The sequence below is a fragment of the Colobus angolensis genome, unplaced genomic scaffold (assembly GCF_000951035.1).
Source record: "Colobus angolensis palliatus isolate OR3802 unplaced genomic scaffold, Cang.pa_1.0 Scaffold152, whole genome shotgun sequence".
Lineage (NCBI taxonomy): Eukaryota > Metazoa > Chordata > Mammalia > Primates > Cercopithecidae > Colobus > Colobus angolensis.
In genome coordinates, this window is record NW_012114622.1 from 5,326,015 (window position 1) to 5,395,572 (window position 69,558).

The 69,558-nt window shown below is 46.3% G+C and overlaps 2 protein-coding genes across 13 annotated transcripts in view; one reads left to right on the forward strand and one right to left on the reverse strand.

Annotated features, from left to right (window-relative positions):
- Positions 1-16,955, forward strand: part of ELP4 (elongator acetyltransferase complex subunit 4) — a 281,026-nt gene extending 264,071 nt beyond the window's left edge. For 2 of the 3 annotated variants that reach the window (XR_001001145.1, XM_011936337.1), the window contains one exon: positions 15,820-16,955. Coding sequence is in view for 2 of the 3 variants with exons in the window: in XM_011936337.1 (XP_011791727.1) it covers positions 15,820-15,965 (146 nt within the window). In the remaining variant the exon portion in view is untranslated. The remainder of the gene's footprint in view (positions 1-15,819) is intronic. The other variant, XM_011936338.1, reaches the window with a different exon arrangement.
- Positions 16,956-21,387: 4,432 nt separating this feature from the next.
- On the reverse strand, positions 21,388-50,561 carry PAX6 (paired box 6). 10 transcript variants are annotated; one of them, XM_011936342.1, is made up of 14 exons: positions 50,409-50,561; positions 43,416-43,603; positions 39,474-39,550; positions 39,037-39,097; positions 35,313-35,443; positions 34,479-34,520; positions 34,169-34,384; positions 33,303-33,468; positions 27,301-27,459; positions 26,749-26,831; positions 26,375-26,525; positions 26,161-26,276; positions 23,191-23,341; positions 21,388-22,496 (listed from the first exon to the last, which is right to left on the reverse strand). In XM_011936342.1, exons 4-14 carry the CDS (start codon positions 39,044-39,046, stop codon positions 22,411-22,413), a joined length of 1,311 nt encoding a protein of 436 aa, XP_011791732.1. In that variant the 5' UTR covers positions 39,047-39,097; positions 39,474-39,550; positions 43,416-43,603; positions 50,409-50,561; the 3' UTR covers positions 21,388-22,410. The 10 variants fall into 10 exon arrangements, with proteins under 10 accessions (XP_011791732.1, XP_011791735.1, XP_011791734.1 ...); XM_011936345.1 differs by lacking the exon at positions 50,409-50,561 and adding an exon at positions 44,736-44,928; XM_011936344.1 differs by lacking the exon at positions 50,409-50,561 and adding an exon at positions 44,680-44,770.
- Between the last annotated feature and the right edge of the window lie 18,997 nt (positions 50,562-69,558).

Here is a 69,558-nt window from a genome sequence, read left to right on the forward strand (position 1 = left end):
TCTATAGAAACATGCATTTTGATTAAGCCAAACAACCAAAAAAAAGACCCTAAGAGCGGCATAGTCATTTATCTATATACTCACAAATACTTTTCTTTTTTCTGATCATCAGTATTTTTTTCTCACTTTATTTGCATCATTTTCTTTCACTTTATTTCCCATTATTCATAGAGAAGCTTTCTACCTAAGACTGAATTGAATTACTGCTTACTTCCCTCTGTGAAGTCACTTCAACAAAGAGTTACTCTTTGGAGTTAGGTCCTCATCTCTAATCTGTATCCCTCAGCTGAAGCGCTTGGTCTTTGGCTGCCCCATCACCACCCTAAGGCACGTAGAAAGAGGGCTCTCGCTTTGCCCAGTCTGTTCACTGAGCTCCTTTTCAAATTGGTGAGGAGGGAGGTTTGTGGAAGGGAGAACTAGATGTATCAAACGACTCTGTGAAGCCAGTGTAATTTGTAAATTTGCCATAAACTTTTAAGTGAGAGTTGGAGTAGGGGTTTTGAGGGTTAGCATGCTTTCAGAAATCAAAAGGAAAACGGGAGTTTTCATTTCAGAGGGCTCTGATACTTAAGATTTTTTTTCTAAATTTTACCAAAGCTATTAATTAGCAATTAATCAACATAATTAAAAGATTAAAGTATTCATGACATTATTGTTAAGTTATATACTTAAACTTGAATATATAAATAGGCAAAACACACAGAACAGCATTTATCAAATAATACTACTTAATATCACCTGTGTGTTCATTTAAATTTGGAGCAAGTGAAATATACACTACCTAGGAGATTGCACCTCTATCTGTCCATGAAAAGTGACAAAATCACTGCTGTAATTGATACTTTTCATTCATTATGAAAAGCTTTTATACACTCAGTAGAGAGAAAGCCTCATTTCATTTTCCCAAACCAAAAAGATACTACCTAAATGCCTTTGTATAAAAGCTAATACAACATGACAAAAATAATATCATAGTCCTCAATATACATTGAACTGGTGAAAGAAGTTAAGAACGATTTGACAAAGATAAAACATAAAATTAATTTTCATGTTATTTTCTTTGTATTCACATTCATACCAGGTAGACTTTGTCAAATACCTATAGTAAAGAAGAACTTGTTCATGCATGCAGAACAAAATAAAATAAGATTAAAAGCTCCAGGAAATCAGCCAGCTTCAAAAAACCATTAAAGTGTGCCTATCCCTCAAGCTTTACAAATGTGTTAATTGTTGTGTTTCAGTCATGTAAATATGTTTCAGCATAAAGTAACCAAGATTTCCTGTTATAGAAGCAGCCCTATCTGGGGGTGTGGGGGTAGGGAGGGACGAAAGAGGACTAAATAACACACTGTAATGAAACCTGCCTTTGGGCAGCACATGCTTCGGTTCTGAATGCCCAGAAATACTTCGCAGACACTCTAGGCTGCCTAGCAATGGGGATTTTCTAATTCTGGCTAGCTTGACAAAGTAAATACAACTATTGAACATAAGGCAGCTCCTAATAAAAAACAACAATTCCCCCTTGTAAACACCTACATTTGGCCCCATTAAAAATTCTTTCTTCATACCGAGGAACTAGCAGACCCTTAAATGTGGGGGTCTCAAAGTAACTAGAGAGTAGTTGGGAGATTTAATGCTGCCAGGATGTTTTACATTGCCATTTCCACCGAGCACTTCATACCCCATCTCAGGGCTTTGTAGAGTAATGTTCTACATACACTGTGGGGCATTATGCAAGCAAACACATTGGCTATTATGCTGTGAGGACTCATATGTGTAAAGCCAAAAGGAAATCAACACGTTCATGTATGTGTTAGACACAAATATATATGATTGCCACATTTCCAAGAGGAGTGTTCATCGAAAGCTGCCAAATTTGAAATTTATTAATATTTAGGGGACTGACATTAACATGGTAATTTAGCAATCTGGTGAATTGTCTGATTTCAAAATTCCCTGATTCCTGACTTTTCACATCTTAGAATTTCTCTATTCCATAAGCTGTGTATCAGTCAGACCTCTGCCAATCCTTAAATTGGATAGTGGATCTGCTGCAGTTTTTAAAATCTAGGATTTAGGGATCAACCTCGAGTGTGCACACACATTTATCTGCTCACAGTTACTAAGTAGGAGCTTTCAGATTATAGTAAGAAGCAAACATTAGTTTGAATTCTAGTAGACAAACACAAAGATATTGTTACCTTTTGCCACTTGTAGAGTAGTTTCCATATGATATACTTTTAAAGAAAAATGAGGATAAAAAGGAATTCTCATATAATTAGTAGTTTGAATATATTTCTGAAATACTTTTTCAAACTTAACATTCAGATCTAAAAAACATCATATGTTCCTAAAATATCTTAGTATTCTGAAGCCACCTGAGGGGTAGTACCCAAAATACTGCGCCTTCAATGTCTCCTCACTTATCTCGGGTAGGAGAGGGACTTCCTGGACAAGGCGGGCTTGAAGAACCTATTAAAATACTAGTCTATCCAAAGAAAGACCTCAGTTCTCTTCCAGTTACAGCAATATCAGCAGCAGGCACTAGATCTCAAGCATCTCTCAACTTGGCCCTGCTAAAGCTTCATTCAAATTCTGCACACTCTGGAGCTTATATGCTCCTGCCTGTATTGTGTGTTCCAGAGCCACACAAGCCTTGGGTTAAGCAGCAGTTAGAGACCAGCAAAAAGGTTGCCAATGAGAAACCCAGCTACACAATGAAGGAAAGATGAGTAGAAGGGAGTCACTTGGGGAGATATCAAGTAACTCATTTAGGCAATGTTGCACAATCAGAGGATCACAGGAATAGTGACCATGTGTGACTTATCCATCCCATTCCTTCATCCCAGACATAATGCTGCTGGGGGAGAGGGGGCTGGTCAGGGAGAAGGCATCTTTCACAGTGTTTTTACTATCCAAGTACAGTTTAACACATCAAGCCTAAATGACTTCTTTTTTCAGTTCTACTCATGTTGGAGCATTGATGGGAATAAAATTTACAAAAAAAAAATAGGAGAAACTAAAAGTAAAAGATACTGCTTTCAGTTTGCATAGAAAGTAAAACCAGGCCAAGCATAGTGGCTCACACCTGTAATCTCAACACTTTGGGAGGCCAAGGCAAGAGGATTACTTGAGCCCAGGAGTTTGAGACCAGCCTGGGCAACACAGTAAGACCCCCATCTCTACCAAAAATAGGTGTGTTAGCACATACCTGTAGTCTCAGTACTCAGGAGGCTGAGGCAGGAGAAAGTGAGACCCTGTCAAAAAAAAAGAAAAAGAAAAAGAAAGGGAAGGGAGGGAGGGAGACCATTTTAAGCTTTCCAGGAATAATCTAGTTTGTTCTTTGTCAATGCATAAAATAAGGGAGGAGAATAACATAACTCCCGCACATCTTAAATTCTGAAACAAAGGAACATTGGGATTGAAAGATGGTGGTGTATTTATGGCTATGTATCCAAAAGATTCCAAGTCACATTTTAAAAGAATTAAACTCAGCAAACCATCCCCACAAACAGTAGAGACTGCTAGAGTTTCTCCTTCGTGGACATTTCACACAAGGCTCAACTCCTTGTGTGAAATCCTTGTGCCTACCTGGAATCTTCTGTTGGGCCAGCACGAGATTAAGAACCACCACTCCCCACAGAAGGAGGGTGAGGGTGAGGTGGGAGTCACTTAGTAGCTAGAATGTTTCTTCAGAATCAGAAGAAAGCAGGATCTAATAGCCAGTATATACCACCTTTGGGGAAATTCTGTCTCTTGTAGAATATGCATGTTTGCAGCAATTTTTTTCTATTTATTGCAAATGTCCATGCATGACTTTGTAAGGATATGGGTAAGATGGCCCTGGTATTCATAGAATACCACTTCACATCACTTCCTTGCTACCCCTTGCCCTTAAGAATCAAATCCAAGTCACTTACTACACTTTAGAAACTCTACAAGATCTGACGACTGCAAACCACACCAAACTTCTCATAGCCACACCCCTGCTCATTGACTGTTCCAGAAAAGCTGACTTTTTTTCTGCCTTTCAAGTATGCCAAACTTATTCCCACCTCAGGGTTTTTCCATTTTATTCCCTTTGCCTGTGACTTCTTTCTCTGGGTCTTATGAATCCCTTCTCAAAATTTAGGTCTTAACTCAAATATACTCTCCAGAAAGGCCTTCACCTACTGAAGTCATACTCCCAGCCAGCGTCCTATCACCATGTTTTGTTTCCTTAAAAGCACCTCTCACCATCTGAATTATTTTTTCTTCTTTTTTTTTTTTTAGACCAAGTCTTGCTCTGTCACCCATGCTGGTATACAGTGGCAGGATCTCAGCTCACTGCAACCTCCACCTCCCAGGTTCAAGCGATTCTTTGATTCTCATGCCTCAGTCTCCTGAGTAGCGGGGATTATAGGCATGCACCATGACGCCCAGCTAGTTTTTGCATTTTTGGTAGAGACTATGTTTCACCATGTTGGCCAGTTTGGTCTCAAACTCCTGGCCTTAGGCCTGCCTGGACCTCCCAAGGTGCTGGAATCACAGGCGTGAGCCACCGCGCCCGGCCTAAATTATCTTCTTTTTTTTGTTTGCCCTCCTATGTGTTGTCAGTCTCTCCTCGAGTCATCTAAGTATCTATGCATTGTCCCTCCTAATCTTCGGAGTTCCCTGAAAGCAGGTGTCTTGCCTGTCTTGTTCACACTATTTTGCCTCTAGTGCTTAGAGAAGTTCTGGCACACAGAGTATAAACTGAAGCCAGACTGCCCAAGTTCAAACTCCATTGGAATACTCTGAAGTTGCAACCTCACTTCTGCCCTTTTCCCATTGTTTCAGACATGAACACATGGTCCACAACTAACAGCAAGGGAAGTTTGAAAATGAAGTTTTTATTCAGAATTGTTTTATATTCAAGGGTTCTGCTACTAAAGTAAAATGGGAGAGTAGATATTGGGGAAAAAAAATTATCAATCTCTGCCATAGTTCACTTACTCATGCCCTCTCCAGGCATGAGTGAGGAATCCTACTGGCTAGAAACTGCAAAAATCATCTGCCTGAGCAATCAAGGACGTTAGCCCAGTTTGTAGCACCCAGTTCTCTCTGGAAGAAACTCCTTTGTCCATCATCCTGCGTATTCCTCTAGGAAGTTTTTCCTTGTCCATTATCAGCCCTGGCTACAGAACGTCACCACTGGAGAGAATGCCCTTTGGGGGCTCCACAGTTTTCACAGCCCAGTTATTGATAGGTCAGGTTTGGGGGCCTAGGATTACTGTAGAGCCTGAATAATTATAGGCATTTGACCAGGCTTGTGGTTTCTTTAGCAATACAGTTTCCTCAGGACTTAGAAGATTTGCAGTCTGTTTGCTTCCCTTTGGTTCCACATGCAAGTAATCACAGCCAAAGAGTTTGTCTTACATAGTTCTAGGATTCAGTTGCAAGAAACAGATACCACCTAGTTATTTTATGCAGAGGGAAAGTTTATAGAAGAAAATTGGGAACCAGTGAAATGATTGGAAGGGCTGAAGGATATTGCCATCAAACTGGCCACCAGGAAATCCACTGCCTGTACCATAGTCAGGCACAGGTACCAAGGTAAAGAATTGGGAGACCACCACTGGAGCTATTAATTGAAGGCACACACTTATGGGGCTGAACCTTTGGGGTTAGTAAATCCCACTGCCACCACTACAACTTCTTCTTGACCCCCATGAAGCAAGCAACTGGACACAGAAACAGTGGTTTGGCCTCAACTTCCACAACTGTCTCTCAACTCCCATGAAGCTGTTGACTAGTCAGTGGAATCCCAACACACAAAAATAAATGGTCTCCACAACGATGCTTGCCAATTGCAGTAGTTAAAGCAGCAGTGGGATAGCTCTTGTTTCTGTTCCACCGTTTTTGTTTTTGTTTTTTTTTTTTGAGATGGAGTCTCCCTCTGTCGCCCAAGCTGGAGTGCAGTGACCGGATCTCAGCTCACTGCAAGCTCTGCTTCCCAGGTTTATGCCTGGGATAGGCATTCTCCTGCCTCAGCCTCCCGAGTAGCTGGGACTACAGGTGCCTGCCACCTCGCCCAGCTAGTTTTTTGTATTTTTTTTTTTCGCTGTTTTAGCCAGGATGGTCTCGATCTCCTGACCTCACGATCTGCCCATCTCGGCCTCCCAAAGTGCTGGGATTACAGGCTTGAGCCACCACGCCCGGCCTCTACTTTTTTAATCTAGTACAAATGCATCTAATTGGATAAACCTAATGCACACCTTCCTAGCCCCTGATGTGTAAGAAGACATACCAGAAGACCCATTCTGCTTGTTCATCATGACTGCTACACTGTAAGACCTCAGTCCTAGGCGGGGCATGGTGGCTCACACCTGTAATCCCAGCTGCTCAGGAGGCTGAGGCCAGAGGATTGCTGAGCCCAGGAATTCAAGGCCAGCCTGGGCAACATGGCAAAATCCTATCTTTGCAAAAAGTGCAAAAATTAGCCAGATATGGTGGCTTGTGCCTGTAGTCCCAGCTACTCGGAGGCTTTGAGAGGATCGCTTGAGCCGAGGAAGTTGAGGCTGCAGTGAGCCATGATTGTGCCACTGCACTCCAGCATGGGCAACAAAGTGAGACTCTGTCTCAAAATAAATTTTTTTTAAAGACTTACATTCTGACCTCTCTACCCTTATCTCACTCTTCCGTCTTACCAGTAGCTGTCATGAAGCCATCTAAAATAATAGACTTGAGTGGGAAGGCAATACCCTTAATCTTTTTTCTCTGAGGTGGCTCCCATTTTCTGACCAGCCACTTAACAAAGGTATGTAACGAAGGCTTAGGGGCACAGACGTCTGCAAAGGCTATCTGCCTTGGAGTGCAGGTGTAGAAACAGTTGGGTATTTTCAACCCTGTGGGGCCCCAATTGCCAAATTGTTAGTCAGTTTAGCTTGTGGGCTGCAGGTAGTCCCTTCCATCTCTTCTTGCAGGTTCTATAACTCTAGCCTGAGTTCATCTGTCTTTTATAAATGAATTTGCTTAAAGTGGCAAGAAGCTACCAACACACCAATGTTCTGAATTTCTCCAATGTTCCACGTAGAGCCACTGATTAGGAAGGAGGAAATTTGCCCTCCAAGTTATCACAAGCATAACAAGGCTCACCAACTTTCTACTTTGCAATACTTGACCTCACTGCACATCCAGCCACTAAGCCAACACACATTTACGTAGGTGGTAGAACTTCAGTGCTTCTCTTGTCAGGTACCAAATTCTATATAAACAGAATATAGATTAGGCTGTTATTGCAGAGATCCAAAAACACAGTGGCTTAAGTAATGTAGAAGTTCATGTATCTCTCACATAAAGCCCAGTTAGATGACCTAGTACTCTTCTGGTGGCCAGATGGTATCAAGAGAGCCTGGACCCATTCTATCTTTTTGCTATGCCCTCCTCAGCAAATAGCTTCCATGTTGTCCAGGATGGCTGTGTTAGCACCTACCCTGAAGTCCACATTTCAGCAAGTGGCAAGAGGGAAGTTAGATTCATCCCTAACATTCAAAGAGCCTAGAGCAAGAATGCAAATAAAGGACCACGTAATTATTATATGCCTAAATACTTTAAATTATTAAGCCAACAAACTATTAAATATGTTCTTTCTTCCTTCCTTCACACATATACTTCCCTGAAAAGCCAAGTTTAACCTTAGGATCAGGGTTCCACTCCAGAACACGGAAACCCAGGGAGAATTGCCCTACAGCATGCCTCCTTTCTCTTCCCACCACTGCCCCCTTACCACATACAAGGGCACATTTACACATGTTTGTGGATGCCCAGCTTGCACATCCAAACTCTACCCCCCACAAATGGCCATCTCTTGGCTACTCCTTGGGCCCCATGTTATGCACATAGACAACACAGTCGAACATTGGGGAATGACCCTGGGGGAGAGACCTGTGCAGGCTTTGTAGTCATTTGGACAGGGAACTCTGAGGTTATGAGTACCCAGAGCATGTTCTATAAAGAAGGGCAGGCTGGACATGGTAACTGACGCCTGTAATCGCAGCACTTTGGGAGGCCAAGGCAGGCAGATTGCTTGAGCCCAGGAGTTCGAGACCAGCCTCGACAACATAGTGTGACCCCATCTCCACAAAAAAGCTTAAAGGCCGGGCGTGGTGGTTCGCACCTGTAATCCCAGCACTCTAGGAGGCTGAGGTGGGCGGATCATGAGGTCAGGAGTTGGAGACCAGCCTGGCCAACATGGCAAAATCCCATCTCTGCTAAAAATACAAAAATTAGCTGGGCATGGTAGCATGTGCCTGTAGTCCCAGCTACTCAGGAGGCTGAGGCAGGAGAATCACTTGAACCTGGGAGATGGAGGTTGCAGTGAGCTGAGACTGCACCATTGCACTCCAGCCTGGATGGCAGAGTGTGACTCCATCTCAAAAAAATAAATAAATAAAAATTTAAAAAAAAAATCAGCTGGACTTAGTGGCATGCATCTGCAGTCCCAGCTAGTTGGGAGGGAGAAGGCAGGTGGGTGGCTTTAGCCTGAGAGGGGAAGGCTGCAGTGAGCTGTGATTGTGCCAGTGTACATCAGCCTGAGCAAAAGAGTGAGACCCTATCTCACAAAAAAAAAGAGGGTACGGAATCTAGAAGCACATCTCCTTTTGCCCGGTAATTCCTTACCCCATAGGATGGGACATGACCAAAGGAGGTATGGATCAGGACCTAGGGCAGGGGCTCTCTTGCCAAGATCTTATAGCAATTTTAAGGGAAAGGATAAGTAGATGGTGCCTCCCCTTTAAGGAACTCACCCTAAAGTTAACCATAGCACTTCTGTTCAAGATGAAGTGACCATAAGTTAGTCACTCAGCCTCTCTATTGGCAAGGGAAGCTGGGAACTGTGACTTCTGTTCTGGGAGGCTGTGTGCCTCACTAATATTTAGAAATTCTTGTACTCTCTGAAAAGGAGAATAGATATTGGGAGTAAACTGGCAATCTTTGCCACAGACACATGCCTTTTCACAAACCACACTTTTGTTTAGAAAGGTGAGTTCTTCTCAGTCTGCTTTCAGAGAGGTGAATTTGGAGGCAAGACAATACTGTCAGTTATAATTAAAGGTCAAAATAATTGCACACCTGAGCGTTTTTCAATGGACAGCCAATGTGCAGTGTTCCAGCACTGAAATTTTGTCTAATTTTCAGATCAATCAGGAAGAACCCAATGAATATTTTTCCACTTAAGGGATATAGTATGATTATGACATTCACTCAAATTCAATTAAGATTAATCATTTTAATCATAAACCCTGGGCATGAATTGGGCCTTAAACAAAAACTTAAACCTAAAACCTAATCATGTGTAGCAGAATTTGCTCCAGAAATATTCAGCTGCTACCAAATGTACACTTGCCAATCCAAAAAGAGCAAATATTTGTTTCTGGCATTGTTTCCACTGGCCTATTCATATATGACAATAATGCAAAATTCAGCAGATGCATCCTCCACATTGCAAATTCTAACCAGATGTAGAATAATTACAATGTAATATTACATTATAACAATATAATAATATAATTATATTTTATAATTATGGAGTAATACAAATACAATATAAAATACAATGATTATATAATAGCATATAACACTGAATTTTTTTTTTTTTTGCAAGTTGAAACAACACTCTGAAATCTTGTGAAGATACCATAGCAATACTATGATGGTGGACATAATCTGTCTCCTCCCCTCCATCCTCCCCCTTGTGACCCTGAAAGGAAATCTGTCTTTCCACAAAGGAAGGAGAAATTCTCTGTTTATCCATAGAGCAGGGGAGACTGTGAACACATTGCGTTTATTCCCACTCTCTGGACTAGTGGGGTCATGAGGTATGCATTTGTTGGTCAGATACCATGAATGGGGCCCCCAGCAGTCAGCTGTAGTTCACATACTGAGTGAATGCTTCTGGATGGAGATCATTTGGTTGCGGCCTGTATGGAAATTGACATGCCACTAGTTGTCTCCCAATACCCATTTACTCCTCCTTCTATAGTAATAGATTTGTTAAACATTTTTATACACTTTTAGACATTTCGCAGCCTCCCTTGCAGCTAGATGTGGCCATGTCTTTGTTCTGGGCATGAGTGGAAGTGATGTGTCCAACTTTCAGGTCTTGCCTTCTTGGCCCCTTTCTTCTCACAAACTAAGCTAGGAAGAGCATCAGCCTTGCAGCCAGAAGTGGAACCCCTTGTTGAGAATGACAGACCAGTCCTTCCCACTCTGAATTGCTTACTTCTGGACTGTAAAGTGGGAAAGAAATAAACTACCTTTTATAAGCCATTTTTAGAAGAGGGTAGGAGTGTCTCTGTATTATAACTACTTAGCCTGTACTCTTAATTCATTCCCTACTACTTGGAGCAGTTCAGAATACAGCCTGTGGCAGACATGAGTATATCATCCTGCAGTGAGAGCATCACAGCTGAAAGCCTGCAGTGGAATAGGATGGCGTGCCTTTTGAGTATTTGTTTCCTCCGCATTATATAAAGGGGAGATATGTTTTTAAAACTCGAGTGGGAAAGCTTCATCTTCTGACATTTCCTTTATTAGTTACTTTGCCAGCAGTGAAGACGTGTGCAAAATGCAGGTTTTAAAAATAAAGAAAATAAAATAAAAATAAAAATGGACGCCAAATTGCCTCCTTAATACAGCCATACGCTGGCCCAGAAGCCAGGCATCTTACATGCCCCATTTTCACTCCTGCCTTACAAAGTATGAGGGAAATTATTTAGACTTTTAAAATCTCAGAAGCAGGGACTGCAATTGCACTTTCCTTTATATGTCTGTAAGGAGCCGCAGTAGAGAGTAATTATACTAAATACTCAGATTCCAGGCAGACTGAGACCTGGTGGCTAAGTCTGATGTGCTGTTGCTATTGTTTATATTTGTTCATTTCCTTGACCTAATAAACTCACTTGTTTTTATCTGGTACCTTATGTATTTTTATGAACCATCTCAGATCCTTTTTTGGAGCAAGAAAAGCTATAAATAAATTAGTGTAGAACTTGATAGTTCACAAAACACTTACACATCTCATTTTATTCTGACAAGAGTCTTATGAGGGAAGAACCATTCCCCCATGACAGATGAGGACACTGAGGCTTAATGAGCCGAACTGACTCTGCTGAGGTCACATGGAGAGTGAATAGCAGAGGTAGGTATCTAACTGTCACTCTCTGCTTCTGAGTCCAGTGCCCACAAGTCCTGGCTACCTCTGTTAAGGGACCAATGTAGAACCTGTGTGTTCTAAGGTATTTATAAGTTGCTGCTTTTTGTTTTTGTTGTTTGTTTGTTTGTTTTTTAAGATAGTTACTAAGGTTTTCAGGGGTTTTTGTTGTAGAGATGAGGTCTTACTGTATTTTATTGCCCAGGCTGGTCTTGAACTCCCAGACTCCCACTTCGGCCTCCCAGAGTGCAGGGATTACAGGTGTCAGCTACCCCATGCCTAGCAAGTTTTCATTTAAATTGGCAATGTTTTAAAGGAAAATGAAAAAATATATTAGGAGTATTCTGAGATATTAATGCTTATTTCTGTGATCCTGAGCAATACAAATTGTGACTTTTCAGGAAACGTCAGGAATGTTTAAAAGGTTTAAAAGAAATCTTTAGTCATCTGCTAAGGGTTAAAGTGTACGACATCAATTCTTTTCAGAAAATAAACAGTGCCTAATGGTTTGGTCTTGGCAAAATGTGAAAAATATAAACTGATTAAACTTATTTTAATGAGTATTTACCTGCAATTTGTCTCAAGTCCAGGTGTAATCTAGATTCATTATCTTGCCCCTTCTGTCTGGGAACTGTGAGTTCTGAGCACAGGCCTGGCAGGGTGGGAAAAAAGGAATTAGAAAGGGAACTGTTAAGCCAGGAATTCCAATCCTGTGTGTCTATAGGATCAGTTTAGCCTCTGACTCAGAAGGAACAAAATATAGACAGTGGCTAAGCCCAACAAAGAGACAGAGAGGCAAGTAGAGGGGAAGAATCTCAAAGTCCAGCTCTCCTTGGTACCTCTTAGAGCCTCAGAACAAATCACTTCTGCTGCTACTGCCTTATTGTGACCCTGGGCTTCCCGTGGGCCTAAGGGTGCCTTTTGGCAGGAGTCTCCATAATCGGCCAGAGCGTTTTGCTAGCCTCACTGTTTCCCTCCTTGCAGCATTGATCCAGTGGGATTATAGCAAATCACCCCAGCCTGTGCAGGAACCGTGGAAGTTGTCACACCTTTCCCAGATCTGTTTGCCTACACAGAAATCATTGTTTTAGACAAGGCATTAATGGAAAAAGTGGGCAGGCAGGCAGCCAGCCAGCCAGTTATCCATCTCCTGCATCACACAGTCTCTTCCTCCCAGAATCTGAGAAAAGAAAATCAAGTGGAAAAATTTCAGCTCAAGAAGTAAGATATGGTTTTGGTTTTGGCCCTTGCTTCAGAACCCCAGGTATAAAATGAGAAATATGAATACCTTGATTTGGTTTTCAAGCTTGAGAATAATACAATTTTTTTGTAGTCTAATTTTTATTTAAACCATTACTCAGTGAAAACTCAATGTCTAAAAGTTTATATACCCCATAGCCCTGCAGTTTTAAGTCTAAAGGAGGTCACCATGCTATGCAGAGTATCTTGCAGCATATTTTTTCAGAAGACAGATCTGGGATACAGCAGCATCTGAACATTTACATGTCAAGTGTGTAAATGCTTTGGAAGCCTCAAAGGAAAAATCCCTGACACACCTGGCAAGCCTGGAACCTGATCTCTCGTTCTTCCTCGCTGTTTCACATCGCACTGACGTGGCGCACAGAGGGAGGCTCAGAAAGAAAGAAAACAAAACCCACTGCTTGAGAAGTTAGATTGCGTACTAAGCTCATTCAAGTAATAATCAACAGAAGCAGGCAAAATGACACATAGATTCACATATTTCCAAGAGCCATTCTTGGGCTTTTTCAAATGGCATGAATATACAACTAGCTTTACAATGTAGCATTTGGTTAAAAGAAGTTAATCATATTACCCCTAAATTTTTATGCTCAGAAGTCTCACACGAATGATATTTGACTTTACTTCAAAGCCATTCAACCTGAAAGATTTCCAAGCATGTCACATGTCACATTTAGCTACTTTTGCTCTGAAGGGCTTTCAGCCAACTGGCTCACATTCGTTGCCTAGAAAAGCAGAGGCAGAGAAATGCTTAGCCAGTCCACAAGCAAATAGGTCGGCTCCTGAAATAAATTATATTATACTTGTTCTAAACAAACCACGCAAGTTTTCTCATTTAGATTATCAGAGCAGTAGGACCCGTTAACTAAATGCATCATGTAATCGTAAAGATATATTGGTTCTCCTGTTAAGCAAATCTCCATTCTTCATGTCAGAATCCAGTTTATTACTTCAGACCCAGCTCAGATGCCAACCCCATAAAGCTTCTTCATGTTTTCCTTCCCCAGCTGTGACTTCTGGTTTGTCTCTGCCTTTTTGGAATACATAACTTGGAGTCAGTGTGAGGGTTACCTGTGTGCTTGCCTTATTCATGTTACTGGATTGTAAGGAAATGAGTGTGGAAGGTACTTTATTGACATAACCTTTCAGAATGCCTTACTTCAAGTGGATTCTAAATATTTGTTGACTCCAGTTGATTTACCAAACAGCCTAATCACCATCTAACATCATTTGTCAGGTCCCAACCAAAAGTATATACATACACGTTTCTTTATGGTAATTTTCTTTTTCAGATAACCTTCAGATTGTGCATGTATCCTGGTCATTTTTCTTTTGCTCATTAGCAATAACTACAACATCTTAAACATTAAAACTCAGACATGTAATTAAAGGTCTCTTTCCCTCCTGCTTCCTCACATGGACACTGATAGAGCTAACCCTACACAGACATTTGTAACCCCAAACTTTAGAACCACACTTGCCTTTTGGATTCCTGAGCCTTTTTTGTTTTGTTTTGTTTTTTTCTGAGAGAGTCTTGCTCTGTCGCCAGACTGGAGTGCTGTGGCGCAATCTTGGTTCACTGCATCCTCCAACTCCCTGGTTCAAGCGATTTTCCTGCCTCAGCCTCCCTGGTAGCTGGGATTACAGGCACGCACCACCACACCCAGGTAATATTTGTATTTTTAGTAGAGACAGGATTTCACCATGTTGGCCAGGATGGTCTCCACCTCCTGACCTCATGATCTGCCTGCCTCGGCTTCCCCAAAGTGCTGGGATTACAGATGTGAGCTACTGTGGCTGGCTGATTCCTGAGCCTCTCATGCCTTTGTTTCTGCCTGAAATCTTTCCTGGAACAAACTAGAGCATAAAGAAATGAAAGAATTGCTTAAAACAAAGAAACAAATATGTCTTTATTTGTGCTTTTTTGTCATTCAAGAAATAGACATTTAGTTACTTAATAAGTGACAGGCTGGGTCCCATGGATACTAAGGATTAGTTCTCTATGGATATTATTGTATGACTGTTGCAGCTTTTCTTGACCCCCTTGACCTTTCTGATATGTTTGTTGATCATGCATTTGTATAATAGTATCTTTTATCCTAGATATATTTGTATTAAAAATAAGTACAGGCAGGTTGAAATCAAGGAAGAATATTTTTTCATAAATTATTTTTAGTTTTAAAATATTTTGATCATATGCACACAGCTTGTGTTTACATGACAATAAAAAGCCTTTGTTCAAGAAGGAAACTAACTGGAGCATATGCTTGTGGACCACAATATTTTGACCAAAAAAATATGGTTCTCCCCTTTTTCATCTGTTCCCCCCCCCCATATTGAAGGGAGTTTTCCAAATGAAGGGTTTCAGCTAGGTTGTCTCCAGGTCAGTTCTCCTCTAGAAGGCTCTGTGTAGTCATCAGTGGGGAGCCCTATGCTGCCTTATCTTTAGCTTCCCACACACTTTGTGTCTCACACAACAGATATGTTCCTTTAAGTTTGGATTTTTATGAAATAAATTTTGCAAGCTGGGAGCATTGAGAGTTAAATGAATTTGATATTCTTTTGAAAACAGAAAAGTGTTCTTTTGAAATATGGATGTTTCTCCGTAATTACAGTAACTTCTGTTGTGGTCAGTTGCTGTGGTAAGTTTAAATCAGCCTGTATCTGCAGAAAAACAGTTGGGATGGGCGGGGGTTGGGAGGGTGTTCAAAGCAACACTGTACTTTTGAAAACATGACCCAGCATTATGCATAGAAACAAACTTACCAAGACCCGTAATAGGTGCTATGGCTGACTTACCTGAACATATAAAAAAATTGACGCTTTGGTTGGTATCATTTTTTTATGTTGTCAATATTTCTGTGAAAATTTTAAGTTCCTAGAGAAAGTATAACCTTGAAAAAGAATCGTCAGGTCAGCTAATAGAGAAAGACAAACAAGTATTCATGGGAATCTATAATTGCTGAAAAGCTACATTTGACCTTAAAAATTGCATGTTGGAGCCCTGGCAAAACAAAACAAAGCCGAAAAGAAAAAAGACACCTGCTGTTATTTATGCGGTATTTCCAACGATACTGTTATTTATGTGTTTACATGTGTTCACTTCTACCTAATGAGAAAAGATCTTAATACATTTTGGTTTGGACACTGAAAATGTTCCACTAAGATTCCTGTACAGTTTCTGTAATGGCTGTAATTTGTAAAATCCAGTAGGAACAGGAGGTGATTATACTGGAATTCAGTCTGAAGAATTGTTTTAGCAGGAATTTTATATGCAAGACTAAATGCTAATCAACAGAGCATAATATTGTATTCTGAAATATGCTAGCCAAAGCAAAATTAATTTTTTTCTTCTCTTTTTCTTCTCCTGAAATCTTCTGCTATAGCGACTGCATTTGCCTCCAGACTTGTCAGACACAGTGAGCCGCTCAAGCAAACAGGATCTGGCAGAATCCACCAAGCGGCTGGGCCCAGGCTGTGGCATGATGGCCGGAGGCAAGAAGCACCTGGACTTCTAGGGATTCCTCCTTAGCCGTTGCGTGCAGAATTCTATGACACTCTAATTATGATTGCTAATAGCTTATGTAAATATTTTTCTTAACAATTTGACCCTCCACTCCTTGAAAAACACAGGATTGTAAAATGGAGCCACCATTTCTCATTTTTTAACTTTTTACGGAAGTAACACAGCAGAAATACTTTTCAATTTTTCCTTCATGCTATAGAGAAAATAATTTTATTTTTAAATAAACACCAAAAAATGTCAAAATCTCAAGATGCCTGACAGTGGTCATTCGTGTCTTTGTACTAAGGCATTTAGTGTCATGGTAAAGTGCATGTCACAGCAGGTAGCATACAAAACATGATGAAATTCAAGATTGTATATGAAAACATACTTTCTCTTTATTTCAGAAACAGTCACTTGCCACCAAAAATGCTAAGTTTTTTTAATGAAAATGTGTTTGCTAATATATAAAATAAATTTGCATTTATGTATCTGATTATTAAATTGATAAAGACAAAGTAATATTTGGGGATTTAGACTCCATTAAAGATAATTAGTCTACCATAGTAGTTATTAAATATAAAGAACTTGAATGATAGGAAACATAGAAAAAAGAAGTGGATGGTCTTTAGTTTAGTAATCCTAAACAATTGAAGTCAGTACTATGAAATTATGTCAACAGGCATCATTCAGGATTGAAATTCAAACTGACAGCTACATTAATGCTAGGATACCAGGAGAAAAACATACTGAAGCTTGTTGAGAGATTTTACAGAACACAGGTCTGAGACAAAGTGAAGAAATGAAACTAACTCAGATTTCCATTGCATCACATAAACCTTTTGTTAATTATGAACATCGGTTGAGTGTGTAAATTTCTAACCATATAAACACGTCTTTGGGGGCGTATAGCATATTGAACCAGTTTTCATATAAAACACTAGGTGTTTTAATTGTAATTCCATATTCTCAAAGCTTTTGACAGATGATAGATAAAAAATGAAAGTTAAAAAGTAACTTGCATATTTAAGAGTCTTGATTTTTTTAAAAGGTGTTTAACATCCATTGAGAGAAACTGAATTTCCAAAATACATTTTCAAATGTATTCGAATATTTTGAAGCAGTTACAACTAGCATTTTTAAGCATCTTGCTTTTAATATACCACAAATTATACTTTATTTGTTCTTGACAACATTGTAGAAAACAAAGACTAGGTTTTTAAAACTGTCTAACCAATATGATGAATGTCAGTCACTTAAAAAAACCCACTGTAGCATAAACACATACTGTATACAGCTTTTATTCAGAATTAGAATAATTGAATCAATGACAGTGATTTGCCAGGATGTCAAATCTCTCCATCATATCCTGTCACTACCAGTTTATTTTTTGTGATCAAAATCAAAAAGACAACTATTTTGTCACCCGCTATTTCATTAGTACTAAAAATCAGGTTTCTTATTCTATTTTTTTAGAATGTCTGGTTTATTTTTTTCATGTCTTTTAATTCTAAAGACACAAATTCTTCCCCATTTTCTTTTCAAAATAAAGTTTCAGAATTGATCTGTCAGTTAAAATTAAAGGGCTTTTATATTAAGCAAAGGTGCTTTTAAATTTTAAAGCAACTTCAGAAAATTGATTTAGTCCATAGATAATAATGTTGTGTGGATACTCCACAAAAGCTCTGCTATGTCCTTTGAAAGCATTTTGAACATTCTGAATAAATTCAAATGAGTATTTTAGTCAGGTTATTATTTTAATAACTCTAACCTTTTTCTTACCATGTTGATTCATTTTATACCAACACACAATGGAACAATTACATAGCATATGACTCTCTGAAAAAGAGATGTGAGGTCATCAGATATGCAAATTGCTTGTCAAAATACTTAATAGGTCATTGATTTACTTCCCTGGCTACCATGTCTATAAAATTAACAGCCAATTACTAGTTAATATATGCTTTGCAAATAGATAAATACTATAAAAATCGAATATACATATTTGAACCCTTATTTTCAATATAAAAGAAACTTTTCAAACTCAGTAAAAGTGCATTTTGAATAATAAGAGTACCTGGGCTTCCAAAAATCATATCCAAGTGCTTTGTTTTTCTAATTCACTGGGCAGGCTTTGTAAAAATAAGCTACTGGAGAGGGGTGTATATTTTTGTCTTCCTCTGATAAAAACCCACTCTGAAAATGTGTTTTCCATTCTTCTAGAAACATTATTTGTTACTCATTATGTTAATAACAATAGCATATTGTTATTATGTTAATAACTTACTACATAAACATATCGCTCTTCAATAGTGCTACTGTAGGTATAGACACCATTTTGATACATTATGAAATATACACTCCAGTAACAGGTTTTTTTAAAATTATCAGCTTGACTCAAAGATGTAAATACTTAAGAACAATGCCAAACATAGTATCTGAAATGATATCTTTTCAGTGTTTCTAGTATATGAATTTCAAAACACTATATGGTATTCATTTCTTACACTAGATTTGCCTTTCTTTAACATGAGGTAAGTATTTTGACTACTGCAGTTTGCTCAGGTGCTAGGGTTCTAAGACTTTTTGAATTTCCTTGTAGTAGTCACCAAACAGTATCTACTTTTCTCTTCCATTTATTCCTTATGTCCATCTCCAGGATCTTTAAATACTAACAGTAGACAAAATAAAACTACTTTAGAAGGAAGCGACATTCTGCAATCAATTCCCTGTCCATCTTTTAATTTTAACAAATCAGACACACATAGGTATACAAAAGGAGATTGGGGGGACCCTCCTATTCATTTGTTTAAGCCCATTATTAATGTCATTTCTAAGACAGTGTGTTACTGCTTTCCAAAGATAGTCACCATCAACATTATAGAAATAAGCAGTACTAACCCTAAGTACTTACACTTTGAACTTTAAAACTGAGCAGTTGAGTCATTTAGTACCAAGCCAAAACACAGAAAAACAAAAAAGCAGATGAGGCTTATTCTTGAGAAATGAAAAAGAGAAGAATATATATTTGGCTTTGGTGAGCCAAACATACAGAGAAGAAAAGGCTTTTTTTAATCTTACTAATATGAGAGGCCTAGAGTAAAAAGAAATAAGCAAAGGAATATAGACACAATCCTAAGATGACAAACATTCACAGAACAAAGTTGAATCTTAAAATAATACTGTATGAGTGAATCTTAGGAAACCTAGTGACAATAGAAAGTAGGAAGAAATGTCAGTGAGCTGTATCAAGAAACCAGTTGTTTACCATTTAAGGGTTAGGAGGCATAGCTTTGGGGGGGAAATATTCTGGAAATTCATTGCAGTAAAATGCATTTTTTTACTTAGAGCAGTTTGAACGTTTATTACTTAAAACATTCAGCTCTTATTCTGTTCACCTGGTTTTCCCAAGTCCGTAAAGTTTGGAGAAAAATTTTAGTCTTTTAGTCCTGTGATTCTACTGAGATCTTCACAAATAATCTCCATCCTGGAAGATGGCATCAAAACGTCCCTGCAGATACCCCATTGATAAATATATAAATATATGTATCGTTAAATAAATAATAAAAATAAATTATGTCAACCATGAGTAAAAGTTACCAACTCCCAGGCACTGCTACCACACAGTGCCTGGCATACTGTCCCCGAGAGAGTGCCTGGTGCTCTGTTTGGAGGGACAGTTCATGTCCCTAGGGTGTGGGCAGAAGGCAAGGCAGCCGTTCCCATCCTGCTGGATCAGAGGGCTTCTGCAGCTGAGCAGCCGCTTCTTCAGACTCATACCAGACTGTGCCACTTTGCCCTGGCAATCCTGACCCTCAGAACACACATATACGTGCCCAAGTGCACACATACAGACCCTCCGCTCCCACATCACTCCTTTTCTCCCATTCCTGCCTCTTGCACCTGGCGTGCCACACCCAGGTCTCCAAAGTCTCTGCTCTCTACACAACAGAACCGTGGGCCAGAACTGGCTGCCTGACGCTGGTGGAAGTCATAGCCAGTGAGAAGGAAGAAGTAAGCCAGCCAGCAGCTGTGGCATGCTCTTCCACATAGCCCTTCTCTGACAGTTCCCTCAGCACGCGGCCTTCGGGGAATGTAGGCTGCAAAATGTCAGGAGGTAGAAATGGCTGCACTGGCAATTGTACCAACAGTGCACACATGTGCACACTCCCCTGCAGAAATGTGCCGCTGTGCAGTGCAGGCGGACACTGAACAAAACTACATGCACACATACAAAAACTGCAGTCAACTTAGGAAGGTATCTCCAAATGTGCAGCAACTCTGGTGGAATAAAATTAGTAGTATATTTCATGCCAGAGCGATGAATCCCAATTATCTGTTTACAAGTAATTCCTTAACTAAAAAACAGTAGATATTGAACTAGAAGGTCATGTTTAAATCCTTCCATTAATTTCTATATTTCTGATCATTTGCTTTTGAGGATTTTTTTAAAGCAGAGTAGAATTCAGTGGAAGTGTGTCTTTGTCCCCAGAGGTTTCTGCATGTGCAAGCATTTTAATCTAGACTGCCAGAACCCCCAGGCTTTTTACTGAAGTTTGCAGAGGAAGACTTATCTGTATTGACTTATATGTTGCACAGAACAAATAAAAGTCTCAGACAGGCCTTTTTTACCCAACAAAGGCTTATTTTTTTCCGTCCTTTGCTTGGGCTCAAGCACTCCTGCCCTGCGTGCCTCCACTTTAAACATGATCAGATCTGTGCTTCATTGCAAATAACAACTGACCAACAATGGGCCCTGCTTCATAGATTTGGGAATGTTTGGCTTAAGCTGCCAATGACTGAAGGCCTTTAATTCCCACCGGCCAGTCACAGTCTGCTTTGTTGTTGTCTGTTGATGTGTCTGTGCTCATTATTCCTTGACATGCAACATCCCCCCTCCACCCTCCAACCATCCACAACCGCACAGAAAGCAAGATTCAAATGGGAACAGCTGTAGTGGTTCAATGGGAAATGATGCCTCTTGTGCAAAGGGGAGGGAGACAGAAAAGGGAGAAGGCCTATTTGAAAAAGGCAACAGCTTTCAGAAAGTCTCCTTTAAGAAATCTACTTTTGAATATACTTCAGTGAAATCATTGTTGAAACAGGCTGACAATGGAAATCTGCCCAGATTGAAAATGCCAGTCCTAATCCAAAAAACAATTCCTAGCTAATAGCTTGTTGCATTTTTATATTATTTCTAGACTTTGAGCTTTTGAATTAAATGGCTAACTAGGAAATGTTACCATTTCGTATATATGTTGTGGATATAAATGGGCACAGATGTACACCCAGCTATAAGTGGGATTTTTTCTAACACGTTTTTGATTTATGATATCTATAAGAATTATTTTTTAAAGATCATCAGGATGTAAAACAGAGTGTGTATGAAAGTAACCATTGGTTTAGAATGTTGATCTAACATGGAAATAAAATTTGTAACACCACACTATAAGGTTAAAAAGAAAATTGTATAATAAAGGAAATACAAAGGCTTTGGCATGGTTTTTTACAATCAACAATGGTTAATTTTGATATGTAGTTGTGAACAACTTCAAAACACTTAAGTTTAAAACTCTTGCAAGCACTTTTAATTGATTAGGAATGAATTCTAGATGCACAAAATGATTGGACCGTGAACAGTAATACAACTATATCTAAGAACAATTAACTTTTGCTGGCCAAAAAAGAAACGTATGATTGCATGAAAATGTGTATAAAACATCTATAGAGTATTCTTGTCAAATATAAATGAAATTAACTTTATTATAGAAATCATTCTGAGGATTTCTAGGGAAGACAAATACTTACATTTTGACATAAAACAAATTGGATTATATCGAAGACACACTCTACCTTTTAGCTATCAACTTTTTTTCTTCCTTGAATTTATATCTTACCCTTTTTTGCACATAAACTTCATCTGTTAACAACCTTTGGAAAACCAACAGATATTTCTGACATAAATCTAGTGCATGTTGTTCCAGGTTTAATTATATGCAAAGGAATGATACAAACTTGGAACATCAGTCCATAAACTATGAACAGATGGGTAGAAGTATTCGATATATCTTGATAAAACTCTTAAATTCATGGCAAAGCTTGTTGATCATGGTTTTCTTTTTTTAAAAAAAACAACTTCATGACCAACACAGATCAAACATCCATCCAGTCTACATTGTTCTTTTTTTTCATTATGACATACAAATGCCCATTTACAAATAATACACCAAAATGAATAAAAGTTTGGATACCAAAATGAAGATTTGTTCCAACTGATATCGTGCCTTCTGTATACAAAGGTCCTTGTTTCAAGTCCATTCCTTCCCCAGTGGTACAATACAGGACACAGTTGTAGAACTGAAGCGCCTCTAACAGCCATTTTTCTTTCTTTTCTGAAAGCTCAGTTGTTGTGTCCCCATAGTCATGGACTGAATTAACACAATATTTCCTTTCCTTTTTTTTTTTTTTTTTTTCACTGTAATCTTGGCCAGTATTGAGACATATCAGGCTCACTTCCGGGAACTTGAACTGGAACTGACACACCAGGGGAAATGAGTCCTAGAAGTGGATGAAAGAAATAGCCATGTAGATATTCCCTTTGAGAAACAGACATGGAATACAAATTTATGGGTTTACAAAAACAACTAATACTTTCTAACATTTTTTACTGTACTAAAAAATACTTCCATTGTTACAAATAAAAGTAGCACCTTCAGAAACTAGACAACATGTTTATATATACCTGTTGGATCCCAAGTACCTGCCCGCCAATCCAAAAGAAAAGAAAAAATCCTCTGTTTGTTTGTATGTTTGGAAATTTTATAATAAAGCTATCTCTGGAAAACCAATGTGTCACTTTTTATTTGCAGCGAAAGGTCTAGGGGAGATACGATGGCAAGAAGCATTTCAACAAGCACGCACCTACAGCTCAGTGGGCCCCCTACTGAGCATAGTCTAATAATCTGTCCTCAGAAAACTTGCAGTCTCAGGCCTTGTCTTCATATACAACTTTGGTGACCAAATTCAGGAAAAACAATTTCAGTTTTTGCATATGGTGTAAGGTTACCAATTAGCTTAACTGAATTTCCTTTTTCAATCCCCATCCCCCAGGGACAGGACAGCAAAGAGTTAAACACAACCTCCCACAGGACCAGAAGATTCTGTTTGGGTAGACTCCTAGTGAAGAGAGATCACCTGGTAAAAGAAACTGTACAGGCCACCTCTGTACAGCCCGCAGAAAGCAGTGGCTCACCTGTTGAAGTGGTGCCCGAGGTACCCATTGGCTGACTGTTCATGTGTGTCTGCATATGTGGGGGGGTGTAGGTATCATAACTCCGCCCATTCACCGAAGGGCTGGTGGGCAGCATGCAGGAGTATGAGGAGGTCTGGCTGGGGACTGGGGGCTGTGAGGAGAGAGGCAAACCTGTGGTTACTGAGGAACACATCACACAGCCACAGCCCCAGGCTCCCTCCTCCCAAGGAAATCTGGCAACAAGTCTGATCATTAAAGATGCCTTCATGTGAAGTACTGGAATTCCATATGATAAATCTAAGATTGGGCCTCGAGCTAGTCCTTCCACTGGCCACAGCTAGAAGAAAGTTGCCTATGTATCAAGCTTCTAAAGCACAGTAGGTTCTGACAACTGTCCAGCTCCATGGTTGCCACTATCCATAAATTAATGGGATTTTTGTCTCTGACCTCTGCTGGCGTCTTTGAAGAACCTATAGCATGAGGACCTTCATCAAAACACATCCCCCCTCTCCCTGCAAATCTGGATTTATTTGGGAACCCCGTAACCCCCAAAGCCCACATCTCAAGCTTTGGGACAGAGAACAGTGGGAGGAGCTCTCAGTAAAGTATGGTTCAGGGACCTTGGGAACCTTTCACAGCCAGACTCATGGGATTAAAGATTATTTGAAGAAGAAGATCTGTAATGACCCCAAGTTAAAGTGATCAGAAGTGTTAGAAAATATATCCCACCCCCATCCTGAGAATTAACCACGATTTCCTAATAGACCCAAATCCCAGATCGAGTTAGTAAATGTAACCCACCTCCATCCTGAGAATTAACCATGACTTCCTAACAGACCCAAAAGCCCAGACTGACTTATAACCAGAAAACTGTTGCTGCCCTCGAACTGTTCAGAATGGCAGCATTGAGGAGGTAAACCTTTCTCCTAACAAAACGCCTCATGAGCTCTCATGGTACTACACCATGGCAGCAAACTTGGAATGAATTAAAAGAAGTGTGTCGGGAATAAGCAAATCAGATGGTAATACAGTATACTATCATTTTTCTTCTCTGCAAACTGGAGAAATGTTTAATTTCCAAGATCCATATTCTCAGAGAGGGAAGCATATCAGAGAAGGTCCAGAGGAAGACATCCACCATTTGTAAAATGATGATTTTGGTCAAGAGAATGAAAAAATGGATAGACAAACCGGCTCACCCACTCCACAATTCAAAGAGTAGTTTTCTCTGAAGAGTAAAGTTATTAATCATTTTGATTTTCTTTAAGCTTAATAAATGCATGTACTTTTTGAATTATATAAATTATGTAATTTTTAAAAGTCAGTGTTTGAAATAGATTGATTCCCCACACTGGTCTGTATGTGGAAACAGCCCTAATAAAATGGCAGCATCTACTTGTACATCTTATTATTTTCTCATACACATTTTGCTATCTTCACAGAAACCTGGATGTTGTTATAACATATGAAGCTGAACAAGACACTCTGTGGCCTTATTAAAGTCAGATGATGACGACTAACATCAAGTTCAAAGAGGCAAACAGGCCTTGAGGGCCCTGCCAGCATTTCAGCTTGCATTTGTTTCTAATTCCTGCAATGACTTCCTCTAGGCAACCTGACTTCTGGAAAATTCCAATGCGGTTATAGCAACACCAACTAATGGGCTGTTAATCCCTTAATTTACATCAATTGCACTATGGTCAATAATATCCAGATGCAATAAAAATAAACATGTGAATAATTCTTCTAAAGTTGCTTATCTAGCTGGTCCTATATTAGTCTGAAGACTGTGAAACATTTATTTTGCTGTGATTTGGATCTGAAATCCAGCAAAAAATGTTCAGTGGAGAATAAACAACCAGTGTAGCCCCAGAACTGTTTCCAGCAGAGGCTCACGCTGGCCGGTATCATACCATGTAATATCTCTAATTGTTGCACAAACAGGAGTTCTAGGAAAACCACTGGGAAAGGCCTACCAGAAGACATTTTTCCTATCAATAATCCGTCCAGCAACAAAGGTGTAGTACAAACCATCTGCCTTATCCAACTTACATCATAAAGGGTGAACCTAGTGCAGGGCCTCTAAATTAGGGGCTAATAGATATTTGGGACAGAACTAAGAGGAGAGGCAGGCTGTCATACCAAGTGAATAGCATCAAGCTTCCCAGGCAGCTAGGAGGGCCACAAACTCATCACACCATTCACGGCAAAGACACACTAAATTTCCAGCAAACACCTGCTATGCCTTTTCTTATTGTAGATATAGACAGAAAACTAGCATTCTCATTATGTTATGTATATCTCACCATGTAAATATGAATCCCATTTCCGAACCCTTTTTTCTTTCTCACTGGTTTATCACATATACCCTAAGTAATGCCCCAAATGCATGCATAGATTATATATTTAGCATACAAACACAATAATATAAACCCAAATTTTAAACTACTAATCTCCTGCTATCTGATAATGTGCCAGCATTATTTCCATTTTCTGGTACAAGGCTCCCTAGTACCCGAAACATGCCCCACCACCACCCAACATTATCAAGGTAACAGTATAATAAAAGGCAGATCAACTTGACAAAACTGGACAGATTTTTATTACTAATTTTTTTAGGGCATGAATTAATGAGTCAATCACTTAAAAGAGATTGGATTGACTGTCTCACTGGTACCCAAAACATGCCCCACTACCACCCAACATTATCGAGCTAGACAGTATGATAAGAGGCAGGTTAACCTGACAAAACCGGACAGATTTTTTTGCGGGGGGGGTAGGGCATGAATCAATGAGTCAATCACTTAAAAGAGATGGGATTGACTGTCTCCGACTTGACTGGTCAAACCAATCACTGTAGTGCGAAAAGCTCCCAAGGGTGCAGACACGGCCAACAAGGTCCGCAGGCCCTGAGCCACTCCTCACTTCTCTGGGGCCTGGATTATACAGGCCACCACCAGCCGCACTTACTTGCATAGGCAGGTTATTTGCCATGGTGAAGCTGGGCATAGGCGGCAGAGCGCTGTAGGTGTTTGTGAGGGCTGTGTCTGTTCGGCCCAACATGGAGCCAGATGTGAAGGAGGAAACTGAGGGCAAGAGAAATGACAGTAGTCAGGGTGAGAGTCAGAGCCCCGAGCAAACAGGTTTAAAGACATCGATTCATAGTATTAGTATTTCAAATTACCAGGTGTGGTGGGTTGTGGAATTGGTTGGTAGACACTGGTGCTGAAACTACTGCTGATAGGAATATGACTAGGTGTGTTGCTGGCCTGTCTTCTCTGATTCCTCAGTTTTTCTTCTCTTCTCCATTTGGCCCTTCGATTAGAAAACCATACCTGGAAATCAGATGGGACAGATTAGCACTGTGTCTACATGGAGCCCAGCCCCACCTCGGCACCTCCACTGCTGCCCTCCCCATGCCCATGGCAGCAGAGCATTTAGCAGACTGAACCTGTTATTAGTTCTATAAATGATTAGTGCTCTGTACAAGCACCTCTGTCTCTAGGAAAAACAAATGGTATGAATCACAAAGTGTGAAACTGCACAGTCCCTGGGTACCTGTATTCTTGCTTCAGGTAGATCTATTTTGGCTGCTAGTCTTTCTCGGGCAAACACATCTGGATAATGGGTTCTCTCAAACTCTGAAAGAGTAAATTGATTTTCTATATTGTGCCAGAACTACACAAAATATGTTAACCAAACTGTGGATCAAGCTGATTCCCACCTCCCCGCTCCCATTACCTCCAACCAATTCCCTTTAAAATGCTTCTAGTGTTGACTGTACTTGGAAGAACTTTCCCACCAGAACCAAGTTAAATTTTCTTTGGAATGACATTCAATGACCTTTCTGTGGCCCGAAATAGCCAAATCATCGTTTTTCCTTGTAAGCCAGACATTTAGTCTTTGAATTACTGGTAGATGAAAAGAAGAAACACACACACACACACACACACACACACACACACTGAAAAGATGCCCAGAGAAATAAAAAGAAAAAAGAAACCTTTTCAGTCCTCTATGCAAAGGGCCCTGGCTAAATTTAGCTCTTTGTACTGAAGATGTGGCATTTACTTTGATTTACTGCTTCTCTACTTTGAAAAACTCTATCACCTTTCTCCAGGGCCTCAATTTGCTCTTGGGTAAAGGATGTTCTATTTCTTTGCAGCTTCCGCTTCAGCTGAAGTCGCATTTGAGCCTCATCTGAATCTTCTCCGTTGGAACTGATGGAGTTGGTATTCTCTCCCCCTCCTTCCTGTTGCTGGCAGCCATCTGGAACAAAAAGAATAGGACGGTAAGAGAAATTTGGAGTAACTCGGAGCCTCCAAAAGGGGCTTGGTGCAGTCTTAAACTCCAAGAGCATTGTATCCTGACAGCCTCACCAAGACATTCCCAAGGTAACTGTCAGCCTTCTGTTAACAAAAGACATTTGTGATGTTAGTTACCTGACCGCCATTTTCTTTGTTTTTATCAAGACAAGACTTTATAATACACACACTAAGTGGCATTTATTGAATGAAAAAATAAGCACTGAAGTTTCCAATTAAAATGATTTTTTGTAAGTAACCCCAACTCCCCAAATGCCTCACTCCATTCCCTACAGAATCTCTTTACCTATGGCTGTGTTGGGAAAATAGAAGAGTGATGTTCAAGATTTCAGTTGATCTATAATCAGTAATTCCTATCTAATCAATTAGATGTTGATAGGTTTGTAGAAAATGCTATTAAGAAACCAAACCAAGCTTGTAATCTTTTTTAAAAAATATTTATCTAGTTTTTATTTGAATTCTGCACAGTCAATTTCATTTTAAAGGTTGTGAATTTAGAAGTGCTCGCATTGTTCTGCAGTTTTATTCAACTATTGTATGAGTGTGCTTCGCCTTGACACCTATTACGAGCACAGCTGTAATTATATCATCAGCAAGAACAGGCTATAATTGCTGAAAATGGAATTTTATATTTAGATAAAAGGACTGTCCATTCTTTGTAATGTGTTGCACCAGAGAAAAGTAAGATTTCTTTTAAATTTTTAACGTGTAATTTTTAAAAAGAAATAGTAGAGAGTTCACTAACTAGCTAAATATTCTATGCTGCAGCTGAATCTTTGGCATATCATTTAAGTGGTACAGTTTTAATTAGGGCATTTCCACCACTTTTAATGTAATTTCTATCTTTATACAGGGGGAAAGTTTTATTGTTTTCCCTTGCTGCCTGGAGGGCAAGATGTGCACTTGGGCTAGCTGGCTCTCCCGCCTTGCACCTTGCCTGTAAGCCACAGCCTGTGTGAAGGGAAGCAGGATTGCCTAAACCCTGACTGGGCCTCCAGGGCCACTACAGGCTGGGTCGCGGTTCTGGGGTCCTGAAATGACCCCCAAGGGATACCAACATGGGCTACCCACCTCCCTATCCTCAAAACTTGGCCAGAGGCGGGGTGGAGCGCCTTGGTGGGAATCAACTTGGCCAGGAATATTATTTATAACCAGGAGACAATAGGCTGCGCCTTCAAAGAGTTCAGGGAATTGTGACAGGATCTAGTGGGATCTTTTCAGGAACTCTGAAATGTTTTAAAACCCCAACTTTCTCCCCCATTTAAACAGGCGGATTCATCGGCACTGGCCACCATATGGGCCCTTGGAGATCTATTGAGATGACCACCAACACTTGAATAGCGAGGGGCTGCTTTTCAGCGCTGCACAATGCCCCGCGAGTAAGGGAAACTATTAAACTCCTGGGGCAGGAGCGTTGGCAAACTTTCGTGGGCAGAATTTTGAGGCTACAATGAGCGCGGACAACAAAAGGATTCTCTTGAGGCGTGCAGCGGGCCACATTGTGTTACAAGAAGCCCAGTCAACAGACTTTTCAGTGAAGTGTGTTAACCCCTCTGCTCTGCTATCATTAATCACTGTCCGAAGAGCGGGCGCCTCCGTGCTATTTAGGGCTCTTGGCTGGGGGGATGGAGGGTGGATGGGGGGCCAAGGCCCAGCATGGGGGGAGGCAGGGAGAGTGGACAGGGACGACGGCCAGGTTCCTACGTAGGGGAGATGGAGGGAAGGCAGGATGGAAACCAGCGGTGGGGGTGGAAGCAAGGGGGAAGGATTGGGGGGCCTGGATTGGGGGAAGGGCGGAGGGCGATGGAGGGAAAAAGAGGGCTCAAAAAACACAGAGGCCATAAAGGTATAAGAAAAAAAGGACAGAAAAGAATGCTAAGAGGAAAAAGAGACACGAGGGCCGAACAAGAGTGGGAGAGAGAGGAAAAGGAAGATGAGGGACAGAGAATATTAGTAACGGAGCCTCAGTTTGACTCTGGGTCTTTGCACTCCATCAGAAAGGTAGGGGTCGAGGAGGGCTGCTTAGCTGAGGGAGAAGCGCTCCTCTCACGTGTGCGGGCACAGGCGTCTGTGCTAATTTACCGCCCCAAAGTTTCCGGGACTTTTCAAAGCGTTTTTCAAGGGAAGAAATGAAGCGACCACCCCCACCTCTCGCTTTATTTTCAGGTTTGGTCAAGAAGACTGGAAATAGCTCCTTTTGGACAACTAGAAAGGCCAGAGGGTTATTGTTTTTGGAAAACAGACAAAAATCTGTGCACATCTGGTATGGGGTGGGGGGCACTGAGGAGAACACAATGCCCATCTCCCCATGGTCACTCATGCCCCTGCCTTCCTGGGGGCCCTATCTCAGTCCCTTTTCTGGCACATTCGATCTTGCCAATTAAACAAAGTTGCCCGAATCTGCCTCCAAAGACCCCGGCCGATAGCATGCTCTGCTCTCATTTGCCTCTTTGACATTTTCTAAATTTTAAAACATGGAGAATCACACTCTTATCCATGTTTTGTCTCACGCAAACATACACACGGGTTACACAGGCACGCACGCGATAGCCGCCAGGCCCTGTGCTGCCTCCAGAACTGACACTTAAGGGAGAAAAGTCAGCAGGGACAGTAGAGTTCAATTTTAAATCTGGAAGAAGAAAAAAAAAAGATAGGAAGTGGGGACTGGAATTACATGCCAGCAAAAAGAAACCCGTCGCTGTAGGATCCCTTCTCTACTCAACGGGGAGAGCGGCACGGGGACAGTTCTTTACTTCAGAAGTGGCAACTGTTTGCAGCCAAGCAGTGACCTAGCGGCTGCTCTTACCTAAAATGGGTGCCTTTCCCCCCACTTTAGTGGATTTGCCTTCCACTCTTAAAGCGTTTAACAAAATAAAACTAGAAGTTGGATCTCGAATTCCCCCCCCCCCCATACACCTAAGTGGTGGACAATTAAGATATCTTCTTTAAAAGGCGCTCCCTCGTAGCCATGCTCAAAGCAGGGGCCTTCAATCGGTGCCGTTCACCTTCCAGCCTAATCCGTGAGAAGGCGAGTGAAAGTGCCTCCCATTATCCCAGCCCCAGGACCATCTGACGATGGGGATAGGATTTGTTTCCTGGAAGGAGGAGAGAAAGAGAGAGAGAGAGAGAAAGAGAGAGAGAGAGACACAGAGAGAGAGAGAGAGAGCGCCACGCTGGGAAATAAAATCATTCCTTAGTTTCTTAGTGTCTTAATCAGTGAGGCGGAAAACAAGCAAGAAAAGATAGCAACCCGGTTGCGGCACCTTTTCAGCTCTGGAGCGCGGATCAAAACATTGTAGCATCTGTTGAAAGAGAGGCTAAATCCTACAGAGGGCCTGGGTATTATGGGGGTTGGGGGTGGGGTGAGGGGAGGAGATAAGAAAAAGTGTCTCCATGATCCCTAAAACCACCAAATCGCTGGAGAATTGGGGCTGGATAGAGTTGTCTCTTGTTGTTGTCAGGCTACGTCGTCGCGATTTTATTCACTGCCGCATGGCGTTGATCAGATGGAAACCATATTTGTCTCCCTCTGAGACCTAACCTCCGCCTTATGCTTTTGGAGTAATGGACTCTTTAAAACCCAAGAAAGGCTTCCTGGGCTGGAAAAGGGGGCTAGGGAGGGAGGGCGATCCTCTTAGCGCCAAAAAGCCTGAAGATTCCCCAGGAACGTGAAACGAGGCTCGCCACCAGTGCCCGCTACCCCTACACCGGCAACTCTGTGCTTCGTTTGGCCCACGTGTCCTCCCCACGCAAGTAGGGGTGATGATCCTGTGCCTGAGGTGACAATCACCCCAAAAAAACCTCACTTGAGGGTGAGGGGGTGGTGATTGTCAGTTGACCCAGAATTGTCTAGCAAGTGAAAAGCCCCTGGACTAGCGCCACCTCCGGCCCCAACCATCACCCGCGGACCCTAGCCGGTTAGACTCACTTCCCGCCCTCAGGTTGTCGGGGACGAAAATCCGCCCGAATTGGGCGCCACCTCTGGTGGAAGCTGCTGTCCTCAGCTTCTGTCCCAACTCCAAGAAGAGGGAGGCGGGTGTCTCCCGCGCCCCAAGCTGTTGGGAGCCCACGCGCCGAGGAGAGCCGGGAGTGGAGGCTCTGGGCTCAGCCCTCCCAGGCCTAGGCCACCGTGCCCTGCGTCCCTCCCCAAGATTTCTGGGACTAAGTGGGCCAGACTCTTGGCAGGCGAGGGATCACCAGGACCTCAGATTGCTGGGGGAGGAGGGGTGGATGCTCGTGAGTGCGAAGTTCGGGTGTCACTTGGGTGTGTCCAGTGTCTACACGTGGGAATCCTCGGTTTCAAAGGTCAGGCAGGGGTGGGGTTGCCTACGCTCGGTGGGGTCAATCGCTAGTCTCACCAGAGGCGGGAGCGGGCCTGGGGGCCCTCTGCGCTCGCGGAGGCGACAGGTTTGGGGCCCGCGCGGGCGGGGTCGCCCAGGGGAGCCTGGGCCCCGCGCGTCAGGAGGCCTCCGACGGCCGAGCGGCCGCGCTGGGAAACAAGAAGCGAGCGCTTTGCTCCCTATCTTCCCAGTGTCCGTCCTATATTGTTTTCTGCTCTTAAAACTGACATGTCTAATTGGCAATTGGTGCCGAATCGTGTCCAGAGGTCTCTTGTGGAACATTTCTACAGCTGTCTCCTTCAACTAGACGCTTATTCATGTCGCCTTAATGAGAAACAAAACGTTCTCTAATGAGCAATTACAGAGCGACAGGATTGTTCCCATAACAAATTCTTGCGAGTGACAGAAGCATCCTTTGTACCAGATATTTCGCATACTGTTACCGATTTTCCCTTCCCTCGCCCGACTCCATGGAGGCGCCGGGCATCCGGAGCCGGTTCGAGAGCGCACGGACGCGCCGGCAGCCTCCTCGCAGTCCCGCACGCCACCCCCGGCCCCGAGCCCCCAGGCTCCGTTGTGCTCCCGGGAGTGAGACGCCACGTCCCATTATCCCGCATATTATCTCCTTGTCACGAGGACAACAAATACCGATTAATCTTAGGAGTAAACTGTTTCCTATTCTTGACCAAACTACCTCAGGGTGTGGAGGGGGGCAGAGGGGAAGCCAACTGACCCTCCTCCCCCATCCGCTCCTCTTCCTCTAGCCCTTCTCACAGAACCTAGGGTGTTCCAGGTCCCATCTCTCCTCCCAGACCGGAGCAGCTCCTGGCACCCCGCCGTCCTGCTCACAGTATCTTCACCTGAACACTTCCACATAGTCGCCACCCACAGAGAGTGAGAAAGTGGGGCCCAGAGGGGCAAGGATAGTGGGGTGGTTTTAGTTGGGAGACCACCACTTCTAACGCTCCTACCCCTATTCGGCCCTGCATCTCCCTGCTCACCCTTTCATGTGCACCCTACTCATACTCACATAATTTGTCAATTACAGCAAAAAGCAACACGATACAATTATGTTTACCTCGCAGTCTGTCAGTGTGTTAACTTGTCACACTTCTACAAGGGGGCTCTCCCTGCATTCTAATGTCAGATTTGAATAGTGCACCACGCAGCTCGCTCTTATGCACAGTGCTGCCGACAAACACACACACACACCAGCCACCTTCATACTACTCCTGACATACACAACCCTCACATTCCCAGGCCAACAAGATGGTTCAACAAACACCACCTACATACAATGTGCTGGATGTGTCCAGGCCTTCAAATGCAGTCTCACCCATGACATTCCCCTAGCATGGAAGACCCGGGAGGAAAAGGTTGGGAGAGTAGGGGACAGGCAACGGGCTGCACATATGGAGAGCTGCGTGGATGGCTGCTTGAGTTTTACCTTGTGTAGGTTGCCCTGGCACCGAAGTCCCCGGATACCAACCAGGGCGGGTGCCCCAGCTTCCGGTCTGCCCGTTCAACATCCTTAGTTTATCATACATGCCGTCTGCGCCCATCTGTTGCTTTTCGCTAGCCAGGTTGCGAAGAACTCTGTTTATTGATGACACCTGCAAATCAAACCAAAATCAAACCAAATGGTAGTGTCTCCTGAAGACACAGTCACCCATCTCAGCTCACCCACCACTTTAAAAAGCAACTCTCAACCCATTAAAAAGCTCTCAGCCACCCCGGGACAGTGGATTTGCAGATACATCGTGGAAAAAATGATAGCTATCATTTTGGGCATGGAAATTGAGTTGAATAGAGAATTGAGGGGAGGAGATCCTTCACCACTGGTTGGTGTCTCTGGTGACCTAACTCACACAGTCGCTTTGCTTTGTTAAAAGACTGCCCGAAAATAAAATATATTTAGACTTGGTGTAAAGCTTTCTTTCATTATATTGTTTAATATTAGGATGGAAATGGATGTGTGACACCTGAAGGAAAGTTCTGGCAGGTGGATTGGGATGAAGTTACAATCTGGTTCTCATTTTCCTTCTTGATTCAAGTGCCTTTCCCTGGTGCCTCCGCCCTCCGATTTGCAGCATGCAAATGAAGTGAACGACTCCCCACACTTAACTCCCATTTTCCAGACAGTGAAAGAAAGGTCAGGGCATTCCTCTCTGTTCCCCCAGGTACAAAGGAGGCAAATGTGGAGCAGGGAGAGGACACAAACTAAGAGACAGTGGAGAGAGAGGGTGGGAGGAGGTAAAGAGGAGAGAGCCTTGGGCTTAGGACAGGGAGGGCAGATGTTCTCAGTGAACTTACACTTGGTATGTTATCGTTGGTACAGACCCCCTCGGACAGTAATCTGTCTCGGATTTCCCAAGCAAAGATGGACGGGCACTCTCGCTTATACTGGGCTATTTTGCTTACAACTTCTGGAGTCGCTACTCTCGGTTTACTACCACCGATTGCCCTGGGTCTGATGGAGCCAGTCTCGTAATACCTGCCCAGAATTTTACTCACACATCCGTTGGACACCTGCATAGGGGAAGTGGACAGAAAACCACATTATTAATAATTTCAAGACAAAAATAAAATTGTTTAAGTATGCATTAAACAATGACAAGCTTACGTTTTGATTGTCCAGCACTTGGACTTTTGCATCTGCATGGGTCTATAACACAAAAATATACCTTCAATGGTACGAGAACTTACTGTAGAGAGCTTTTTTCTTAAAATTACATTTGTAGCCCTAAAAACTACAAATATGATGATATTTTCAAACAGTTTGAACTAAAAAAAGAATTTAAAAGTTGTTTTTTTAAAAAACTGTTTTCTTAAACACTGCCTGAAGATGCATCAAAACGAAGTCAGATTAATTTATTTTTGTGCTGACCTTGCTTAAAGTGGTGCCAGGTTTTAAAGAGCAAAGGTAAAAAAAAAAAAAAAACTGATTTTTTACTTCTTCTTCTTTAAAAATTGCCCAATTGAGTAAATATGAGTTAGGGAGGAGTAAATAGCACTTGCCTTTTAAAATCAATATGTATTCTTCATAAACATGAAGAATAAACAAATACCTCACAATCTGAGGTAAGCATGGGCTGGGAAGAGCAGAATGAAATTATGCCGATTTATATAACTCAGTTTATTACAGTTCATAAACTGTTCCCACAATGAATGTCTTTACCAAATAAAAAGAGAAAGATTTTTTTAAAAAAAAATCCACACACTGTATTTTTCTGAAGCAGATGAGTTATCTGTTTCAACCCAGGTTGAAAGAGATAAGGAAGGATGGTGGAAGGAGAGGGAAAAGTGGGAAGGCAGGGGAGTGGGTGGGGGACTGGGGACTGGGGTGGGTGAGGGTGGGGGGTCCATAATTAGCATCGTTTACAGTAAGAAATGAAGAGAGGGCGTTGAGAGTGGAGGGCCGCGGGGGCGGCGAGTGGGGCGGCGCCGGGAGGATCACCTGCAGAATTCGGGAAATGTCGCACGGCCGTGCCCCGCTGTGAGCTAGCTCTACAATCTTCTGCCGGGTGGAGTCCGGCAGTGGCCGCCCGTTGACAAAAACACCACCAAGCTGATTCACTCCGCTGTGACCTGAGGAAAGGGAGAGGAGAGGAAAGGGGAAAAGAAGAGAGGAGAGCAGAATGAAGAGGAAGAAGAGGGAGAAGAAGGAAGAGGAAGATGAGGAAGAACAAGAACAGGAAGGAGAAGAGGAAAGAGAAAAAGAAGGGGTAAAGGAAGAAGGAGAGGAGGAGGAGGAGGAGGAGGAGACAACCACAATGCATCCTCATCCCCCTGCCAACCTGTGCCAACCTCAGCGATCAGGTTCCTGCTATCGATCAAAAAAAGGACAACAGGACAACCAACCATGCAAGACATTGGGCAGCCCAACCCCAAACAGCCGTGCCCTTGCCCACTGGACTGCAGCAGCAACAGAGTCAGACACATGCCAAGGAACAAGAACACATGGACCTCACTACCGCCATAACCCCAGCAGTGTCCCCAGCCCACTGCCCCTCTTCATAAACACTGTAGCCAGCCTCTGAACCCACAAAGCGCTAAGAACCGGCTCTACAAATCTCCCGAAGATCCCCTCTGAGTGTCACCGCAAACCATAGGTTCTACAGATCCCACACTGAACCTTGAAGGTCTCTGCAGTGTTGGAACAGTGATAGCAAACCTTACAGCCCTTGAGTGCTCCCTTGGAAGATAAAATCCAGAAATGTTTGCATTACAGTCCAAACTGGCCAAGGCCTGGCACAAGCACCGAGTTTGGTTTTGTTTGGTTAGAACAGAAGAAGGAAGAGGAGAAAAGAACCAGAGTAGCCGGTCTGTGGCTGGCGAACCCCAGTCCAGGTTTCCACACCTCCAGTGTAGACGTGAGAGTCAGAGCCCCGGCTCTGCTTCAGCCACAGACAAGTCCGGCCACCGCAAGTAAGGCTTAGAGCCGGGAGTCGTTTCGCACCGGCCACTGCTCGCTTTATTTCCGCCGCTGAACTCCGCCCTCCCCTCAGCCAAGGATAGATATTAGCAAAAATCAAAAACAGAAACGAAAAAGAAAAGACCACGTCATAGTGTTCCCCATCCCTCCTTTATCTTTGTATCTCACAACCTCATCCCTGTGCTCCAACCTTGGAGAACAGGGAGAGGGAGTGAGCCCCTCTTTGTAGCCCCCCCCCAAACCACAGACACACAAATAAAGCCAATTGCCAATTTCCACTTCCTTAAAAATCTCCAACCTGCAGCCCCGACTCTAGAGAGCAGCCCTCCTAAGAAAAGACGTGGCTCCCTTTTCAGCTCTCCTCTCCTCTCCTCTCTTCTCCTTGGAGCCTACTGATAAATTGACTCCAGGAGCCTGAGCTTCTTAGCAATAAATAAGCTCCAAATATAGAAGAGGGGGGAAAATATGATGAGCCTCTCTGACATTTGTCTTTAAAATAAAACTAGCTGCACGTCAAGTTTGAGCTTAATTTCTGGAAATAGGCGGAAGTCGCTCCGGATCATGCATGGAAGGCTAATTGAAAAGATCAGTCGGGGCGCTTGTGGCAGCCTTGTCACTTTGTGACAGTGCTCCGCTCCGGGAAATTGCATCGTCACGACAAACGGGACCGTGATAAAACGACCCTTTCCGTCCCTATTTGTACATCACTCAGACGAGATTGAACTGCACTCGTTTCCCCTTCGAGGGGAGCCGCGTTTTCAGGGTAGCCGAAGGCTTGGGGCTGAGGGGGGGCCCTCACCGAGGCGGGGTCTGGGGGGGGCCGGAGCCTCAACTCGATGAGAAGTGACAGGCGTTTGGGGGATCTGGGCTCCGGCCGGGCCCAGTGCAAGCAGGGACATTGCGGGGACACCGCTTCTCCAACAGAGCAAGGCCTGGCCCACGTTTCCGGTTTATCCTAACTTCCTTTTATTGCCTGCCTTTGCCTCGCAAGTTCCATCCACCGCTCCAGCTACGGAGCCCCACCTCTAGGCACAGGGAGCTTCCCGGAAGAAGAAAGGCTGTCCCAGAAAGAGACCGAGAGAGACTTTCCAAACTTCACGCATAGCCACGGCAATTCCCAGTCTGCGAATGCCAAGGCGGGCGCGTGAGGCTGCCTACATCTAGATCTTCCTCCTCACCCATTTCAAAAAAATAACAACGTGCCCGCCACCTCCGCAGCTACCGCCGCTGGGTGCTCGCCCAGGAGACGCCAGGGCCAGAGCGCCACTCCCAGCATCGAAATGGCAGCGAGGAAGCGCAGCTCCAAATTCCCCTTCAGAGGTTAAGCCTCAATCATTGTGTCCCTTCCCTAGGGACGGCTGGCGCTCTCGCCCACTGGCGATGATTATGCGCCTAGAACTCGACCGCGAAGCAACTAATAGGAAAACATATGGTGTCAATTTGGACGCTCCGCGCCTCGCGCACACCCAGGAACGAGCGACACAAGCCCTGCGGGCCGGCCTGCGACCCCGCGCCCCTCGGGGCCTGCCAGCCGGGCCGCAGCGGCAAACGCTCAGGGCTGCGAGCCCTGGCTGGGGCCCGCCCGAGAGAGAGCCTGCGGTTAGGGAGTCTGAGCTCCAAGGGGAGAGCCCAGCCGCCGAAAGGGAGCCTACCGGCCAAGCCCTGGGGTCCGGCAGGTTCTGCACAACTACCCCCGCCAAGCTCGCCACCTTTGTGCCCCTTCATCAGCTACACGCTTACCAGCCCGGGAAGCACCAGGGGGCGACCGGCGTTTCCAGAACAGATGGATAAGGTGCTGGGGACCCTCTTAAGCCTTTGTGGTTCGGCCAGGGCAGGCTGCTAGAAGACCTGGGCCTTTCCACACTCCAAGTTCAGTTGAGCCCTGACGCCTCAACCGTAACCTCAAACCCGGCCTGGTTTCGCTGGGCCTCCAGGCTCCCAGGTCGGAGCTCTAGACTAGCCCTGCCACGTACCAGCACCCACCGACTAAACAGGAAGGTGGGTGGGGGCCCAGGGGGTCTGGGCAGAGGAAAGCAGGGAGGTAGAAGAGCCATAAGTATCAAAGGCGCTCTGGGCCTCGGACTATCAGGACCCAAGCAATTGCAGTTGCCAGGGCAGGGCTTTTCCAATTCCTGGGCACCTCCTTCCCAGACCCAGTAAACTGCGCTCTCTCCCGCGCCCTGTAACAGTGAGTTTACCACCCCTACCCTGCTGCAGGCCTGGGGGCTCCTCTTCCCATCCCTTCTAGGCCCATAGGTAGGGTAAGGAGGGGAGGAGCTGCCCTGAGAGTGACTTGGGGAGAGAAGCCCCCCACCCCGCCGGGTTGGTGGAGACTTTCAGTCTTGGCTAAGCCCAAAGGGGCCTCCTTCTCGCGCAACTAGGAGAAGCCTTCGCCCCGCCCTGCTCAGCCCAGCCCCTCTCTCCGGGGTCAGAGCCCGGGCAGGGGCGGGGAGGGGGTGTGAGTTACAGGATTTGCGGGGGATGGGGTTTCTCTACCGCAGCTTCGAAAACTCTGGCGGGCGGTTCTTAAGGGCCCAGTCCCTGCTTCTCCAGTATCGAGAAGAGCAAAGCAAACGCCCTCCCCTCCCGGGCTGCCGGGCGCGGAGGGGGGAGCAGCCGCCGCAGGCCCCGGGCCTCAGTCGGTTGGCGGCCGGGCCAGCGCGGGCGTCGCGAGCCTGTGTCCTCCCCTGACCCTCGGGTCCGCGCACCCCGAGCCCAAAGTCCCAGAAAGATCAGAGGCACTTACTGTTCTGCATGCTGGCTCTGGCTGGGGGCCGCGGGATTCCACGGGGCTCGAATACGGGGCTCTGTTAGAAAATAGGAGTTAATCCCTGGGCAGCTGCATCAGGTAGGCCTGAACTCCCAACCGAGGTGGACCTGGGGCTGAGATAGGAGAATCTCCGTTCCTTAGGAATTGATCCACTCAACCGCTTGGGGCGATCTGAGGGTCACCCAGCTCTGCCTTGCAGTGCATGCAAAAGCTATCCTTTGGGACTTGAAATACTCGAATATCCCCAATCTGTTTCCCCTACATTCTTTAGCAGTTAACACTTTAATCAGTAGAACCGATGCCCCAATTTTGAATTTTTTCTTCTATGTGAACTATAGTGAAGAAGCATACTGAAACAGTTTGTTTTGACTGTTTGTGGGTTTTGAGCCCAAAGCAGCCACCAGAGAACTTGCCTGAAATCTCGGATGTCTGTCCACTCTCACAATAAAAGGCCTCACACATCTGCGCACCCCTAGTTAAAGTCTTCCCCCTAAGACAAAACAGAAGGAGAGAAAGGTATATCAAGCTGTGGTTCAACAGCATAGGTCCATGGATTCTCTGAGCCCCACTCTCAGGAAAAACACATGCATCTAGGGCTCAGTCAAACTGCCATCAAACTCTAAGTCCCAGCATTACACCCACATTCTCAGCGGCATCTCCCACAGAAGTCTCCATCCTTTAAAAGAGGCTGCTCTGGTCTGGCTTGGGAGAATTGGCAAATCTGACAAGTTGGGGTCCCACTTTGCAAAAATATTAAGAACCAGGAAAACGGAGTAGAGGCCAAGAGTTGAGGTTGAGGGGGTGTGAGGGGAGAGGAATACCTGAAGTTTGGAAAGCAGGGGAAGGGAACCTTGGGACTTCCTGGTGCCAGAGAGTATAGGCTGAAGCAGTTTGGGAGGGCTGCAGGGCCATACTCCCTCCTTCCTTAAGGAATTTCACAAGACCCCCAGAACCCAACACTCTGCTTACCCCTTTATCTTCCACTCCTCTCCCTACACCAAAAAATCTTCCCAATGGCCCCCTCTCCATCTGCCTCCCAGCTTTCTGGGACTTTGAAAGGGGCAAGCCTAACTTTTTATCCCAAACCTCACTTACTGTGATTAACTTCTTTTTTGACGTTTAGATCTTCACCCCTTTTACTGTACTGTGACACACCCTGTCTACCTCGCCTCACTGCTTTAAAAAGTGCGAACAGGAGGGGGTGAGCATGGTCGACAAAGCCTACAGACGGCAAACAATGGCTTCTATTCTCCAGCTTTCCTCGAACCCAAGGAGCAAAACCGAGTCTCCCTAACTAGCAACACAGCTTCCAACCAAACGTACCAACAACCCACCAACTCACAAAGGGAAATGAGGGACACTCCTAGCTTCATAAACCCTGACCAGTGCAGGGTTCCCGGAGGCTGGTCCTGTACGAACCCCTCCCTGCCTCCACAACCCCCCCCCCCCCCAAAAAAAAAAAAAAGCCTTTTGGGTGAGTGGAGAAAACAGAAAAGTAATTTCTTGTTATAAATATCTGGAGGTAATTGTGTTACTGGTGTGAGTTGTTAGGGGCTGTAAAAAGATACAACGGCACCGTGGGGAGCTCAATTGGGAAGCGAGAGTTACAATAAAGAGCCCATTCAAGAGGTCTGCCCCCCAAAAAGAGGTAAAATAACAAAATAGTCACAGCATCATTTCTCCGTTTTTTAAAAAATGCATTATTTTTTCTGTTTTACCTATGGTGATTATTGATCTACCTCCCTACAAGCAAAGAATTTCAAGAAGCACGTTTTACTCTACAAGGCCATTCCTGGTCTACTTTTTAACCACTTGGTAGATAGCTTAAATCCATAAAAATAAACCGAAAATGAGGACTTTTTCTCAGCATTGGGTAAATACTGGCCACAGCAGACGGCTACTAGTTACCCTTATCTAGGTTGGTTCCCCAATGCTTCCTTCCTGTCTCTCAGTCCCCGCACCCATAGCCATGCCCTGGACAGGCAAAATCTCCAACTCCAATGCAGAATACCCCACCCCACCAAATGCAGGACCCTGAAGCTGCAAAGGAGTAGCAGGTAGGGAGATGGGGAATGGAATTCCCCTAGGAGGGGTAAAACTTCCTGAACTCCACTTTGTAACCCATGCTGTACACAATCACAACAGAATGCCCCCATCCTGGCTGGTAACTTCTTGATACCATTTTAAAAATTCAGTAGCTGAGCCCAGAGAGGCCTTGTTGATTAGTTTTTGAAGCAGCTGGGAAGATGGTAGTATTTCAAATTCCAGTTCTGCTCCATTCCCACTTCCCTCTGGCTAAGAAGCTATCTAATTACTTAAGTTAACGTGAACACTAAGTGCAAAGGCAACCCGGGAAGTGGGGCACATCGACACCCGGAAGCAGTCCTGTGCACCGGAGAGGGCAGACCCCCAACTGCAGCCTGAGACCCCCAGCTCAGCCCGAGGCTCTGTACGGCCTCGCTGGGGCCGTAGACCCACATCCTGAACGAAGGCATCTCCAGACATTTTGGAGTCGTCCCGGCCTTGGACAACGAGACCGCTGGACCACTGCCCCCACCTCTCTGTCCCCAACACAAGCCTCAGTTTTCAAATGCTGTTGTTATTTTAATTACTTAATTCTCAAATTCCATCCCCAAACTCTTTAACTGGGGTAAAGGGGAGAGCTCACTCTTGGTCTTCCCGCCCCCAGCCAAAACAGGAATTAGCAATTAAGATGACAAAGTTTTACTCTCTAGGGCCAAATAAGATAACAACTAATCAAACTGCCTTCAGACGTTTGCAAAGGTCACTGGCTATAAAAAATGTAATGTCAACGGCAACAACTATTATTTCTCTTCAGTAAACTCGTCAGGCTTTCAAACTCTTGGCCTTTCATTTCATTTTCTGCTCCCAGCCCCTACCAAACCTTTCCCAAGTGCGAGTTAAACATCCAAAATGGCTTAAGGAGCTTCGGAGAGTATAAGGAAAATAAAAAGGAAGGAAGAAACAAACCACGTTCACTTTGTTTTTAAACTTTCTAGAAATCGCTCATGAATGAAGAGCCGGGTTTTAGCACTCGAAAAAGAAAGCATTTCCACTTGAAATTCAACTCCATTTCCCCCAATTACACTTGCTAAAATTCAGGGCTATTATGGCGCAGGGAGACTGAGAAAATCTGCACAAGGAAAGAGGCAACAACTTTATGAACTTTGAAAAGACACTTTTTCTCCTGGGATCTTAGAATCGAAAGCTCTCAAATTACTCCGACTAATTAGCTGGGAGAGGAAGTGATCAGACGAGGGGGAAAGCCAATGCTTTCATATAGATTTATTTTCAAGGCCTTACCTAGAAAAACATAAGGGGATTCGGAGTAAAACAAACAAAAAAGCAAACCACCTCTGCACCTCAAAACCTGCTGAAATCCCAACACCTGGTGCGACTGGATCAGAGGAAAAGAAGGAAAAATACCCACCAAGCGCAGGGGGCCGGAGGTCAGGGAAGAGCCCCAGCCTCCGCAGGGCGAGGGAGATGAGAGTCTGGGAAAGCCTGGGGAGCAGAGAGTTTTCAAGTTCCGAGCTCCGCGCTCCAGTGGAGTTGGGGGCAAGAGCCCGGGGGCTGGATGGAAGCTGACAGTCCTCCCGCTCGGCTCTGAGCTCCCTCGGAGCGCGCGTCCCACCGCCTTGGCCTGGTGGCTTCCTTCCCGGCTCGCGCTAGCTCGCTCTTCCTTCTGCCTCCAGCGTGCGGCTGTCTTGCCGACTGACTCCGCTCCGGCTGGTGGCGGGCGCGGTGCCCCCTCGGCGCTGGAGTGCAGGCTGACCCTTCTGCGCCCAAGCCCAGTGCGGCACAAAGCCCGAGGGTCGGCGGGCGGGCGGAGACGCGGCAAGCCGGTTCCCTCGGCGATTCCTCGGAGCGCCTGCTCTCTGCGCGCTCGCTGGGCCTCGGGCTGGACAAAGCAGCCGGCAGCGGTTGCTCTCGGAGGCCGTTCCAGGGCCTTGGATACCACAGAGCCTCTTCGTCTTTTCCCGCGGGTCGGGAGCATTGGGTGACGATGAGGCCGGGAGCCGCGGCTGCTGCCGCGCCTGGAGTCTCCCTTCTTCCCGCGAGCTCAGCCCGCGCTGGCGCTGGAGCTGGGGCAGAGCTGGCCGCCCGCCCCGAGCCCTGCGCTGCTCCCGCTCGCCGGCAGTCGCCCTCCGACGCGGGCTTTCGCTGGAAGTAGAAAGTTTGGGCTCCTGCGTGGAAACTTCTCCGGCCCAACTCTCCCGGCGTAGCAGTGGGGGAGGGGACTGGCGAGAAGGGAGGAAGGAAGGGGGGAGGAAGGGGGAGACCTGTCTGAATATTGCAATAAAAATAAAGCGAGAAGAAAGAAGCGGACTCACCTTTATGAGGCATCCTCTCTGGTTGTCACAGCTCCTGTCAAGAGTTCTGTTTGGTTGGGGTTTTTTGTGCTGCTGTTGTTGCTTAAAGACCACAATGGTTTGAAATGACGGTGTTTTAAAAGAGTTGCTGGTGAGAGTTTTCTCCACGGATGTTGCTGGGTTGGTGTATGAGAGCAATTCTCAGATTCCTGGGAAGGAGACAGAGATTGACAATAAAATGGGTTGTCAGCGGCTGGAGAGTGAGAGATAAAGAGTGTGGATGAGGGAAGTGGCTGCAGCCAGCACACCTATGCTGATTGGTGATGGCTCAAGTGTGTTAATGTGTGTGTGCCGGCGCCCGGCCTCGCCTCCACCGCTCCTCACTGGCCCATTAGCGAAGCCTGACCTCTGTCATCATCCTCCAGCAAAACACTTCCTCCTGAGCCTGAACCAGAGCGGGAAATGAGGCCGAGCCACGGTTCGCTTTTCAAACCCACTAATCACTCCGCAACATGCAAATGCACCGCTCGCTCTCACACAAAATATTGCTTTATGCAAAGCAGCGCCGGGGCCTCGCGCCAGCCGATTGGATGTTCCCTCTCCCCGCCTGGTGCAATTGGTCCGTTTGTTTGAATATGAATACACTTGTTTTCGGCTCCGCCGGTGGGTCCCGGCTCCTCTCCCCGGCGCAGGGCCCCCGAGCCCGGGCTCTGGCGCTCTCCCGCATTTCCCCGCTCCGCGCACCCCGAGAGTCGGTGCGGCCCGCCCTGCTGCCGCGAACTTGAGCGGTGAAGTGAAGGCTTCTGGGTTGGGGGTCGCGCCCCCACTCCCCCTAAGCTGGGCGCGAGACTCCCAGCCCACGGAGGGAGCAAGTTTCTGCGCTGTCCTTTCTTGCCAACTCCAGGACAGAGTGGCCTGCCGCCCCGACCTCACCCGCCCCCACCCCATCCCGACCTGGGCCCCAAGACGCAGAGCACAGCGGCGGCCGCACCCCAGCCCACCTGGCCCCTTGGAAGAAGAAGAAAGAGGCGGGAGCGTCACTGGGTCCTGGCAGCTCCATTCCAGCTGCGGAGGCCGCAGTGAAGCCTAGGCCGAGAGGAGGTTGCCTGGCCAAGAACTAAACGAGGCCAGCGGCCTCCCCAGCCCAAGCCTCCAGGGCCTGTCCAATCCTCCACCCCATTCCCCCTGCCCTTTCTTCTCTCCTTTCTCCTTTCGGAAGCCGCGGTACGCAGCGGAGCGGAGGCACAGCTCCGGCTGGAGAGGCCCAAGTAAACACGCCACTTACTTTGTGTACAGAGGGTTCTTGTGAAAAGCCCTGAAGAGTCCTCACCAAACACTCACCAACTTCTCCCACGTGCCATTTGTTGACTAAGTGCGGCTGCTTTTTGCCGCGCCCGAGAGGAGGGGAAGCCAGGGGAGATGAGAGGGGAGGGGGAGTGGAAGCCTGGGTGGAGGGGCGGATGACCAATGCTGGGAGAGATTCTCTCTCTCTGTCTCTCCCTCCCTCTGTGTGTGTGTGTGTGTGTGTGTATGTTCTCTCTCTCTGTCTCTCTCTCTCTCTCTCTCTGTGTGTGTGTGTCCCACCAGCGATGTCGGTATGTCACCGTGTGTGCCACCGGTCATCTGTGTGTGGTGCGTGTGTCTCCGCACCACGACTCCCTCTCCTGGGTCTGCGCAGTCCACGGAGGCAACTCCCCTTCAGCTGTTGCCAGAAAACCGGGGAGGAAAGTAAGTAAATGGCTTTTCTCTTCTGACCACACACCAGAAGTCCATTTGTTGAATGCCGCACGATTAAGACACACCTCAGTACACTCCAAAGGCGCCCCTCGGAGCCTGCAGTTAAGGTGACAAGAGAGCGAGCGAATGCCTGGTCCTGCACTGTCCGGAGCTCTCTCGGCGGCTTCGGGCCATGGAGCCGGCTGCAGGACACACTCCAGGACCGGGCAAGGGGGAATGGGGCTGGAGAACTGAGGCAGGGAGGCTGAAATGAAGCCGCCGCAGGGTACGCTAGACTCTTCTTGACTTAGGGAAAGTGCTGAAAATCAGAGCTCATCAATAAAATCTGCGCGTCCTGAACTCGCTGCTGACAGGCCGCGTCGCCGCAGCACCTGGGAGCCAGGACAGTGAGGACGCTGCAAGCCGCTCTGGGCCGCCGGGCCACGTGTGGGCCTCACCCTCTCGTTCCTGCCCTGGACCCAGCAGCGCCGCGACCAAGGAGCCCGGGTAGGGCGGGAAGCAGAGGCCTCCCAGGCCCTAGTCAGAGTTAGGGTCGCACAACCCTCCCCAGATCTGGGAGGGCTGCCGGCTCTAACCCTTCCCGCGGCCCAGAAGCTCGCAACGCGGGGAGGAAACCCGGGTCAGAGGCGAAAGAGGTGGCGCCGGGTGTACAGGTCCGCGGCCTCCTGTACGAGGTTTCATTTCGCAGGAGCGCGACTTTCGGAGGATGCCGGGAAGTGGGGCCGCGGCCCCGAGTCCCAGACCAGCGAAAGTCGGTCTTCTCTTTCTCTCTCCTTTTACGTTTCAAGCCAGCATTAAAGAAGCTTGGACTCAAGACTCAAGTCCGCTGTGCATGAGCGAGGGACTTGGGGGGAGGGGTGGGGGCAGTGATTCTGTCCGAACTGGAGGCGAGTATCATTTTTACAACCTCTCAATTAGCGACCGAGTGGATTAGCACCTTCTTAAGCTTTGCCTCGGAAAGAAGCAGCCGTAATCTTGTTGCTATTTCCCCCCAGGGCACTGGCTCTTTGAATCAGCTCCTTCTCCCACCCCTCCAACCCCCATCTCTCTGCGGAGAAAAGTTTTAACAAAAAATCAGAAAAGGCAAGGAGCAAGGAGTGAATGCCACTGACGTCATTGGGTGGGGAAGGGGGCTCGGGGAAAGACTCCTGGAAACTCCTCCGCACAAACAAAAAACAAAAAGGACTTGGCTGCTTCCCATGTGTCAATATTTGGGGAGGGGAGCTCAATCCCAGAATAAGGCCGAGTTTTCAAAGTTTAAGGAGAGAGGGTTGAGAGTGAGATTTCCTGGTTCTCTCTGGACCGGTCTCAAGGAGGGTGGGGGTGCTGTTCTGCCTCGTGGGTAGCCTCACTCCCTCTGCCAAGTACCCGCTCCGGGGGTGACGCGGCCTGGGGGTGTGGGGGTCGAGACTGAGGTGCGGACGCGGTCACCAGAGGTGTGTACAAAACCGAGACAACTCGCAGGTCGCCATTTTAATTGCGGCTACCAACTCGCCCGAGGCCCACATGCTGTCCTCCAAGGCGCTGGGGGCGGAGGGGATTGCGCTTTAGGTACTGTCTCGCCTTTCCCTGCCTCTTCACATGCCCCTGTAACCCCCACCCCACCCTCCGTCCCCTATGGCCAGAGGGAGGACCTCTCAGGCCGAAGGGTGCGTTCCTGCGGGGGCCACCGGGGTCTTCCCACCCGGTAGAGGGGCTGTCTGCGTGGAGGGAGTCCCGCTGGGGACTGTGGCTCGCCAGAGCCTGCCCAGAGCATCTAGCCAGTATTGATGCGTCAACATAAGGTCAGGCAAGCATCTCACCCGCACTGGTCTCTGGCATTCCCCTGTGCCCACCCCATCAGACCTTCGGGGAGGCAAAGAAGTGCCCACTTCTGGGGGGATGTGCCTTCAGCTCCCAGCTTCAGAACCAAGAGCCTCCCATCTGGAGTTCTGACACCTCCGAACTCTCTCTTTCCCCGGCCAAGCAGAGGCGCGGCGCCGGCGCCCTGGAAAGGGTGAAGACTGGAATTTCTTTGGAGGAGGAAAGTCTTGGCAGACACCTGCGTTACTTTGTAGTGCCCCAAAGGTCTCTCTCTTTGCAGACCCCGGGAAGGTGGGATCCCTGGTCCGCGGAGCTGGCAAACGGGTCCAGTGAGCACTAAAAGCAAAGGCTCCCATCCTGGCCGCCAAGTCCCAGGTGCCTCCCCCGCTTCCAGGCCTTTGTCCCTCTCCTTTCTCCAGCAACCTGCCGGTTCCCGCTAACCCGGCAGCCTCACTGATCCCAGAGCCTAGAAAATCCAAGAAGATCCCAGAGCCGCCCCGTGGCGCCTCCAGGCTGTGGCCACTGCTTAGCTGCGGGGGAAGCCGCTGTGCCCTCGCCCTTCCTTGCCTCCTGCCAAATGGCCAGTGCTAGGGGCTCCCTGGGTTCAGTCCTCAGTCCTCTTCCATTCACTCTGGGAGGCCAGTCTCTCTCTCTCTCTCTCTCTCTCTCTCTGTCTCTCTCTGTCTCTCTCTCTTTCTCTCACTGTCTCTCTCTCTCTGTCTTCTCCCTGCCCACCCCCGAAATACCTTTAAAATAACATTGTCCAGTGGAGTCTCCCAGCAAAGGGATTCCTAGCAGCCCAGCGGGTCAGACTCCCAAGGCTTTGCCTCCCAGTCCCTCCATGCTGTTGTCTAGATAGGAGGTAGGTTTAAAACTCCTGACCTGTAGAACAATTGGAATCAGCGGCACTCTCCGATTTTTGCAAATAGGGTTCCTAGGAAAGTTTGCTTTCCATTTCATCACCCTGAGACGATCCCCCTCATCTCTCTTTTCCCTATGACCTCTGCCCCCAAGAAGCAAGAGTTCATCTTCAAAGGAGAAGCAAGCAAGCCAAGGCCACCTCAGTCCCTTCTCCTTGGATATCCCCTCTAAACTGCTGCCCGTTCTAAAGGCCAACTACCCCATCCTGCGATTTGTCCCGTTGTGGACCTGCGAACAGGCAGGCGGGAACTGGGAGCTTTACTGGGGGATTTGAGGCTGGGGAGGAGGAGGGAGCAAATGTCATGGCTGGCTCGCTGGAGCAGCCAGGGAACCGGAGCTAAGCGCATCCTGACGGGCTTTTAAAATGACATTGATTAGGACAAGCTGTTCCCAACCCCAGTAAGAGTTAATCTGCCTGTTAATCAAGGCACTAAGGGGCTCAATGCGAGTTTTATTAGCGACAGGAGAACAGAGGCCGCAGCCAGGGATCAAAAGCCGGGATCCCATATATTTGTCAACGCTATCTCCAAAAAGAAAAAAGTATTTTCAATTAGAAAACAATTCGGCGCTTTTCATCACTTCCCAACCCTAGCCCAGTCTCACAGAGGGTGACTTCCAAACCTGGCTAACGGGGAAAACCGCTGCCAGGTGACAGAGGGGCGGACAGGAACTGCGGGTTGGCTCGGCCGAGTGCGGCAGGGGAGAATTTAAGAATCCTTAGCCCGCGGCCCGGATGCCTCTGATTCCTCACGAGAGGAAAGGGAATGAAAAATGAAGCAACAAATGACACTACCCAGGCTGGCAGCCCTCCTTCCCCGCCAGACGCCGCTCCTCAGGCCCGGCTCTGGCGCCGAGTGGTGTCCAGCCCCTGCACGCGCGGCGCGACCCGCGGGAAAGTTTGTGCAGCGAGAGTGACTATCCTTCCGCCTCGCGCGCGCTGCCCCCTTCTGCCCCGGAGGGGCGTTGGGTTGCCTTCGGTTTTCCTTTCCAGTTCTAAAATAAACTCCTGGCCCTGGGGAAATCTGAATAGTAATTCCAATCAACCAAATTCTGTGAGAGGGTCTGAGGAAAAAAAGACAAGCCTATCACGGGCGCCCTCCGATCACGAAGGGCACGGGCATGAGAAAGCGACAGAGGTCTTCGGCTCGCCCTGGGCGCGGGGCGAGGACTCTGGTCAGAGGTAATTATGTCACCGCGTTTTCTCGCCGTGACAGCCGAATAAACACAATCTCCAATAAACATCTCTAATGAGGGAGGAGGCCCGAGGATGGCTGGGTTTGATTTATGACTGGAGGAGAAGGTCCACTTCCCACTGCGAAGCGGGCAACCTGCTCGCCGCCCAGCTTCAGGGAGAGGAACCCGCGGAAGAGAGGATCCCGGCCAGGTAAGGCGCGGGGCCGGACGGCCACTGCGCTCGTCCCCCGTTTCCAGGTGAGGTGAGCAGGGGGCGGCCACCGCTCGGAGTCGGGCGGCGGTCCCAAACACCTGTCACAGGTGACTGAGCTCCGAAGGTGCTACCAGAAGACCTAGAAAGAGGGCGCAGGAGCGCGAGTGGGGGTGGGGGGTTGGGGGCTAGCCGGGGCCTGGCCCAGAGGCCGCCCCAAACTCCCGGGCGGGGTTCTCCGGTGCCCCGCCTAAGCCGGCTGGGCGTCTCCAGCCGCTTTTAGGGCTGGGCTCCCAGGACTTTCGCCCGGCTGAACCACGAGTTAGTCTAAGTTTGTGTCGTCCCTTCCCTGCCCTACTTCGGGGACACTTCCGGCCCCCGGCTCCGGCTCTCCAGGGGCCGCAGGGTGGTGGGCGCTGCTGTTTCCCGGGTTTGGCGGCCCGGCTCCCATGGCGCCCGCGCGCTTCCCGCCTAGGCAGCCAGCGCAGCGCCCACAGTAACCCGAGCTCGCGTTCTAGCTCAGTGAGAATCGCTAATTATTAGGTCTTCCGAAGTGAAGCTCAAATCACACGCTGGGGCTTTACGCGCTGCTCAGCTCTGTGGGCCGCATTCTTTCGTACTCCGCGTCTTTCTGAGAAAAGAATCTCATCTCTAGACTTTGTTGCGGTCCAGCCATCTACACTTTGCAACCGCGGGAAACTTCTGCTGTACCTCGCCCGACCCGCGACGGAGTGTCTCTAAGCGCTCCAGGCGCGGGTACCGACTTTCCCAAGCGTGAATGTCGTGAACTGCGACGCAGAGGAGATCTGGATGCAAAGTGCGTCCCCACCTCCTGCATTTTTCGCGGTCGCGAGTGGCTTTAGCAGACAGCAGCGGCAGACTCCCGCCCCCTACTCCCAGCTCAGGGCCGAACTGGAAGTCCATTCTTGGGAGTGGAACATTTTGCTACTTTTGCAGAAGAGCACACTCCGCAAAGACAAGTCCCTCCTCCACCCCCTTCCTATCCCTCCCTCAGTAACTCCCTTCCATCTTTGTATGCCTCCTTTTAAAAGCAAAAATCAAGCCCCGGGGCCACTTGGGGCGGGCTTTGATTTGGGGACACCAGTCGCGGGCAGCAGAGAGGCGCCGCGGGCCCCGAGCCGGGCCGGGGCCGGATCCCGGGCGGTTACCTGGGAGCGGAGGGCGGGGAGGCAGGTGAGCCTGGCAGCTCCGGTTCCCACACTTCTCACCGCCGCTCGGCAGGGGAAGTGGCAGATCTGACAGCCGCGTTCTACGCGAGGACCTGCCCCAGAGTTTAAATGTCAATGATAAGAAAAGAGGGTGCTCAGGCAGGCGCTAACTTTCCTTAATATCCACGCCAGCGCCGTCCTCATTGGCTGCCCGGTCCGCGTGACGTCATGGCAGCTAGAGTTGGGCACAGCTCTGCGCAGACTGGCTTTCCTGCCGGGCGGGAGCCTACTCCTCCCCACCCAGGGTCCAGCCGGCTCCAACCCTTGCTCTGGCCTTCCTTGGCCCGGCCTGTGACTGCCCTAGCCCGGCCCGGCCCGGTCTGGCCTGCCCTCCTGTAGGGCGTAGAGTTGATCCCCAGGAAACCAGTCTTGCCGAGTGCGCTCCTCGGCACCGTCGGGCACGAGGGCCCCAAGATCTGTGCCCCTAGGCTGGCCAGCTACTTCTCTGGGTAACCAACCTGTCCCCCTCTCCGATCCCAAGGGAATCACTTCCTCGGAGAGACCTGAAGGCTGCACCGGGATTGAGAGGCACTTTTGGCAGGAATCATTTCTAGGAGGAGTTCGAGGCTCGATGAGTACCCCCAACCTGACCCTTGAGCCCGCAAGTCACTAGCTGGGCACAGACGGGGGTTCCGGGAAGACGACCAGCGACCCCTTTTTCAGGGCTAGGCCAAAGGTATCTCCAGGCCTGCTGGGTTCTCCAGAGAGGGAAGCCCTAAAGGGGGCCTGCCCGGGCTTCCCTCGCCCCCTGGCTGAAAGGCTCCAACCACACAGAAAATGTAGGAGATTGTATTTATCTTTGACTTTGAATTAACTGTTGACTTTGTGACTTAGAGGAGGAAAATAGGAAAATCCCAGATTCTGAAGATAAGACTCACAGAAATTGGGGCGGGGTCTGCAGGACACTAACTTGTTGGTCTGTGCCTGTTTTTCCCTCACACCTTCTGTGGACTGCGAGATGGCTTAGCGGAGCTAGGCCTGGTTATCTTGGAATGGAGATTTAGGCCCACGTTGTCATTCCCGTCCCCCATCCCTCAAAACAGGAGGCTTCTCAACTCCTTCCACTGTGCTTCCATCGGGCTCTCCAATTTGAAAGCGACACAGGTCGGGCCCAGAGGGGCAGGGGTCTCTTGAGGAGTTTGCAGGAGGAGAAGGGGCGGGGCGTGGAATTACCTTTAGGCAGCTCGTGGGAGACCCAGCCTGGGGGGACCCAGGAGTGTGTGTGTAGAAGTAAGGAGGGGGATGCCTGGGCCAGAGGAGGGTTCTAGAGCCAGTCCCTGCGCGTCTTGCTCCGGGCTGCGGCTAAGGGAGAGCCGAGCACAGATGGCGCCGAGGCGTAGGTCTAGCGATTCCCGCTCCCGCCCCTGGCACACCTGGACAGGTGCGGGGCCTCGCAACCGGCCAGGAGGCAGCTCCAGGAAGACCGTCTGCCCACTCCTCTTAGCCCGGATAGCTCCTAGCCGGACTTGATTTTTTGTCTGGCTCAGCCCGTCGAGGACTGGAGGGCAGAGTAGGGGTGGGAGGTTGGGGTAGGGGTAGAGGTGGGGGTGGCGGTGAAGGTGGGGAGGAGAATGGAAGCTTTGGCTGAGAAGTCTCCGCAGCATGTTCTCACTTATTTACATCCTCCAAACTTTATTTCTTCATCCTAACGCCCTGGGCATGCTGTCTTAAGGCCTGTGAGCGCCCACCTCCCACTGGCCACTCTAGTCTGGGCCTAGACCTTACCATGGTCCTGTCGCCCCGCTCGGCTGCGAAGGGACGCTAAGAGAGGCATTTGTTCTGGTTTTCCTGTTGCCGTCGGCCATCTCCAGTGACCTAGTTTCTTGGTAAGCCCCTTGCTCCCCTCCAGGACCTGGCCCAGCTTCCAGCCTCAGATGTCCTGAGGTCTCCCAGACTCTGCCGTCCGCCTTGGCATGTGGGCTGCGGATAGGCCTCGGACCTGGGTAGGCCTTCCTAGCTGGCCAGTTTCTGTCCGGAGCTCGCTCCCCACACTGTTCCAACCCGAGGCCGCCGAGAGTGCTGCTCGGGGCTTGTTTGGAGTCCAGGCCATTAAGTGTGCGCAGATCCCTGCAACCCAGCAGGGTGCTCGAGAGCGACTCTGGAAACGCCACGGCCCCCGCCTGCTTATCTGCCTGTCAATAAAGGGCGCGTTCGGGCTGCACGGGAGCGCCGGTGGTGCAGGCGAGGCCCGAACTAGGCCCTTCCGAGCTCCCGGCCAACGCACGAGCCGCTCTCCATTTGCCCCAGGCACTGAGGCTGGGAGGGAGGGTGCCGGCGCTGGGGTCGCCGCGGGAGAAGGTACACGTTTAGCCGCTGCCTCAGCTGGATTCTCGGAGGAGCTCTCGACCTCGGAGCACTTTGCAGACCAGTGCTGGGGGCTCCTCTCCGCGCCTGCCACCAGCCTTGGGGGAGGCCGGGCAGGGCCCCGCGTGGTGCCCAGCCTACGAGGTCCCGCCTCGCCTCGCCCGGGCAGAGGCATCCTCTATAGGCCACACTGGCTTGCATTGCGGGCAGAAGGGCACCACGGGCGGCCCGGGGGCATCATCGACGACTCATAGAGCCCCAAATGCCGAGTGCTACCTGAGGCAGGCCGTAGGTGGGGTGCAAAGGACCGGAAGCGGGAAAGAAACCTCTTTTTCAGGCCTCGCCTCAGCCGGGGGTAGCACTGAAATTTTCCGACACCTAGGGCAGCTCCAGGCTCTGATTCTCCAACGCACAGTGAGCGAGCTCGGCAGCCGCCCAGTTTGCGGAGGCTCCCAGGTCAGCCCCGGCCCTCGACTGCCGGGAAGCCCAGAACTTCACCATCAGCCAGCAGAGACTGGGTGGAGAGCCTGGATGGGGGTGAGAGGCCTTGAGGTAGGGGAAGTAGTGGAGGGAGAGGAAGGCAGAGAAATCGGCTCTTGGCTTAAACTGTAGCTGAGATCTGTTCTTGTTGAAGGTATGTTTTGCCCCTCCCGGCCTGTGTCTTTTTTCCTCTCTCCCCTTAACTACTTTATGCAAATAAAGCCGCTTCCAGATTGGAGGAGCCCCTCCCGCTGGATCTGTGCTACCAGGTGGGTGGGAAATGATTTAGTATTTGTCTTCTTATTGAGAATGGGCACTGAGTCTCCCATCAATTATAAAATAAAAATGAATTTTCCTCTTAAAATTTAATTTTACTTAATCTAGAAGATAATGCATCCTGTTAACTTCTACAATATTTTTAATAAAGGATTCCAGGGTGACTGCTAACTTATAAAGTGGTTTAATAAAGTTTTTCCATATACAAATTAATAGGAGAGGAAAAAGCCCCTAAATAATTGATTTAAAATACTGTGTATATTTGAGTGTCATTTCAAATAGCTGTACAAGCCAGTAATCGATATATCATCTAAGGAATCTGATTTACTGGATAGTACATGTGGCTCTTTCTCTTCCTTCCCTCTCCACTTCCTCCCTTTTAAACAGAAAACTTGTTTTAACAAGATTTTTATTTTAAATCAAAACTGAAGGAAGGTTTTGTGAATTCTAGTGTCAAAAAGGGAACTGTTTAGCAAAGATAATATTTGCCATCTCTTCGCCCCGGTCTCAAGGATTGCATAATGGCATGATTATGTGCAATTCTGTGGTTTTTCTGCTATTAAATTATTTTCCTGCTCTCATTTAAAGAACTACTTTACTTTTTTCTCTCTTCTGACTATTTTGCCACACTATAAAAAGTTTTCCTGGACCTCTGTGGAAAATCTCCAATCCTTCCAGTTTGCTTTGTCACAAAAACAAAAACAAAAGCAAAAAACTCTACAACAATCAATTTGAGAAAACTCTGCTTTTCCTTTCCTTTTAAACATTTTTGTATTAAGTCACTTTGTGGCACCATGTTTGATTTCTTTCTCTCCCTTGTCCGGGTAGAGATGGAGACATTAGCTGAATTCCCTGGGGGTGATTGGATGCAATTCACTGAAAGTAGACAGGCACGTCCTGGATGTTAGAAATTCACTTTTTCTCAACGTGACAAGGCCGGCTTCGATCTACAATTGTATTTGAATGGGCAATGAGCGGAAAGATCTCTCATCATTAAGCTTGCTTCTACTTTAGCAAAATAAGGAGAGCCTTCATTTGCACACAAATGCTCATAAAACTCGGATTCCCTGCAACCCTTTAATAAAAAAGGATTGCCACATAATTTAAATTGGAGGCCAGGGGAAGGCTGAGAGAGGGAGATGAGGGGGTTTCAACTGAGTCCCCTCCCTTTCCCCAAAAGGTCCATGTGATCGAGTTGACTTTTTTACTTTAAATCTTAAATAAGATGTGAGTTGTAACAAGAGGATTGGCACTTACTCCGTGACCCTTATAATTGGATTAAATATAGACTGAGACGTACAAAAACACACCAAGATTGACACCTGCCAACTGGACTTCCTTATGATTGATTGTGATGCTTCGTGCTGGCAACAATAATGAAATAAATTGTACGGATAAAACAGCACATTTGTCATTTCCGTGCCATGAGTGAGGAAGTCAACGAGTTAGGCAAGCTGTTAGCTGACAGGCGCGAGCGAGAGGCAAGCTAAAGAGATAAATAAGGATTCCAGGCATTGACAGGACAAATTATAACTTGTCACAACCTTTTTAAATTCAGAAGTTTTCAATTAACATATATATTGCTGTTACATATAAGATAAGGGGGCACCGATGTAAACATGTGTGGGGTGCAGCGACCCCTCCAGGGCCAAGGGTTTGGGCATCTGGGCTTGGACATCGGGGTCTCTCCGGCTGTGTTCTCGCATTCTGGCAAGTCGGAGGGCACTCCGGTTTGCATGGCCAGGCTGTAGGCCTGGGGCTCCATAAGGTGGGTGAGAGTGCGATAGTCTAAGTGCAGCTGCTTCTTTTGCTGGGACCCCCAGTTCACAGGTCCGGCACCCTTTTTTCATGGAAGCAAAGCTCCCGGATCAAGGGAGACCCTGGGTGAGGCCTGTGCCCAGGTCTGACAGGACAAGTCCTGCTCTCTCTCTCTCCTGGAGTCCAATGTAAGGAGTAAGAGGTAGAGGGCAGAGGCACCCCCTTTTGCTCTCCAAAGTCTTGCCCTCATAGGAAAATCTGAGCTCCTGGACACAAGATCTCAACAATGGTCACATCCTGTGGGCAGGTCTAGGCCACTGAAACCTGCTGTGGCCTGAGGCTGCTCCTGAGCGCTCAACTCCTTCTCTGACTCACGCGCCCAATGCCGCCGAGGAACCCGTCCTGTGTCCTACCTAGGAAGAGCTGCTTTTCCCTCTTCAGACTTTGATTCCGGTACAGTTCCCAGGGCTCTTCCTTGACCCATGGGTAAGAGCGAGTTTGCCAGTGGGTCCCTGATAATCTGAGGCCATTTACCTAGAGCAAGTGAGACTTTCAGAGGAGCAAAGCGCTGGAGTCACCCTGAGGGGCTACAAGTTAGGGGAGGCTGTGAGATTTCTGGGGGAGTCTAGGTGTTGTGACAGTGACTGGGGACTGCTGTGGGTGAGGTTTAAAGAGTGTGCAGGGACTGTAAACTCTGCAACCGTCTTCACCCCAAAGGAGGCTGGCTTTTTGGTTTTAAAGTTAACCCCCATGCCAAAGCAGAATCTGGACTTGCTTTGGCTGTCTGAACTCAGGTCTCGTCCCCCCGCCGAAGTCCAGCTGGAAAGGAAAGTTTGGGCGTGAAGTGAGCGTCCTCGTGTCTGAGGCTGCTGGGTGGGAAGCATGGCCTAGGAGGGCGAGTAGGGTGCAAAACAGGGCCTGGTCCTTTGGGGCCAGGAAGTTCGAGGCCGCAGGAAGCTGGGAGGGTCCGTTCCGGGCAGACGGGGCAGCCTCCGGACGCGTCTGAAGGCGCGAGACCGCCGCCGGCCGGGGAGGTCCGGTCTCCTGCAGGCCAGGGAGGGCTTCTTCTGGGTGCAGCCGTCTCCCTCCGCTCCTCAGCCTGGCTGCGTGGTGTTCGGACGCCGCATCCTAGTCCTCGTCCTCGTGGGATAGAGGCCAACCTTGCTGTCGAGGCCCCAACCTGTCACCACAAACACTCCCAGAACAAGAGCATTAACCCCAAGCTCCAGAGCTTCTGGTCTTAGCCCACTGGAGCCTGCCGCCAAATTAAACACCGCGAAGGCTTTGAATCCCTGCAAAGACGGAGCCTGGAAGAAAGGGAGGGAGGAAAAGGGAGGCAAAAAAACAAGTTACATGGAATTAGTTGGAAGCGGGCGCATTCCCCAGCGACCACAGCCATTAACATTATAATCTCAAACGCCATTTTTTATGTAACACTATTGTTAGTAAATCAACTCCTCACGTCCTCAGAGACGCTGACCCCTGGCAATTCAGTGGAAGTGTAATTATCTCCCCGAATCTTGGACAGATTTAAGAGATTACATTTCAACTAAATCTATATCAATGCTAATTCCCTCTCTCCCCCCAGCCTGCAGGTGCTAGGCACGGGAAATGGCGTCAGGCCCCAGCAGAACGCTTCACAAAGAGGAGAGGGCTAACTGTGTACAGGGCCAAAAGAAATGAAGCTCCACATAAAATTACACCTATTTTTTTTTTGCTACAAAACCTGGTTCTTATACAGCAAAGTTAAACAAAGCAGCTATGCTAAATTAGCGTTACATAAAGGCGAGTTTAATGCTCGGTTACAGTCAACTGGTGTATCTCTGATGGCTAATTGTCTATCAAAATTAAAGAGAAAAGAACAAATGATTCGTTATAAGAAGGTGTTAAAAGCCTCAACAAAAGGACATTTCACAAATATAATATCGGCAGCTCCCGGATTGCCTGCGGGGTTGTTCAGGCCCCGGGCCTGCACAGCTATGAGAAGTGGGGTGCAGGGCGCTATTTGCCCGGCAAGAGCTCATTTCCTCCCAAATGAGTATAATGAAAACCCAAAAGGCGATATTAGTGTGAAGATCCGGATTAGTCCAAACAGGAGCCGCGGACTTGGGCTTCAAAGGCGACCCCTACTCTTTTTGCCCAGTCTGGGAGCGGAGGGCGCTCGAAGGGATACTTCAAGGACACCATATCCAACTTGTCGCACCCCCACGTTCAGGCACAGGAGGGAGCGACCACTGGGCAGAGGGTAGTTTCAACAAAGGACGGCAGGCTCCGGGGATCCCGGCTTTTCCCTGCTTTCTCTGGGTTGGAAGGAGACGGTCCGGGCTCGGTCGGAGCCGTGGGTGCAGTCAGCACGTGCCTTTCTGACGCGCAGCGCCGGCCTGGGGAGGTGGGTGCAGGCTGCTGCCGCCAGCCCCCACCCCGCCCCAGCCTGGGAAGAACGCAGAATATAATACGACGGCCCCCTTCCCCAAGGCGACACCAGATCCAGAGCTCCAGGCATATTTGTTGTTTATAGTTAATTAAATCTGAAAGCAACCAAAATGAGCGCGCCAGGCCCAAGGAGGCCGATTCTTGACCGGTGTAGCCGGCCCGCAGCGCCAGAGAAGCCGCGAGGGCTGCCGGGGCTCGCTCACTTCGGCGGAGTCTCTGCAAGAGAATCTGAGGCTGGGGAATAGAAGCGGAAACTAAATCAGGCAGCAAGAGCAACAAACCATCTGGAAAATGGACCCACGGAGCCGCAAGAATGTACTTTTTTTTTTTTTAATCTTTGACAACTTGTGTCCTAAACAAAGTGTATTGACGATAATTGAAATGATTACAATTCATTGCTGCCTGACTTTGAATATGAACAGTCACATAATGACGTCCCCGCCACACAACAACAGTTTAATTTCCATTATCCGACTTCGGGATCCTAGCGCCAGCCGCCGGGGCAACGCGGTGCTAATGCAGAAATCTTGACTCCTGCCTACATTATTCATTTCGGGGACGTGGGGATGGGATAGGAGTGGAGAGTGGGTTTGTTCCTCTCCCCCGGAACTTGTTTTGAAAATCCCGGGGACCAATGGACACCCAGGAGCCGAAAGCCGAGAGAATCGCTGTCAAGGGGCCACTTTGCCCGACGGGGCTGTGGGCGACGGCGCTCCCCGTCTGTCTTGTTGTCCCAGGGATTCCCAGGCCCGCAGCGCTAAGATCCCCCAGCTCCCACCCTAATCAGGCCCAGTCAGGGAGGACCTAGGCCAGGGCCTCTTCGCAAGGTTGTCACCTGGCGGGGCAAACACTCTTCTCTCATTCTTTCCCCTCCCTTCCAGCCCTCGCGTCCTTTCCTTCTTTCTGCTTCAGAGCTCTCAGGCTCGCGTGCAGGGCGGGATGGGCCCGGCTCCAGGGGCCCCTTCGCAAATTTGAAAGTTGCCTAGGCCTTGATCTTGTCCCAGCCTCTCTGCTGGGGAATCACCCCCACATCCCGCGACCCCCCGGGGAAAAGCGAAGAAAACCGGAGTCTCTTTGCACCGCGGGCACCCTGGCGCTCACCTCTGGGCGCGGCCTCGGTGGAGCCTCAGGGCCAGGGCGGGGTGTGGGGGGGTGTGGCCCGGTGGGGTGGAGGAAGGACCCGGGATTTGAGCCAGGCCAAGGCCTCCGCAGTGCGCAGGCGCCGTTCGGGCCCGCCGCCCCCTCCCAAGGCACGGGGTCCCGGGGACAGACCCGAGCCCCTCTCTGCGCAACTACCGCCTCTAAAAAAAGACCATCTGGTAATTGTCTTTCTTTAGATCTTCCCTTAATTATGCTTTTAATTAAAGATGGTTCAAGGCACCGGACCACATGAAGGGCAGTAATTACAAATTACATTACAAACCCGACAGATGTAGCAGGATCTGCTGGGAAAAAGGTACCGGAATAAAAATTTGACTAAAGTTTGGGATAAATTAATCGGTGGCTTGAAGAACAGAAGCACAGTTCTGATTATGTAGGCTCCAGCCAGGATTTAAGTTTTGTGTCATGATTGTTTTCATATTTCTTTGACATCTATTGATTTGGAGGCAGCTGCAAGCCTTTGTCACAGGAGAGAAGAGCAGTCACAATATATTAGCTTGATGGCATAACTCGAACCGGAGAAGCGAGGGGAGCCAGAGTGACGGGGGCGCACATGACCCCCCTCCCGGGGCCTTCGGGCTCAACCCTTACTTTTAACTTGTTTTAACAGGAATAATGGAGTAGTACTACTAATGCATGGTCAGAAGGGGCTTTTCTGTCTAGAACGCAGGCGGCAGGAGTTGCACCGCCACAGCCCGGGAGACTAAGGAGTCTCCCCTCCGCGCTCCCAGCGCCTCCTTGCAGACCCGCGCCCTGCGCCCAGTGAGGCCAGCCGGTCCCACGTCTAGGGGCGCTGGGTTGGGAGAAGTTCTGTTGGTCCTGAGCTCGGCCCCCAGGCGCCAGGCCGAGTGCCCACCTCGGCTTCTTTAGGGGGCCTACAGCGGGCAGCCGAGCTGCTGGCGGCCCCGGAGCTTGGGAGGCGACCGCCAGGCTGGTGCCCGGCCTGACCCTGCGTGCGCGGCCGCCAGCTCGTCCGCCGCGGGCCGGGAGCGTACAGGAGCGTGACGCAGATTGTGAAAACAGAAGGGAGGGAGTTGGGTCATTTCCTTCGCTATTATCATCACCCCCTCCTGCTCCTTTTCCCCACCCCCATCCCATCCTCGCCGCCACCCAGCCTCGAACACTTTTCCTTGGCAGAGTCTGACTCACTTTGAGCTAGTGGCTGCACTTTATGGAGAAAATATACGTGCCCATCACTCACCCATCTATTTACAGCGCCCATGCAGCGCCTCGGGGAACACGCATGGACAATTAAACACACCCACTTACGGCGGGATGATGAGGCTTTCTGTTAACCACATGTGTTCAGAAATGGATACAGCCCTAATTTTGACACAGAATGCAGTTAATGCACCTTGCTATAGATGTACGTCCGTTGGAAAGGTGTGTGATGGGCACCTGATCTAAACGAAGAGAACAGGGCTGTCTGCAGAAAACCCAGCGACCTAACATCTTTTCTTACTGCCGGGGAAGGAAAGTTTTTCTTTTGATTTGTCCTCTCACGATTTTTCCCTTTTCCTTTGCATTACAGTTTCAGAGAGGAATGTAAATATTTTGACTAGACCTCTGCAGGGGCCTTTTAAACACCAGGCACAATCATCTGTGGAATACTGTAGTTCATAGTTTCAAAACTTGGGTGTTAAAGAGTCTGTCTTGCAAGAAGAAACCCATAGAACTAGTGGCGACCTTTCAACTCCCTATTTGTGTGATGAAATGAAGTATGCCCTAGTGATTGTCGAATTCTAAGGACTTTTTCTGTCACTGCTACCTTCCGATCGTTTGCAGGGAAGAAAAATCAATCAAACAGATCTTTGATGGGGTTTCGGCAAGATCACATTTCACTGTGCTCCAGGCTTACCTCTTCTTAGGCCCCTCCCTGCTGTGGGTGGTATGCAGGTAGTATGCAAAACTCTAGAAATAATATTTGAAAAAATTAACACCTTGTTTATCTCTTCTGTGTATTTGATATAGGGGTTTCTTTCTTTTCCTGTTTTGGTGTTTAATACAAGGCTGATATGTTGGAATAGAAAGCAGACTTCAAAGAAGCTAAAATTAGGAGGCAAATAGCATCAAGGTTTCCTCAATTTCTGTATGTAGTACAAATAGTATAGCATCTTTTCATCCAAAAAGAAGGAAAAATTGCTAGGAGACAAAAGGCATCTCTGAATATGCATTTTTTTAAGTAAAACAAATATTCCCCAAATATTGATGTACCCATGGCTTTACAGTCTGAAAATATTTTTAGGCACAAATATGGCATAAAAACATTAGTTTCAACTCTGTCTTTGTTGTTGTTAAAATGACAGTAAATTATACTTGATTTAAAAATACCTACTTGTTAATGTCAATTGAGGTTATTTTAAGGCCTGGATGCTCTAGGAAGACCACCTATAATGTGTTTATTTCTCTGCCCAATTCACCTATAGTGTAAGGAGCATTTTTAAATAAAATATTTTGGGCATCCTTAAGTCCTTTGTTAAAAATTCACCACTCTACAATTGTGACAAATAGGCTGAAAAATTTTGTTTTGTTTATACCAAATTCATTTTAATAAATAAAGCATATGCTGAGATTTCTATACAACAAATGCCAACAAAATTCATCAGAGTAGAAAAAAGAAAATATTTTCAGAATTGCTTATAATATTGCTTGTGATCCTAAATTTTTTGATGTAAGGAACTTGAATTTTTCAGCTAATATTATTCTGTTTTCTTACTCTATGTTTCTGTTAGAACACTTACCTATGCTCTGCTTACCTTGCTGTCTTCCCATAGCTTATGTGAGCACTATGAATTTCAATAAATATAAATTGCTGCTTAAAAGAGTAAAGAATGGCTACTTTATGACTCATTGTTCTCTCCTTACAATCTGCTCAAAAATCTTTTTTACAAATCCCATTGTAGCTACTTCCCCTCAATTCCATGATGAAAGTGAATGGCAAATGCCATTCAATTTAGAGGAACTCAAGCACAGAGAATATAAAGATGTTCAAAGCCTCCCTCAAATCTATTTGTGGGCTTGGAAACAGAATGAGACTGAAGGCAACATCAGTATACATCTCCGACTCCATATGAGGTTACTTGAAGCAGGTGGCTTTGGGGTTCACTCTGGAAACAGAAGACATGCATAAAGGTATGTGTTCCTTAGAGACTGACAGGCAACAGTGGACCTCAGGAGGAGTAAAACAACTCATGCGTTCAACCGCCTCTGATTTGCAGACAAGGAAGAGTTTTCTCTAATTTTTTTTGCCTGCATTACTTTTTCTGTGTTTGGTGGCTAAACCAGAGAGCAGCCTGCAACATTTTGCTTTTGGGGATTTCCTGTGGCTTTGCCACATTCCCTGGAGAAACTCAAAGTCCTGGAGTCCATGGAGGGATTACAGGGAGCCACAAACATCATTCTCCCTCTAATCCATCTGGAGCAGATGCAGTATTGATAACAACCTTTCTGTTACTTGACAGTTTCAGACCATTCAAATGAGAACAAATAATAGGAATTTGGTAGTGGAGGTGGGGAAAATAGGGGCAATTGGTACAGTCTTCTGAGTTGAAAGGACTGGTTTCCATTCCAAAATCATGGAACCAAGTACAAAATTAAACACTTTCCATTCAAGTCTTTAGAATTGATTTCTTCTCTTTGGTTATTGTGGTGCATTTGGGTTGGGGAATTGACACATTTATTTACTTTGTCCCTAGGACAAGACAGTGCTCAGTTGCTTGCATTTTGTAGCTTCAGTTTGTTTGGCTCTCCCAGCTTGAACCTACTATGTTAGGTAATAAGGAAGCCCATTTGCATTAGATAATAAGAATCAGGGACAAGGCAGACACAATGCTGATTAAACAAGGGCTCGTATCCCATTTTGAGAGCTCCCTGATAACCAGAGCCACAATCACATTGATAGGTCAAGCAAAAATCTGAAGATAAAATCAATGTCAGTTTTCTGTCTTGGTGACAGACAGCGACCCACCAGAATTATATCCAGTAAATCCTGTTATCAAATTCCTCACTGTCATTGAAGAATTCAGTTATGCTGTGGGTCAGAGATTATGCTGTGGCTCCCACCTATGTGATGATGTCTATGGCATCCCTCACTTTGACACAGACATATACAGAACAATATGCTAACAACTGCCTGGGCTGCTTTGTAAGGTAAGGGGAGTGAAGACATTGGGAATGTTCATGTGGAATCTGGGGTGTGGGGAAGACTCAACCTGCACGAAGGAGTGGTTAGGGAAATTAACCTACTTCCCAAACTGTGTCAGGGTCAGAATCATTCCAGAAACACTTATTTTATCTATTGGTTAATTTATTAAATAATTTAAATATGATTACTTGTCAAAATGAAAATACATTCATGTGGTTCAAAATTCTATAGTTCAGAAAATATTTTGTGGAAATTCTTCCTATCCAGTCATACAGCCACCCCCTTCTTACCTACTGAAAGCAACCAACACTATCAGTATCTTATGCATAGGGGAGCTTTAAAAATATGGAATCCCAAGGCCTACTTAATGAGATTCTTTGGAGACAGAGGATTTGCTATCAGTGTTTAAAAAATTCTTTCCAGATAAGTTTGTTGATATGTGGGCACTTAAGTGATTTTTAGGCTTCTTTCCAACACTGAGATTTTATGGAAATATATAATGTAATATTACTCATCCCATATGTTCCTACAATGTGTGTAAAGTATTTTCAAAACTAGTATATATTTTTGTTCTTTTTGCAACCCTGTAAAACAGGTATTATTTTCTGCCCTCTTCCCATTTTTCAGAAAATGGAAACTTCTGAAAAAGTCTCAGAAGTTTGAACAACTTCCGAGTGACCGAGGTAACTCAGCTAGTAAATAGCAGGGTCAGGTAGCATCATTTAAGACCATGCTAGGACCTAAGTGCTTTTACTTTGAGCCTTATCCCACATCATATTAAATGATAACTTGACCCATACTTCAACATAATTATTCGCTATAAACTGTTTTAAAATAATTTTGATAAATTTGAATTTCATTAGGAATGAATTATTCATTTCATTTTTATGATTAAACTTTACTACATTTATACATGACATATAAGTTGAGTTGCAGCTGGTGTGTTGACATGATGTCAACATTTTTAGTCATGTAAACATTTATCAATGCTGACTGTGTGTGTGTGTGTGAGAGAGAGAGAGAGAAAGAGAGAGAGAGAGAGAGAGAGAGAGAGGGACAGGGTCTTACTGTGTTGCCCAGGCTGTAGTGCAATGGCTGTAATTTTGGCTCACTGCAACCTCCACTTTAAGTGACCCTCCTACCTCGGCCTCCTGAATGGCTAGGACTACAGGCATGCACCACTACACCCGGCTAATTAAAAAATTTTTTTTGTAGAGATAGGGTTTTGCCATATTGCCCAGGCTGATCTTGAATTTTGTGGGCTTAAGCGATCTGTCCACCTTGGCCTCCTAAAGTGCTGGGATTACAAGAGTGAACACAGCACCTGACCAATGCTGACTTTACAGTTGCTTCCTTTTTTTTCCATATTTCGGAGCTACTAATTTTGGGGATGAGGGCAAGAATTCAAATACCTTTTAAAGCTTTTGAGGAGCTTGTAGGTTTTAGGTTCTATACTTGAGGTGCTTGTTTTAGTTAGGGTAAGCCTAAATTTCTGTAAAAATTAGCCCCAGAAACAATTCAGTGGATTAAAGAGAATAAGGGTTCATTCTTCTTTCATCTAACAGTCTGAGGTGTGTGTTTCAGGGTAGCAGGCAGCTTGCTTTATGTAGTTTTCTAGACATCTAGGATTCTCTATCCGTTAGGCCATTGCCTTTATCTACATGAACCACAGGTTCCTCCAGGTTCTGGTTCATAAGTGGAGAGAGTGCAGGAGGTGTGTCTATGGTTTTTAGGTCCATGGTCTATCTTGAAACTGGCACACATTCCTTCTGGTCACATTCCTTTGTTCAGAACTTAGTCACATGTCCACAGCAAACTATAAGTAGAATTGGTCAATTGGTCAACCTGTATTGACCCACATGTGGTGAAACAACCAGCAGCATTCACAACAATGCATAACGCAGTTAGGAGACTGTTACAGTAATCCAGGTAAAAGCTGATGATGGTAGCAGTGGTAGTTGTGAGAGATAACTGGATTCTGGATATATTTTAAAGAATATCCTAATAGATTGGATAAGGCTGTGAGTCAAAGAAGAGTCAAGGATGATGTCCAGGTTTTGCCCTGAGAAACTAGAACAGATTTGTCATTATAGAGGTGAGGAAGACTGAGGAGGAGGTTTCTGCAAAAAGGCAAAGAATTTGGTGTTGGATATACTGAGTGTGAGATGCCTATTAGAAATCCAAGTAAAAATGTCATGTAAGAGTGGAGCATATGAGTCTGGAGTTTTAAAGCTAAACACTGAATAAAGTCAACAAAGAAGTCAATACAGGAAGAGAAGACGCTTAAGGATCAAGCTTTGGGACATGTTGATGTTTAGAGGTCTGGAAGATGAAGAGAAATTGAGGGAAGCCCCTAGAAAGGCAGGAGGATAACCAGGAAAGGCTGGCACACAAGAGTCCAATTGGAGAGAGTGTTTGAGGAAGCAGAACACGATCAACCTTTAAACAACTATAGTGTTAAATACTGTAAATAGGTCATGTTGGATGAGAACTGAGAATTGACTGTTGGATTTATCAATATGTCATGGATTGTTGGGGAAAGTGACTAGCAGGAATAGAATATTGGAATGAAAACATAATGAAAGGAGAGACATTTGAGGCAACACAAGTACCTATAACTATTTCAGTGATTTTTGTTCCAAAGAGGTAAGCAGAAAAATGGAGCAGTAGACAGAGATCAAGGTTTTTTAAAGGTTGGGAGAAAAAATCCTCATGTTTGGATTCTGTTGGGAAATCATTCACTAGGGAAGGAAAAATTAATGATGCAAGGAAGGAGTGGAGAATTGTCTTATCAGTGTCCATGAGAAGGCAAGAAGAAATAGGACCTAGTACACAAATGGAAGTGTTGGTCTACTTGGAAGCATAGATGATCCACTCACAATAATGGGGCAAAGCAGAGTAGACAACTCAGATACAGTGTAGCAGGATGTGGTGGAGGTGCTTGTTCTCTTCTGATTTTCTCAGTAAAATTGTAAGTCAGGTCATTATTTCAGAAGATGGAGGAGGAGACACTGTGGGTTTGAGATGAGGCGGGAAATTGGGAGTCATCCAGAGAACAGGTGTGTGAAATAACAGGAGACTTGTACAAGATTTCTGGGCATCTCTGGGGGCCCAGTCCACCTCACTGGTGTATATTTTTCTCTAGGCACAGTCAGTTCAGGTACAGAGTAGGCTGAGAGTTGGATTTGGTTAGGATTGGGCTTTCACAAGGACAGCCAATATGATGAAGGGAGAGAAAGAAGCAAGGGAGTTACTTGTGTGTGCAAACGGTTGATTCCTTGGAATCTAAACTGGGTAGAAAAGGAAGTGAAAACCTGAGGGGATAAAGGCCAGTGGAGAAGTGATAGGATTAAAGGATTTTAGATTTTAGTGGGTCAATGAATTGTTGAAGTGATGGAGTGAGCAGGAAAGATAGTAAGTGATAGTTGGAGAGTGAAATGGAGATGATGGAGGGGTGAAATTAATGTCAAAGTATAGAGTAAGACCATGGGAGTGGGTGGTAGCTGGAGCAATGGAGGCCAAGGAATTGAAAAATCGAGGGCACTGGAAGGATCATAGATACTGAAATTCTGAAGAATTAAGGCAGGGGCCATGCTGGGAGGAGGGATGGTGAGACAAGAGCTAAAGTCTTCGAAGAATGAGTGGGAAAAACCTGGGAGCCTGTAGACTTCAGCTACCAGTGTGGGATAGCTAGATAGCCACCAATGTGGGATAGTCTGACGGCATGAGACTCAAAGCTGGAAGATTTTAGAGAAGAAGAAACAAGTATGAAAGTGCCAGAGAAGGCAGGCCCTGTGGTTTGAGTGATGTGGAGAGAAGCTACCACCTGAGGGGCTGCAGAGGAACAGCCCAGTGTCAGGAAGAGAAAGTGAAGGTCCCTCAAAGTAGAGGATAGAGGTGATTGTGCTAGGACAGACCCGAGGGTACACTGGAAGGATATAGGGACAGATTAGAGCATGTATGGAATTCTATGGAATCCTGAACCTTCTAGGTCCTGGCTCATCTGTGAATGTTGATTTATGATTTCTTATGATTTCTAATTTACTCCCTCCCTCTGGGCTTCTCTTCTCTTGCTTTTATAGGACAGTCCTTTCTGGTCATTCAAATTATTTATCTGTCCTCTCTGCCATCCCTCTCATTTATCTTTCAGGTCTTCCACTTATTCTATTCCCTCCCTCCGTCTCTCTTTCCTTCCCTCCCTCCCTTCCTCCCTCCTTCCATTCCTCTCTTTCCCTCTCTCTCTCTCTCTCTCTCTCTCTCACACACACACACACACACACACACACACACACACACACAGACAATCGCATCTATCTCCATGAACAGAACTTTGGCACAAACTGCTGAGTGTACAGAAATAGATTTGGCCCTTTAGATTAATAAATAATAGTACACATAATGAGGAAAACACTTAAATCTAAACAATACATAAATTTGTAAGGTAGGAAGTCAGTTTCTCCTACTTTCATTTCAGTTCCAACCACATCTTTTTTTTTTTTAGCAGAATCCATATAATGTTTACGATATAATCTTTCAAGTTATTTTTCATGCTAACTAGACATTTACCTACATACACTTATATATACTCATTTATGGAATAAAGGCTCTGGTTTTTTTTCTGGTGGAAGGTCATTTTAACAGTGATTATCTCTGCAAGTCACTGTCATATTATTTTGTTCTTAGAGTACACACATTATGCCATTGTATGGATACAACATTCTGTAGTGATGGACATTTAGGTTGTTTGGAACTTTTCCTATTATAAATAATACTGTAGTATACTTCCTTGTACATATCCTTGTGCTAAAAATTTGGAAGCTAGACTCCTACAACTAAAGTTGCTGTGTTACACTGAATGTACATTTTAAAATTTGACGGACACTACCAAATTGTCCCCCTCCCCAAATCATGCACCAATTTATACTCCCACTAGCAGTATATGAGTGTGCTTCTTTCCCCATACCCTACCCAGTAATTTGCCTCCTTCTGGAGGTTTGTAAAGAAGCAATCTGCCAGACAGTGCAAGAGGCAAATGAGAATCTGTGTACACTGAATACACCTGACGCCTTGTTGAATCCCAGGGTTGGTTCTGCTGATCTGGCTGACTAAGCAGGGGGTCCCCCTTCTCCCCCTCTCTCTGGGCTCCATAGGGATTCCAGCTGAGGAATGGTTGATGAGGGGCACTGGGGTGCTCGCCTTCACTTTGATTTAAAGTCTGCTTCTCAGTCTACTGCTACTTGGGGACGACATGCTCTGATGGCTGATAATATGCTCTATTTGTATTCTAGCTGGATATAGGTATTAGAGCCAAGTGTTTATTCATTTCCATCAGGGGAGGTCTTCAGGCACTGGGTGCTCACCTTGATCTTTAATTTTAATCACAAAATCAAAGCCCTGCTGTCGTTTCAAAGGCTCACTCAGCCGCTAAAGTTTAGAAGGTCTGTTAGTCCTCATCCCAAATGTGTAGGAGAGGCGGATGCTTCCATTACAGGGCTCCATCCCCATTGCCTTTTCCCGTGATTTAAACTAGGGTGCAAAGGAAGAGAAAGACTGCTCACTGAAGCTCAGGATATTTTAAAGTACCAATAATTTGCATGAACAATGATGCCCACTTTTGTTTTTAAGACCATTTAATAGACTTCATTTCTTAAACCAAAATCACTGGTTAATCTTTCCACACTGAGTCCTCAGAAGGGAATTGCTACAAATTTATTCAGAGGATTTCGAGCAGTAAAAATAATGTGCAGTTCTTTTTAACGGGCAGTAAAAGTTCCCAAGAAAACTGAATCTTTCTACGCATAGAGTAGATGCTTTTCGAAGGAGACTCACCATCTCCTTTTTAAAAAAGAAGAGCCTTTTTGTTTTTGTAAAACCAACACATTTAAAGTTTAAAATTCAAATAATGCAGAAAATATAATGAAGATAGTTTAAAAAAACACGTGAAATCCTACAATCCAGAAAAAATCACATTAACATTTTTGCCAAAACACATTTCTATAAACACTCTATAGATTTATACATATATGTGGACCATACTCTTTTGTAAATTGCTTTTTATTTCACTCAAGAATGTGCAATATCCATCTTCTCCTATATGTTACTTTAATATTGATAAACGTTTTATTCTGTAGATGCCTCATCACTTACTTAGCCAGTGTTCTAATGATGGACAGTTAGGATCCTTCTAATATATTTTTGCAATTGCAAATGATATTGTTATGATGAACCTTAGAGCTAACTTTACACGTCTTTATATACTTCCATGTAATACTTTCCAGAAGTAAAATAAATGGCAGGTGAGAATTCTACTACTGAACCGCCCATGCTAGAAAGTAAAATGAATGGATTGAGAAAATTTGTACTTTTTAAAGTACTTTAGAAAGGTATTGAATTGTAATTTCACAGCAAATGATGAGACTGCTATTTCCCCATGTGGTAGCAGATATGAAATAATACCATTAACGTTGATCTTTGCCTGTTTGGTAAATGAAATAGCACTGATTTTAGTTTGACTCTTTTTCTTTTCTTTTCTTT

What these genes read in the sequence shown, in the direction of transcription:
- PAX6 (XM_011936341.1), bottom strand. Translation starts at nt 37,189, where the DNA reads ATGTCCCTGCTTGCACTGGGCCCGGCCGGAGCCCAGATCCCCCAAACG. An exon ending in ACATTTCCCGAATTCTGCAG is followed by an intron (nt 34,521 to 35,312) that starts GTGATCCTCCCG and finishes TTTGTGTTATAG; the next exon opens with ACCCATGCAGATGCAAAAGT. An exon ending in AATTGAGGCCCTGGAGAAAG is followed by an intron (nt 26,832 to 27,300) that starts GTGATAGAGTTT and finishes TTACTCTTTCAG; the next exon opens with AGTTTGAGAGAACCCATTAT.